Source organism: Lepisosteus oculatus, chromosome 6 (assembly GCF_040954835.1).
Source record: "Lepisosteus oculatus isolate fLepOcu1 chromosome 6, fLepOcu1.hap2, whole genome shotgun sequence".
NCBI classification, from domain to species: Eukaryota; Metazoa; Chordata; class Actinopteri; order Semionotiformes; family Lepisosteidae; genus Lepisosteus; species Lepisosteus oculatus.
The window spans coordinates 28,679,145-28,751,233 of NC_090701.1; the positions used below are offsets into that span (position 1 = coordinate 28,679,145).

The 72,089-nt window shown below is 38.9% G+C and overlaps 2 protein-coding genes across 2 annotated transcripts; both read right to left on the reverse strand.

The window, feature by feature from the left end:
- Window positions 1-12,512: 12,512 nt before the first annotated feature.
- On the reverse strand, window positions 12,513-32,323 carry LOC138239411 (lactose-binding lectin l-2-like). Its single transcript, XM_069191150.1, has 6 exons — window positions 32,215-32,323; window positions 31,450-31,520; window positions 22,938-23,038; window positions 22,141-22,269; window positions 13,751-13,856; window positions 12,513-12,725 (listed from the first exon to the last, which is right to left on the reverse strand). Exons 1-6 carry the CDS (start codon window positions 32,304-32,306, stop codon window positions 12,658-12,660), a joined length of 567 nt encoding a protein of 188 aa, XP_069047251.1. The 5' UTR covers window positions 32,307-32,323; the 3' UTR covers window positions 12,513-12,657.
- Window positions 32,324-63,875: 31,552 nt separating this feature from the next.
- On the reverse strand, window positions 63,876-70,483 carry LOC138239412 (lactose-binding lectin l-2-like). The gene is made up of 6 exons (XM_069191152.1): window positions 70,363-70,483; window positions 69,583-69,653; window positions 68,201-68,301; window positions 67,413-67,541; window positions 65,337-65,442; window positions 63,876-64,111 (listed from the first exon to the last, which is right to left on the reverse strand). The coding sequence occupies exons 2-6, from the start codon at window positions 69,641-69,643 to the stop codon at window positions 64,044-64,046; spliced, it is 465 nt and encodes a 154-aa protein (XP_069047253.1). The 5' UTR covers window positions 69,644-69,653; window positions 70,363-70,483; the 3' UTR covers window positions 63,876-64,043.
- Between the last annotated feature and the right edge of the window lie 1,606 nt (window positions 70,484-72,089).

A 72,089-nucleotide genomic window follows, 5' to 3' on the forward strand; every position in this document is an offset into this window, starting at 1 on the left:
TGTAAGTCAATTAGTATTCTGCAAACTAAAAGAAATGTATTAAAGGTTGGAAGCCAATTAGTTCATGGAGTGTTGTGTAACACTGATCAGTTGTCAAGTTCCTGAGCATGTGAGCTCAATAAAGCTGTCTTCCTCCGGGACTCTCCAGAAATCTGATCCTTTCCTAACACCTCAAATGGGTGAGTATGTTGATTTTGCCACACTATCAGTGAGTTGTTTGGCAAGATACTGCGTTAATAGGAAATAAAGACTCATATGTGGTACAGATGCAGCTATTCAAAGTGCACGGTACAAACCCGTACCGCGGGCAAACCATTACGTCATAGTGCGTCATAACGCATCATACTGCGGTACGTGATTGGCTGGCCAAAATGACCAACAGGGGCACTCGTGGTGTGTTTGTCGGTCATGGAAAGATTTAATCGTTTAATGTCTTTACTGTGCACGTTTTAATCTGCTTAGTATTGAGTATTTATATGGAATTTTACCACTAAAGGGAAATTTTAGTAGCTGAGCATAAAAAGAATAGGAGCATAACACATCTAAAGGTCATAAACGATATTAATTTAGGACATAAACATATTATCTAAACTGTATATTGCTGGTCTTGGTATTTATAAGAAAAAATACACACCAGTATTTCATTTCTCCCTAAACATTTTAAGCATCAAAGTCTTAGATGTGGTTATTTCGGAAACGTTTTTACGTGCTCTTTGCTCCTTCTGGCCATTATACAGTTTTCAGTACTTTGTGAGCAAAGTGATAGTTTTAAGCTTTTCTGCGAATACGCTCGATATCGTAAACAGAAGCATACTTTTAGAATTTGATTAATAGGGAATATAATATGGAATCTCGTATCTAAAGAAATTAATAACAGTATAACTGTATTCATGTACTGTTGCACAAACAGTACTATAAGATTTGTTGAGATATGCTTGTCTTATGATTGTCTTGGTGGCATGATTGCTTAAGTGACTGACTTGTAACCTTGAGGTTGAGTGTTCAAACCCAGCTGTTGCCATTAGTTTTCTTTAAACAAAGAAACATTTCTTTGTAAAACTAAAATAGCTAATTTTATTGGCATAATAACTGTATCTTATTTTTAGTTTTTGGCCAGACCAGAGCCAGGACCCACCGGCCCCACAGCCAAAACCACACACACCCCCATCCGCACACACCGGCCAGCACTGTGTCACACCACACAGCTGCCAGCACACTGCACTGTGCACAGCCACCACTGCATCACACCACACAGCTGCCAGCGTACCTCACCGTGTTCAGCCACCACTGCATCACACCACACAGCTGCCAGCGCATCTCACTGTGCCCGGCCACCACTGCATCACACAGCTGCCAGCGCACCTCAACCTGCCAGGCCAGCACTGCGTCACACCACACAGATGGTGTGACGTGAAAGATGGTGACGTCACCGTGGAGGCGAGCAGACACACCCTCTAATGTCAGGTGTATGCGTTAAATAAATTTAGATCTTTGATTTAAATATTTAATTAATTTATCGTTATTGATTTCTTTAGCCTCACAGCATTGTCCAATAATACTCTTCTTGTGTCTTATTTTTAGTTAAGCAGGATTTGAGTTACAGACCATAAAAAAACAGGATTCACTTTTTTCACATATTGATGATAAAGATAACAGTAACTGTTTGAAACTATCCGTTGTTCTTAATAAATGATTTAGATTCGAACATGTTGTGATGTTTAGAAATATAAAAAAGTCAATAGAGTGTCCATAATATTGCTATTTTAGTTTTTCAAGGAAATGTTTGTTAAAATAAAACTTGTTGCGATAGCTGGAGGTGAACAACCAACCTTTCACTTATAGGTTGGGCACTTAAACCATCATGCTACTGATACAGTCACATGACAATTTGTGAAACAGCCTATACTAATGTGCTATAGTACATTAATATAATTATATCGTTATTAATTTCTTTAGATATGCGATTCCATATCATATTCCCTATTAATCAAAATCTAAAAGTATGCTTCTGTTTACTCTGGTATCGAGTTTATTCGCAGAAAACCTTAAAACTATCACTTTTCTCACAAAGTACTGTATACTGTATAAACATACAGTAACATGGTCAGAAGGAGCAAGGAGCGCGTAGAAACGTTTCCGAAATAACCACATGTAAGACTTTGATGCTTAAAATGTTTAGGGAGAAATGGAATACTGGTGTGTAATTTTTCTTTAAAGTACCAAGACCAGCCATAAACAGTTTACATAATATGTTTATGTTCCAAAATTAATATCATTTATGACGTTCAGATGCGTTATTCTCCTATTCTTTTTATGCTCAGCTAATACTGTAACATTTCCCTTCAGTGGTAAAATTCCATATAAATATTCAATACTAAAATGTGCACAGTAAAGACATTAAATGATTAAATCTTTCCATGACCGACCAATCATGATCGACCGACACATCTCAGTGAATGTGTGGTCGATCTCACCAATGATATTGTACAATATATTCCCAAGTTACCCATTTTGTCATGCAAAAACTTCAAAACTTTCCATTTGTTTCTTCAGGCCAGTAGTGTCCCTCATGTGTCCCTTGTCTACATTGCAATGTCTTTTTTCTGATATTTTCATTTTTTTTCTTTGTGCTTTAAATACTTATGATTTTGCCAGACTCTGTTGGTGCACTCCTGGTTGAAATGCTATCAGCTTTGAAACACTGGAATTTTGCTCAAATTCAAATAACATTATTCTTACAATAACAGGTCCTCAAAGTATCCTTTTATGAGCGTTTCTATCCCTGTTGATGTTCTGGATGGGTTGTGTTCATCAATATTTTTGTCAGTACTATACTGACATTAATCTCAAAGTTTAAATGGAAGGTAATCATTCTCATGCAATAATGCAGATTATTTGTAATGCGAGCAAGTCTTTGATGTAGTTTTTATAGTAACCCTCTGTTCTTTTCTTATTTTCTCCTTGGTCATGTCTCTCTGAAAGTTTGTATCACTGCTGTTGTTACGTTCCACATCCCTATTCTAGAGGGCACTGCTACCCTTTTCTGTTATTGATTAGGTATTATTATTTCCTCTTGTGTCTCGTTTGTACGTTGGTTTAAAAGCCTAGTGTCTCCGCAGTTCTTAGCTCAGCTTTGGAAGACAGACGTCTGAAGGCCCTCCTACCACCAGGCCTGGAGCTAGCCTGAGGGCGTAGCCCTTTTATCCTATTCATGCTCCTGTTCTTGTTTCCTCTTCCCATCTGAACTGTCTTTGTCCTGGATATACCTCTCGGATCCTGGATCTCTCGGACTGTTCCTCGACTACCCCCCTGGATGTCCCCTGGACTTGCCTTGATTTATTCCCCATGCACTGGATGACAGACTGTCACCGCTCACTGTTCTAACTAAATAAACCCCCGTGTCTTTCCCTGATGTCCGTCTCCAGCCTCTTCTGGATTAAACCCTCACGCATAGGTTCTACTGAACTCCCCACTGGAAGCCGACCCAGCACTCGTAACAGCTGTATCATCTGGGTCCATCTAGGTCCAAAAAAAAACATTTTCTCAAGTAGCAAGTTTAAAAATAAATAAATCACGCTAACTAGGCTACAATTTAATTCCATAATATGTTACATGCTGCAATACTCTCCGCATATACTCTATGTAAGATAAGATCACTTTATTAACCCTATATGATTTCTTGCATTAGGAATTCGTCTTTTCACATACCCCAGACATGGAGAGAAGCTTGCAGTCAGAGCACAGGGTCAGCCATCATATAGCACCCCTGGAGCAGTTGGGGTTAAGGGCCTTGCTCAGGGGCCCAACAGAGTAGGATTCCTCTGCCAGCCATGGGATTTGAACTGGTAACCTTCCAGCCACAGGCACAGATCCTTAGCCACAGAGCCATCACTCCATAGATGTGGATCTCAAATCTCTCCTTAACCACTAAGGCAGGGGTGGGGAATTAAATCATTTGATCTGGCCCTGCCAAGGCAACCGCAGACGGGACTCGAAATTCAATAAATCTAGGAGCTTTTTCCATAGCAACATAAATTTATATTAAGTGAATCATAATAATAACGTAAATTTTGAGGGACAAGCAAGGAACGTCCATTACGGGATAGACAGGACACGTACGAGTATATGACGGGACAGACACATACGCTTCTCGTCGGCTGCCCGCGGCCCGTCTGCCTGTATTGCGGTGACTCAGAGGACAGTCAGTGCCAGGCAGGCTGGGAGTGTACACATTGCGGAAGTGTTAACACACTGTGGCGAAACTATGGCGATCCGGTGATGATGAGATGATTCCTTGCGACCTTGCCTCCGATGATTGACGACGATGTTGTCGATTTCTTTGTCTACACAGACGATAACTCCAATCCAACCTTTATCCACACGTCCACGATCAACAATCCTCGTAAAAACTGAATCTCAGATGAAGATTAAGGAAATTACAGTACACAGAAAAGACCTTATTTTTTTGTTGAAGTTGAAGGCAAACCTGTGTGCCTAGTTTGTGGCGATGCCTTAGCAGTAATGAAAAATGAAAAAGCCAATCTGGAGCGTCATTACAGCTCAAAACATGCTAAACTCAATGAATTGGAAGGCCAAATGTGTCTGGATAAAATCAATGCTCTTCAGCGGAGTTTGGAATCACAACAAGCCGCTTTCACTAGGCCTCGTTGTGACAGAGACAACGTTTTTCAGACGAGTTATGTAGTGATCGAGCTAATCGCAAAGAAGCTGAGGCCTCATGTAGAGGGAGAGTTTGTGAAAGAGTGCGTGGTGGCTGCTGCGGAGTTGTTAGCACCAGACAAAGTAAAATTGTTTCAGAGTGTTAGTTTGTCTCGGGAAACCATCTCAGATCAGATTACTGACTTAGCACAAGATATTGAAAAAACACTGAAGGACACTGCAGGAGAGTTCCAATTTTTCTCTCTGGCTTGTGACGAGTCAACAGACATAAAAAATACTGCCCAACTGGGCGTTTTCATTCGTGGGATGACTGCAGAGTTTGACACGCGAGAGGAACTGCTGTCACTGGAAGCCATGCATGGCACTACAAGAGGTGAAGACTTGTTTGAGAGACTTGTTTTATCAATGAAAAAACTTGAGCTAACATTTGAAAAGTTAAGTGGCCTTACCACAGATGGAGCTCCAGCCATGGTTGGCTCACAAAAAGGGTTAATTGCATTTGTCAAGAAATAACTGAATCATCTCAGTCTTGATCCAAGTGATTTAATTATATGCCACTGCATCATGCACCAAGAAAGTCTCTGTGCGGCTCAACAATGTGAAGTCAACAGTAGTGTCATGCATAAATTTTGTCAAAAGCAGAGGGTTTAACAGCCACCAGTTTAAGGAGTTACTGAATGATCTTGACTCTGAGTACGGTGATGTTGTTTATCACTGTGAAGTGTGGTGGCTGAGTCGTGGGAACATGCTCATGAGGTTTTACGAACTGTGGGATGAAGTCAAGCAGTTCATGGAGATAAAGGGAAAACCTGTCAGGGAACTCAATGATAGCAAGTGGCTGTGTGATCTAGCGTTCATGGTGGACATTACCAAGTACCTCTCAGAGCTTAATGTCAAACTGCAGGGCCCCAACCAGCTTCTCAGCTCCCTGCTTTCAATCGTGAAATCATTTGAAGCTAAATTAAGGCCGTGGAAAGTGCAACACGAAATAAATAACATGGTGCATTTCCTCACTCTGAAGGACAAAAGCCTTCTACGACACTTGAATATGCTGGTGAATGTGTGAAACTAATTGAGGCATTTAATGACAGATTCAAGGATGTGAAAAGTAAACAAATGGAATTGAAACAAATGGAATTGAACATCTTTGCTACACCGTTCAATGTGGAACCAACTGATGTGCCTGATACAACACGAAATCATTCACGAAATCATTCACCCGCAAAGTGATGATGAGCTGAAAGATAGTACAACAACCTCCCACTGCTTGAGTTCTATAAACGTTACATAAGCAATGATGAATTTCCCACTTTGAGGAGACATGCATTGCAATATGCATCTGTGTTCGGAACAACTTACTGCTGCGAGCAGTTCTTTTCAAAACCTACGATTGCAAAGAGTCAACTGCGCTCCAGACTGACCGAAGAAACCTGGAAAAGCAGTTGCGAGTAGCAACATCATCAATACCAGCTAACATCACATGCCTCACCAAAGAGAAGCAGTTCCAGCCAACACATTAGGGATGAGTTAATTAAATGTTTGACCAAATATAGCAGGCTAATTTTTAAATTGATAATTTTGTATGGCCCGCAGATGATGTTATAAATATCCAAATGGCCCTTGTTCCCCACCCCTGCACTAAGGTATCATCTACAGTATGTAGATTAGAATTATCTAGAATTATGTAGAGAATGATCTCATCCCTCAGACTTTTCTACCTCTCTTCCATGCAAAATTGATTGCTGTTGGGTGTGTTAATTGTTCAGAATGGCATCTTAACCTAATGAATCTGCTTTCTCCATTATTCTGGCACTTACACGAGGGTTATCTAGAATATCTCTGAGTTTTATATTTAAATCCTGATTATCTGTGCACAGCTACAGGCTACCAGCTTTCATCAAACATACTCAAATGGTGAGCAATATGGGGTAAGCTTTGTTTTACTTTTCCTTATACAGTTAAATCTATTCAGATACTCTTTCATTTCTTGCTAGAATGGGATTGGCACAGACATTTTAACTTTTTCAACAGTATCAATGACTTTCAAAGATATTTATTTAAAGATTTTTAATACATCCAAAATAAATATTTGGGTGGCTTTACTATGAACGCATGTCCTTGTTATTTCAGATACACTCATACCATTGTCTCCTGAACAATACTTATTAAGAATTTATTAAGCTCTGGAACTGTCATCACCTTAAGATTAAGACCTAATGAGTCAATTCAGTTCTGAGACCTTACAAAATAATAATACTAGTGGACCAACTTTTGGACATGCCACATTTACTGTTTCATTTTTTCAATCTATTAAATGTAGCAAATAAATAGTAACTGTGCATTTATGTTTGCAGAAATATGTAAAGTTTAAGTTTGTTTGCTGGAGTGGTTGTGTTAACTTTTCACTTAGAAAATCAACAAAACATGTAATGTGGCCAGGGGTGCCCAGACTTTTACAGACATTTTTCCATCTTTAATGTGACTTTGCAACCAACAAAATTCAAGAGAAAAACAAATGGATAATTATTGGGAAGAATAAATTAAAAACCTACAACACCTTGGTTGCACAAGTGTGCACCCCCCAACTTAAACTTTGTGGAAGCACCTTTTGCATTTGTTACTGCAGTAAGTCTTTGAGAATAAGTCTCAATCAACTTTGCACACCTGGACTTTGCAATTTTATCCCACTTTTCCTTGCAAGAAAGTTCAAGCTCCTTCATATTGCCAGGGGATCTCCTGTGCAAAGCCCTATTTAGAAACTATTTAGGTCATTCCACAGGTTTTCTATGGGACTGAGGTGTGGGCTCTGACTGAGCCATTCCAAGACTGATCTTCTTTTTCTGAAGGCATTCTTGGTTGACTTGGATGGGTCATTATCATGTTGGAGGGTAAAATTCCTCTTTATCTTCTGCTTCCTGACAGTGGCCAGCAGATTTTGTGCCCTAATATCTTGATATTTGGAGCTAGTCATTATCCCATCTATCTTGACTAGAGCCCCTGTCCCAGCTGAATAGAAGCAGCCCCAAAGCAAGATGCTTCCACCACCATGCTTCACAGTAGGTATGGTGTTCTTTGGTTGATGGGCTGTGTTGTCTTTGCACCGAACATATCTTGTAGTATTAGGCCAAAAAGTTCACCCTTTGTCTCATGAGATCATAAGACATTTTCCCATATGTTGTAGGGTGATTGAATGTATTATTTTGCAAAATTTAGACGGGTTTGGATGTTCTTTATTGTAAGAAATGGCTTCCGTCTTGCCATCCTACCCCATAGCCCAGATTTGTGCAGAATTCGGGAGATTGTTGTCACATGCAAAGAGTGATCGATACCTGCCAGAAATTCCTGAAGCTCCTTTAATGTAACTGTAGGCCTCTTGGTAGCCTCCCTGTGGTGCCATATTTTCTCCACTAATTGATGGTAGTCTTCACAGTGCTCTATGGTACATCCAATATCTTTAATATTCTTTTCACCCCTCTCCTGATTGGTACCTTTCAACAATAAGATCCCGTAGATGGTTTGTCAGCTCCTTGCAGACCATGGCTATCTCAGGATAGGATAGGATAGGATGCAACCATGAATGTTTCAAGGAAATCCTACAGGAACAGCTTATTTTTATTTGGGGTTAATTGTTGATGGCAGGTGTATGCTACTTACCTTTGGATTTGATTTGGATTGTGATTGGTTCACTCTCAACAGTAATTTTCACATAATAATTTACAGAGTACAAGCAAATGGTGGACATTTTTAAAAGCTACCTTAGTGTACAAGATGAAAAAATATACCTTCATTGGATTTGAAGCAAACAGCCAAAGGGAGTGCAAACATGCAAATGACCTGGCCTTCCCTCAGGCTAATTTATCACCAAGAAGACTTAGCTGTAATATCTGCCAGTAAAAAAGTCTGTTCAGAACAGTATTCTTAATTATCATCTGCCCGACTTCATAACTGAAAATCTCATAAATCCAAAATCATGAACTGAATTAGATATAACTAGAAATTCAGAGGATATTTACATCAGGTACTGTAGTCATTCCAAGTACTCAAGTCACTTGAGGTACTCAAGTCATTCCAAGTCAGGAATGCAAAATGATTTAATAGATTCCTGTAGATTAATCAATTATAAGTAGTAACCATTTTCCCAGGCATTCCATAAAGGTCAAAGTTATGTTTTAATGGAGGATGATTTTAAGCTTTTTCTGTCTGCTGAACACCTATATTATATGGATCTAGAAGCTATGGCATATGTGTGCCATTATTGGCATGAATTTTTAACAACACGTGTGATAAATGTCTAATAATTAAGAAATTAAGTTAAAAAATATAAAACTATGCCTGAATATTCTGTAATTCTCTTTAACATGCTACCCAAAGGAAGGTCTTTGGTGTAGAAAAAAAACATTCACTTGGCTTATTTAGTGCATTATGTTTAGCAGGTCTAGTCTATTGTTTTCACTGGAAAGCTCACAACATTTTCACAACAAATGATAACATTTTTCACACTTAAGTATGTAAAGTAAAACATTTTGGACAAAATGGCTAAAGCAAAGTTAGATATTCACTCATTTCAGCCTTTTTTGGAGAGATAAATGTAGATGTGTTCCACATACTGTAGATACAGTGCTGTGTGTGCTCTATGTTGTGAGAGAGTTGTTTGTTGCACATCAAGTGTCCAACGACATTTTCAGACAAAACATAACAAACACTTCAAGGATGAGGTGGACAAGGCTGAGGCTCTAGTAAGTAAAAGTCAAGCCACAGAAGCAAGTTACAAAATCACAGAATGAATTCAAGAAGAGCTTTGCTGCCTAAACCCACAAATGACACAACTACAGGGAAAGATATAGCTAAGATGTTTATTCAATCTTTTGTGGAAAGAGGAATTTACATCAAGAGGATATTTTCTGTGATGACTGACGGTGTCCCTGCTATGGTCGGAAAACAGAAAGGATTCGCAAAGACCAAAGTGGATCACATTGACCATCTCACCTTAAATTTTCATTGTATTATTCATCAGGGATCTCCTAGTGCGATGATTTAGAATTATGAACTTAATAATGTGATGACTCCGGTGGTGCAGATAGTGAAATTCTTTGTTGTTCAAACTGTCTTAATGTACAGGCTGTTTAAGACTTTCTTTCAGGAGATGCATACAGTGCATACAAGGATATTGAACTTCATAGCAATGTTTGTTGGCTAGGTCAAGGGAAGGATTTGGCATGTTTTATGTACTGTCCTAATGCAATCAAGATCTTCTCACAGAAAAGGGTAAAAAGTACTCCAAACAGCACAGTGAAAAATGGGTTATCATTATCACCATGCAAATTAATCAACTCGTACTGAATATCCATATGATAGAGTCAACATAGGATGTAGACTTGCAATATTATTGAGATGAATGATGTTTTTACAATATCTTGCACATGTGGGACAAATGTTAAGCCTGGATCAAATATCATTCTTCAATTGCCATTGAAATTCAAGAACAGTGCCATCATCAGTTTAGTTACTGTATCAGCTTTAGTTGATTGGGTGTGCCGGGAAGAATAACTTCAGTCTTTTCATAATTCAAATCCAGAAAATTTTGAGTCATCAAGGTTTTTATGTCAGAGATGAAATTAGAGCAGAGACAGCCGCCCTGATCTCAGGTTTAGAATGGATATAGATTTGTGTATCATCAACAAAGCAATGATAATTCAGACCATGTGATTTTAATAGCTGAATAGCTGACCTAATAGCTGAATAGCATGGGAACATGTAAATGCTGAATAGTAGGGGCCCCAGTATAGAGCCCAGAGGAACACCAGACTTTACAAAGCCAACTTCAGAACTGAAACCCCTAGAGTGACAAAGTCTTGTCAATCAGTAGACGTTGAACCATTAAAGAGAAATGTCAGATAATGAACTTTAGCTAAGCAGTTTTGAAAGAATAAAAGGAAAATATTTTTGCTGAGTTATTAGACCTCTATGGCATGGCCTCTTTTGCTATTTTCTGTGAAGGCTGTTTCATGTTCATTCTCCTCTCTTCAGTTCAAAATTGTGGGTCTGTTTTAATTAAGTTTTAATACTGTATGTTCTCTTCTGTGTCTTACATGTATACCTTTACTGTATGTGGTTATGATTATTATATTTCTTCTATGGTTACTGATATAAAATCTGAAGCCAGCATTTATATTAATGAGTAAATGATGGTTTAAATGTAAGGGAATTTCCTTTTTGTAAAAGACTTTGTAAGCACTTTTTACTGTTGAAAATAAATCTTGAAGATTTTAATTTTGCATTGGTCCCCAAAAGGATGTTTTTTTTGCTTTTTGGATCCCGTAGTCTATAAGCTTACATGGTCCTGAACCCTTACTTTTCTTGCATAAAGTCTTTCCATTCCTCCTTGCAAGTTTCTGTTAATGAACCTCAACAGCATTCTGTAACACAACTTTTGTTTTGTCCACATTAAGTAACAAAGTAGTTTCCAACTCACTGCTAATTTGAACTTGTTTTTTATGTTAGGTGTAAAGGGAGAGAGAATTTAATTCTTCGAATGAGATGTTGTTTCTGCTGGGTTAAGGCCTATTATTTCATTTAGAATAAAGTGCTATTAAAAATTAATAACTAATGATCTTTGTGTGCCTTGACAAAGAGGTCTGGTTCCTCTCTCTGAATGCAGAGGAATGTGGCTAAAGAGGGCCCTCTGATAGGAGACATTGTAAAATTGTATCTATGCTGTACATTTAATGATACATGTAATGCTCCAGGCTGTTTTCTTCAGACTAGGGATCTGTAGGGTGGGTACCAGAGCCAAACCTCACGATATCCCAGCCAATCAGCAACTGATGATGTCACCCCATTTTTGTGTATTAGCTCTTGTTTTTATACTGAGGATGCTGAGTTAAGCTCAGGCGTGAGGCTGTTGTACTGAGGAAACAGTAATGTAATTTTGGAGTTTGTTTTCCTACTGGGTTAAGCACATATAAATGTGACCTGGTTGTTAATGTGGTTTCCCAAATCTTGCTGCTCCCAGATCAGGTCCTCTAGATTGTTGAATATTTAAAGAAGATTTTAGGTTATATGTAATGGAGTGGTAATTGTTTGCTTGTGCATGGAGTGGGTGAGTTTGAGGGTGAGATTTACCAAAAAAAAAACCTTAATGGGGAGAAAGTAATATTTTTTATCCCATAACATTTATGAGTGGTATTTTATGTGTGATGTTCTCCAGTGTTTTTTTTGGTAAAACCATGGTAAAGTGACCAGTTTGACTTGGCTAAAACCGTTTTGCTTCTATTTTATGTGAAAAAAAATATGTGGAGTGATGTTGGTGTCCTGCCATACACATCAAAACAATCTGGGAATTATTGCAAGAGGTCCCTCACCTACAGTATGTTGAGGGTGGTGCTGTTTGTTTATATTGGGTAAACAGTATATGGAACATATAATGAGAGTATTTTTTGCTATCTCTTTTCAGGATAGCAAAACAAGTCCTGAATTGTGAGGTCACTTACCGTGACATGCACATGTACCCTCACTACACTAGGTATTGAGATAATTATCTGATCTACTTGTTTAAATAATTAATCTGTTTTTTCAGTGGACATGACCACTGTTGGGTACATGAATGATTATAGCTAGGTCATAGCACTTATTCCGAACATTTAATTCAAACATGTTAACGAGCTTGAGTATAGAGACTCTTACATTCCCTAATCCAGATACCGGGATACAGTGCAGAGTAATATCTGCTTAAAAAAAGACAAAAATTACATTTTATTCATTTTCTGCTGTTTTATCATTTCCTCTCAGTCTGCTCCACTTACTTATTGTATACTCAAGTAGAAAACAAAGACTTGGAATGCAACAAAGATTTATTAAAGAAAAAGAAATACAGTAACATTTACTGAAAGATGCAAGAAAGTACCCCCATCATCCAAGCAATATTAATTCAGTGTAATTTCCCTTTCTCCCTTTCTACAACAAAGGACCAGCTCCTGTTTAAGGTACCACGGCACAGATGTAAGGATATTGATTGTTGCAAGAGATGTCATTCCAGTTCGCCTGACCTAAAAGACAAAAGAGAGAGACTAGAGATGAGTAATTATCAATATATTCACAAGCCTTAAAAGTTCTGCCAAAAGCCTTGTCTCTGAAGGTAGAGATCTTCCTCAGTGGTGCCACAAAGTGATTTGAAAATGCTCATGGGATCAAGGTGATCTTTGGTGACCTACAGTATTTTAATCCCCTTCTCCTTTGGCATAGAGGGCCCATAATGAAATCAATTATGCAGCTAAATCTTGCAGCAGTTCATCTAGCCATTCCAAATGGTGAATTATTGTAAATGATCACAGAGTTATTGTAGAAAATTTGGACAGATGCTATGTCAGCTTTACTGTTAAGGGGTGTTTTTTCAAGATTTCTATTATTTAGTTTTTCCTTCTGGTCTCAAAATGTATAAGTTGATGTGACTTTGATCCCTGTGTAGCTGTTGGGATTTGGCTTTTTGAATCACTTGGATGAATTGGCCACTGGATATTCAAAGACAACACAAAGTTGAATAATATAAAGGTTACAAAGGTACTCCAGAATATACATTGTGATCATAAGCCTCGTGGAAAACTAGAAAAGTTGCAATCTCCAATCAACTTGTGTAATTAATCTGATTAATAATGCAAGTAATCAGACGTCTTTTCAGGAGATATGTACAGGTATGCTGTGGATGGATTATGTCCAGCAATGCAGACAAAATGTTTATTTAACTACTAAAAGGCTGATGATCAGCCTCTTTGGAATTGCCTCAGGATTGTGAAGATTATATTACACTTCAGGATAATTTGACACGTATCTAATGTGAGATATTAAAATATTTGATCATGTTTGTTTTTACATACATAATGTCTCTTTGATTGTCACTGCATCTTTAATCACAGTCTTGAACTTATCTGATCTGTGAATATCTCTGATTCACCCTTTTTATTTTTCATATTCCATGTCAACACTTTACTTTTCTTACATGCCTTCATTTAATAAAATTGAAACCAATAAAACTGTGCGTCTTGAAACAATATTGGAAGGAGATTATTCTTATTACCCCAATATGTGTGTACACAGTTTTCAACTCCAGCGCTGTTGGGCTCAAAGGGATTCCACTTGGTGTAGTCCCATTTGGATCCATCGCTCCAGAGCCATGTGCCCTCCTGCACCACCACACCAACGAAGATATAAATGAGGAAAATTGAATGAAATAAAGAATTTAGTTAAGAGTCAGCTTCAAACATTTTCCATGCAGATATAACATACCTGTACACATTTTATAATTTAAGCTTGATATACAGCTGAAAAAACATTTTCAGTTCTTACCAAGCAAATATTTACTGATGATACAGATGATCAAAGGAGTGTTGCTAATAATTAATGCAGGCTAAACTTAATGACTATGAAATCATTAACACATCAATATTAGAACCTCAATACATAGCCGTGAATGGCTGTTTTCCTAGTGATGTTATTAAGCTAACTTCCATGGGGATGGATCATACGATAAAATGGGCCTCAAGGCAGAGTAAATACAGTAGACACTAGGAACAAGAAGAGTGGAAGAACAAAAGAAAGGAAGAGGATGGAGGAATCATCCTCATCTTCAGAGGAAGCTGTGGAAATGTACTATGAAAGTTTTCCTCTTTCATAAGGCCTGAAGCCAAATTGTGTCCAAGATATCTGAACATGGAAAGAGAACCATACTCTTAATAAAGTTTGCAAACATATTTCTTTGTGAAATTTCCTATGGAATCCAGAGTATAACGGTGCCTCTCCTTGGTTATCAATGCTAATTCTTTAGAATTTGAACATTGGATGTCTAAAAAGACTTGTAAATGTGTTACTTGTAATTCGTTGGTTGTAATAAAAGTTAGTGCTGTCTAAGATTGCCTCATGGTCACTGTTATCCAGCTGTGCCATAGAATGAAGAAATTACATTAAGTGCCTTGGAGTAATATTTCATGACTATAAAGCATGAAAGTGTTCGTGAACTTGAGAATTTAAGTTGGTATGAGAACCTGATTATTATAATGGTTTCCTTATTTTAGAATTTTAACCCCCAAACACCTTACAATATTTAAAGCACATGGTGTACCACCACGATCCATTATGGAACAGCAGACATAAAAGTTATCTTAACAATCAAGTTTGAAATTATGACTATGGTGGGTAGCTTTAAATACAGTAACATGCAGCATTCATAATGTAAAGACCTTTTTTGAGGCATAAGCTTTTGATGTTTTTGATACTCTTGAAGGTCTAAAAAGGATTTATTGGAATAAGGGACAGAAGATTTCATTAATAAGATGGGCAGTAGCCTTAGCTGAAGATGTGAAGATGTGAAGAGCTAGAGTCTAGCAGAGGAGCTGCTGAAGGGAAGCTGATATTTCTAGCTTTAAATGCACTTATGAGGCAAATGTTGAGAGTGAAAACATCTGAGTGTGGTCTATGGAGACAAGAGGCTGTGAAAAAATTCCTTTATAAAGAAACCCTAGTTTTAAAACTTGTCTCTCCTGGTTATAAAATACATTTTATAGAATAGGGAGAAACGGTCCCACTAAGATTTCATCCAGATATATGGGAAGAGAAACTTAACAGTAGGTCGTTCTCATTTTTATTTACAAGGCAGATATACTGTATCTCATTTGTCTTTTAGGTATTATACCATGTCAGATTTTGAATACCTGGTAGTAATTTAGGATTTTTCTGGTTGGTCAGGATGTACAGATGCAGCCATTCAAAGTGCGCGGTACAGACACGTACCAGAGGTAATTGGCTACGGTGTCACGCATTGTGATGCACGATGACGCGCTGTACCGCAGTACGTGATTGGTTGACCGACAGAGGCACTCGTGGTCCGTTGGTCTGTCGTAGAAAGATTTACAGTAAACGCCTTTACTGTGCCCGTTATAGTATTGAATATTTATATGGAATTTTACCACTGAAGGGAAATCTTAGTAGCTGAGCATAAAAAGAATAGGAGCATACTGTAACGCGTGTGAAGGCCATAAATGATATTAATTTTGAACATAAACATACAGTATATGGCTGGTCTCGGTACTTTAAAGAAAAAATACACACCAGTATTCCATTTCTCCCTAAACATTTTAAGCATCGAAGTATTTAACTAACGAGATACCAGAGTCAACAAGCATACTTTTAGAATTTGATTAAAAGGGAATATAATATGGAATCGCATATGTAAAGAAATTAATAACAATATAATTAACAGTATAATGTACCGCAACACAAGAATAGTACACACTGTACATTGTCTGTTGATAATGTTTCTGTAGTGCTTTTTCAGCGCTCTGCATGTGACCTTGCTGGTGGCACTGTGGGTTAGGTTCCTGACTCCCATGTCACATGGTCTGTGATTGAATCTCACTGTGGAACCATGACTTTTTTTCTTAAAAAATGAAACGTTTCCCCGAGTCAGAGATTAAATAAAACCTCACTCGCACCAAACAAATTTATATTTCTAAATGTCACAACATGATCGAATTTAAGTCATTTTAATAACAATGAATAGTCACCTAGGCATTACAATATAAACAATTATATTGATTTAAATTGCGTTTTGATTTAAATCGCAAACGCAGGTTTAAATATATGTGTTTTTTGATTCACAATCAGACAAATGCAACATAAATTGATATCTTTGTCTTCTAAGTATCTTAATAAACTTTCAGCATAGCTTTCTCCCCGTTTAGATTTATTTTTCTTGGGATCTTGGGATCAAATGTGGAAAGATTAGATTGTAATCGTTTTTATTTTTTAAATACATTGCGGAGTTAAAGCAAATTAAAGCCTTGATGTTATATATCACATTTAAAAGTGGAATCTTAAAGCAAATACCCAACACTGATTGTACCAATCTGTCATGCTAATAAAGCACCTTGAATTGAATTGAATTGAGGGAGAGGGGGGGGCGAGAGAGCCAGAACAGACAGGCAAATAAGATACACTCCACAGACATTCACAACAGCAACATATCATAAAACGTTTGCACATATAGTTAAGTTATTACTTGGTTTTCAAAGTGCAATGAAATACAATATTGTTGTTGTTGCTGTTATTGTTGTTTTTATCCTGTAAAGCGTTTTGAGAAGCCACCTTTAAAGGCGATATATAAAAGCGCTGAATCTTATGGAATGTGTTCCGCCGGGGATTCAAAAAAAATATTTTTTTTTAATCACGTATCTAAGGAAATAGCAGTATAACTTTGTTCATGCACAAACAGTGGCATGTTACATTATTAATTTGGGTGTCTCCTCTTGCCAGAAAGCTCTAAATTGTATTTTGAGTGCGGTTTTTGACTTTTTCTAAATTGCAACCCATAAATAAAGCTGATACAGTTTAGACGTATTTTAAACTGTATTACAGCAGCACAATGGACAATGCAACGTAAATTGCAAAAATGCACTTGGAATCTGTCCAAGCCCTACTTTGTCAGGCATTTTCTTTTACTGCAACGGTCATAAAAATTCCCTTGCTTTTAACAGAGCGTTTCATAATTTCTAACTACGGAAATTATTTAAACTGCGACACTTATTATCAGTCTTCCATTTCTCCCTAAACATTTTAAGCATGAAAGTTTTATGAAACGGTACCCAAATATGCGATTGCTGTATGGAATGAATTTTAATTTCAAAAAATTATTTAACATGAAAATCAAGCTGTTTACATCTTCCGCCTGAGAACAGTCACCCGTTGCTACCCAATGCAGAAACACAGCCACTAACTAGCAAAGAGAGGACATTAGCTAGCCAATATGATAAAGAAATAAATGATTATTTTATTTCTTTTGCACATTTATTTGAACATTTCCATCGATTGTACAAACACTTGGAAGCTGTCCAATCCCTAGTTCATCAGGCATTTTCTTTTATGCTGCGGGCATTCTCCTGGTCTGGCGCCGATCTGTGTCTTCAAGGATATAATGCCAGCGAACTCTTGTTTTTATGTCCACTATAACAGACAATCTCCTTTGCTTTTAACCGAGCGTCTAACCCCTCTGATTGGAGAAAAAAGACGTGCTGGTTTGCTATACATACTGTATCAGGAAGATGATTTCTTTATATGCGAAACGTGTATTTTAAAAGTTTAAGAAGTAAAAACCTTACAGCGTACACAGATTTCTAAACTGATCAGGATCGTTATCTTTGTCTTATCCATAATAATGTTCACCGCTCTGTCCAGCAAATTAATAATAAACTTTATTTTATATAGCGTTTAAAACGAATAAGTAATTAATTAGATTGCTCATAAACTTAATCTCTTTTTCTACATAAACACAGCGTGATTGCTCTCTGAAAATGCTTTTCCTTTATATTTAGGCTCAGATTTCAACTATAGATCGTATTATTATAAACTTTCTTGGAAAAATGTATTTTATGTAAACCATGTTTGCTATTAATTCTTTAGGGCTAGAATACGTTCATTGTCTTCCAATCGAGTCGAGTTGACATTGGAAGCTTGCCACACCCGGACTGTTAAACCAACGCATTAGCACGTCAAAGCCCATTGAGGGTATTGAGCCAGTATTGGCTTTAGTATTAGCCATACAGAACATTAAAGTGCCCCTTTTCCATTCAGCGGGTGCCTGAGCCGCTGTGTCCTATCTTCTGACAGTCGCCGTTGTGAATGTCTGTAGAGTGTATCTTATTTTTAGTACTATATTTTTGTATTATATTCCCTATTAATCAAACTCTAAGAGTATATATCGGCTTGTCCCCTCCTCCCGCCCCTTTCTGTGTACAGTGGAGCCTCCTGTCCAACCAGCACATCCTGTCCACAGACATTCACAACAGCGACATATCATAAAACGTTTGCACATATAGTTAACTTATTAGTTGTTTTTCAGGAAGTTAAAAAAACACTTCAATTACTTATCCAGTCTCTCGAAATAAAGTTATTTTTCAAGCAATGCAACAAAGGTCGGGCAATGTGTTTTTTTTAATCCAACATTGACAGCCACATCTTAAATCTTGTCAGTCAGGTCTTTTTTTCTCTAGTTGAATTGTGGTTTACACATCGCACGACTTTAAAAGCTAGAAAGATAGGTTTCGATTCACATTAGCTGGCGGGCCTTGTTAACAAAACAACTAATAATAATGTAAAATGCCACTGTTTGTTCATGAACAAAGTTAAACTGAGATTTCCTTAGATACGCGATTTAAAAAAAAAATTGAATCCCCGGCGGAAAACATTCCATAAGAATCAGCGCTTTTACAGTACATATCGCCTTTAAAGGTGGCTTCTCAAAACGCTTTACAGGATAAAAACAACAAGAACAGCAACAACAGCAATATTGTATTTCATTGCACTTTGAAAACCAAGTAATAACTTAACTATACGTGCAAACGTTTCATATGTTGCTGTTGTGAATGCCTGTGGAGTGTATCTTATTTGCCTTGAGTCCTGGTTATCTCTCTCCCCCTCCTCCCTCTCTCCCTCAATTCAATTCAATTCAAGGTGTTTTATTTGCATGACAGATGGGTACAATCAGTGTTGGGTATGTATATTATGATATTTACACCCGGTGCGGCACCGAGGGAGCGTCTGCGTTTATAACTTAGTTTTTAAAATTAGTCAAGCAATATGAAGCATCTCCTTTTACTTTTAAGTCCCTTAAATACATTGAGGACAGCTTTCCCACCACTTAAGATTGCTTTTTGATACCATCCTTACTCAAAGCAGAAACTTTCAGATGACTTGTGGGAAAAAATTACAGATTTTAATCGTCTTTAATTTTGTTACGTTATACGTTTTAGAAACGTTTCATCTAAACAAACACCACAAAACTATTCTTGATTGTATTTCTGAATGTTATGTTACACCCACAGTAGTTCACTGCTTTAAATACATCGAATTAAGAAAGTTATGTGTAGCACTTTAGATCTTTTTTTCTGAACCAGGGAAAATCTGATCATGTTTCTCTATATAATATATATAGAGATATAACAATAATAAAAAACTTTATTTTACATATCACCTTTAAAAGTGGTAGTACCTTTTTTAGTACTATATTTTTGTATTATATTCCCTATTAATCAAACTCTAAGAGTATGTATCGGCTTGTCAGTCAGGTCTTTTTTCTCTATTTGAATTGTGGTTTACACATCGCACGACTTTAAAAGCTAGAAAGACAGGTTTCGGTTCACATTAGCTGGTGAGCCTTGTTAACAAAAAAAAACAGACAATACCCATGGAGGGGGAGGTCAAGCCAGAGAGAGAGTTTTTTACCCTGTCTAAAAACCCAAATAACCCGGGGCAGAGACTCTGGGGGGATCATTGCATGGTACAGAGCGAAGCTCAATCAATTCTTATGGAATGTGTTTTCTTTCTTCTTTTTTTCAGCATGGAATAAACCTGTTACTTGATTCATATGGATGCCCGGTTCAGCCGGGGATTCAAAACATTTTTTATTTATTTTTTTAAGCGGGTATCGAAGGGAATAGGCAGTATAACCCTGTTCATGCACAAACCCTGTGGCATGTTACATTGATTTGGGTGTCTCCTCTTGCCAGAAAGCTCTAAATTGCATTTTGAGCGCGGTTTTTGACTTTTTTTAAATTGCATTTTGGGCGCGGACAGCACATACAAGGGTTAATGAACTGCGCCAAGAAATTTAAAATAGTATTCTTTAAGTGTGAGGGTAGGAGTGGACCGCAGCAGGCATAATCAGCAAACCAGGAAAACAAAGAACAGGACAGGAGAGATGTGTATCGAGAAAGCGAGTGATCAGAAAAAGGAAATGGTGTCTTTCCCTGGCATTAGCTCATCGGTATGGTGTAAGTTTACCCTTACTTCGTGCGACTGGAAAAGAATTCGTGATCGGATCAACGAAATGCCTAGTAGAAGGAGGCGCTCTTCTCCTCTACTCTAACAGTCTGTCCACAAACAAAACATTCCTGTTAGACAAGAGGAATTGAAAAAAAAACAATTTTGTCAATGGAAACCGGTGTGTGTGTCTCTCTCTGCTGGATGTCCCTCTCACTCTCTGCTGAATGAATTAAAGCATTTTATTAAAAACGTGTTTGCGTTTGTCTGGTATTTGCTTTGGTCCCTTTTAACTGTTTTTCGATCTACTGTATTGCTTTGAGATGCCACTTTTAAAGGTGATATGTAAAATAAAGTACTGTATACTAGTTTGTCAATCTTCTCATCCCCTCTTTGCTAAATGGCTTTTGAATAGAGTCACATGAAGAGAGAGGTGAAACAGCCCTACACAGCCCTGTCGCAGTACACAAATATAATTATATCTTATTAATTTCTTTAGACACGCGATTCCATATTATATTCCCTTTTAATCAAATTCTAAAAGTATGCATGTTGACTCCGGTATCACGTTAGTTAAAGACTTCGATGCTTAAAATGTTTAGGGAGAAATGGAATACTGGTGTGTATGTTTGCTTTAAAGTACCGAGACCAGCCATATACTGTATGTTTAAGTTCCAAAATTAATATTGTTTATGGCCTTCACACGCGTTACAGTATGCTTCTATTCTTTTTATGCTCAGGTACTAAGATTTCCCTTCAGTGGTATATAAATATTCAATACTTAAACAGGCACAGTTAAGACATTAAATATGCATATACATACTGTATACAGTACAGTTTGCATACGGTAATATGTTTATGTTCCTAAATCAATCTCTTTTATGAGCATGTGAAAGGCATGGTGAATCACTGTACTTTGCATGACTGGAAACAAATGCGTGATTGCGAAATGCTGTGGTGTTACTTTTACAAAGATGGTCAATGAAAAAAATAATGTGGACCAGGGCAATACTTGAGTTTACAGCTTGTCCAAGGTCATTAATTATTAATACTATTGGTAATATCTTCGTTAAAGACTTTGATGGCGACAGCTCAAATTTGAGAGGTTGAGCTTTATTAGCTCCACCTTGCGGAAATTCCGGATACTATTATTTTGCTTGCGGTATTATAGGAGAATAACTAGCGGTATTTACCGGTAACTCGTGGTAGACTGCATAAAGCGCACCGGAGAATAATGCGGTATCGCCCGCGCATTTTGAATGGCTGCATCTGTATGGCTCTGAGACACCTTATTTGTAAATAGAGTAATTTGTGTGTTTTATATTGTATTTTACTTAGTGTATGTTTTTTATTATTAATAAATACTTGTTTAGCCCAGTATACCTGATTAAAAACTCTTGCACCAAGAGCTGTGCCAGTGAACAAAGATCTCAGGTGCCTCTAATTATTACAACCTCTCAGATATATTCTTGGCATATATTTCATAATTACAATTTGTTTTAGTTATTGATTTTTCCCATCTATTTTGTACAACTCTCCATTTTCTTAAGCCCTTATTTGTAACAATATACCATAAACATGAAGGCTGTTTGGAGCTGAATGATACACTGTACTGTGGTTCCTGTTTGTATTCTGGGTCTGCAGTGACTAATACTATACCTTCACACAGTCGCTACCTCCCAGCCAAGTTGGATTTGCTCCCCTGGACTTGATGAGTTGCAACAGAAAATTGTGTTCCGCTTCACTGTGGACTGAGGCCAGGTTTCCTCCATATCTGATACAGTCCACCTGGAAAGAAAGAGGTAGATATCAGCATGTGTGCACTGTTCTATGTCTGTTCACCACTCTCAAAGTGTTAGATGCCACATCTCAGGCAGTATTTGGACAGGTTGTTTTGCTGGAATGTTGTCATGTCAGGATGAGGCCACAAAACAATCACTAATTGTGGTCTATTGAGTTGAGTGAATGTGTATTGTACTGAAGAATAAGCCTTAATTAATTGTCGGCACCACAGTTATTAGTTATTACTGCAAAGTGCCAGTGCCTCAAAAGCATTACTCTATTAGCAAATAGGTCATATTGGTTAATTTCTGTGTTTTTATGTTATAAATTTTCTCCTTGCTTGACATTCAATAGAGTAAATCACCTGATGATTTAGACACTATGTAACAATGAATATTTAAACTTGTTTTTTTTTGCATTTGTATTTTTATTTTCATTTTCCTAAAAACAATCAAACAATGCTCAAAATGATAAGATTTGTATACTCAGTGTGCTTCAAAACAAATGTGCAAAGAAAAGGTTGATCATCAACTAAAATTACACTCTATTAATACAGGGCTTACTAAGTTATTTATCACACTATCACAACTGAGTTGCGATCACACGTAAAAGAGGTGTGAACAGATATCTATATCAGTTTAATCAGAATGTGTGCTGTCCCCCACACTACATACCTCAGCATCAGCCCATATTTTGGCTTGTGCAAAATGTTGGAAGCAGCGGCCTTGGAAGCTCACCCAGCCTGAGGGACAACTCTGGCACAATTTTCCGAAGACTGTGGAAAACAAACAGGATCAAGCAATGGAATGGTTCTGAAATGGATTCGGAAACATGTAGCTTGAAAGGTTATGATTTTATACTACTGTAGTGATTCATAGCCGTTCAGGGACGCCAAATATGTAAGAAAACTGGCTCTCTGAAGGCACCAGTTCTGTAGGGTTTGGGCATTTACTGAGACAATTATTAATTGTAGCAGTAAATCACAAAGTTGATTCTTTTGATGGCTTTAGAATCCAACCATGCGACATAACTCAAACAACGCGCACACACAGGTAATAATACACGAGGATACATTTATTAATACATAGAATATGCATTAAACCAAACAGATCTTATCGAGAGGGTTATCAGAATACAAAAGGTATATATTCAGTCAGTTACAAAGAGTTACACATATCAAGAGGACATACGTTCAGTATATCATTCATTTAGACCGTTTCATAAATGAACTTGGTTACAACTTCTACATTAGATACTCAAAACAAGTACATAACTCTTAGGAATTAAATTGATATCAACTGGTTGGGATAACAATTGAATTCTCGAGCTGTAATGCATTGAAGTTGAATACTCATCCAATCTTTGGGGATTCAGATCTCCTGCGGGCACAAAGAAACAGTTGCAGGCTGTTGCTGTCCAATCCGCGCTCTCTGGCTCGGTGCCAGGCTGTACTGTGCGGCTTGCGACGGTGTGTTGCTGATGCTCACTGGCCTGCTAGTTAAGTTTGTGCACAGGAGAAAAGATGACTGTGGGTCCCAGCAAGTCAGGAAGTTCGTTTATGATGAAGAGCTAGTTCTGAATAGCGATTCAGCTGTCCACAGTTCTGACCTGTTCACGAGGCCTGCTGCTGGTTACTCTCTGGCAACCTCCACTCTAGACTCTTAGAACAAAGGAAAGTTCTGGCGCTCGGACACACTGGCCGTTCCGTGGTTGTCCGGGCTGAGTCTCAGGATGGTCAGGAGGCGCGCTGCGAGAATGTCCTGCCCTTGGGAGCCTTCTGCTCCTGGGCCGTCCTGCCCTGGAATTCTCCTTTGAATTCCCCTTAGAATTGTTGAATCTGAATCTTGTCTGAATCTGAATCTCCCAGGCTCTCTGTGTTGCCTGTTTTTACCTGGAGGAACTTTAGCTCATTGATTGGCTGAAAGTTCCATGGGCATCAGAGTCCCACGTGGGTTACTCGGCCCTACCGGTCCCTGATTGGTTGATCAAGGTGAGATATGAGTCACTTACTCCTGACACTTAGTAATGCAGTCCAGATGTCCAACTGGCACTCCCTAGACAGATAGGCGCCAATGGGTGACCATTGATCATGATAGCCAGGCTTAGCTAAGTGCATCCCCCTTTGGGAGCTGTCCTTGGACCTTAAATCACCTTGCATGAATGGTTTCTCTGTGGCTGCACCACAGAGATGAACAGAGAAATGAGGCCTAATTTGGGAAAGCTCAGAAACACTTAATTCTGCCTTATTATTAAGCCTCGCCGCTACATATCCCCCCTTTTTGAAGGTCACGAGGTCCTGAGGCATTGTTGCCTTCAAAACAAAACAGAGTTAAGTGATGTCCCTTGTCATTAGAACATTAATCTTAAATGTCTACATTACTCCTTGAGAATTCATACCAGAACCAGCATTGGGAACAAACAGGATGAATAACATCTGGAGTATGTATAAACACGGTAGGAGACATTATCTCAGTCTAGGAATTACACATGAGGAAGTTCACTGTCAATATCTGATACCTCTGTAGTAGATATTTGGGGAGAAGTCACTTCCTTTCTTTTGACATGCTACCTTTGACTCATTCATGCTACCCAGAGTACATCTTGATGTGAGACTACATCATTCAGAGTACACTGTCAGTCATGATCCGGCTACTCGACAGTAGTGTTACAATAACAACAGTTCCTGTTCCCAGCCCCCGATAAACCACAACACCTGTGTTGGGTATCTGCTAGGGTGGTTTGGAGGTTTGTTCCATTAAAGCAAACTCAACTACCTGTACCTCTTCAGGGCTTACTGTTTCTTGGATTTCTATCCAATTCAATAGTGTGGCACCTGAAGGCATCCAAGACCTCAAGTTTGGTCTTATATTGTCTGGTTCCAGACCGTACAGTGTTAAGTTACCATGCTGTACTATGGCCTCCTCGGGAACTTACAGGAAAACTGTTGGTTAGGTAGCTGCATTGTGGTAGCTGTATCATGCCCGTCACAAGTCATAGTGTCAGTTAAATGTGGTGTGCTGACCAGCCATTTACTCCCACCTGCTCTTCATGGGGTTCATTAACCTCCCTCTGCTCGTTAGTAGCTTTACACCCTTCAGTGGTGAATCGTTTAGACACAGCCAATGGATAGCTTTGGTAGCCATACCCATCTCAAGATTTGGAACCAAATTCAATCTTGGATTGCCTTCTGGGTGAGCTATGAGCGATGGGGTTAATGTCACATACTCCTCTACTGAGAAGAGTGGAATCAAGTGGGTTGGGATTTGTGCCGTGGTTAGACTGGCTACAGTGGCACTAAACTCCCTTAACAGGTCTTGTGTCAACATTCTGGCCTGTTGCACACAAGCATAAACCCACTGTATAACACCAACAATCATGTCCACTGGTTGGGGAATAAGATTTAACCCTGTTGCATAGGAAATTGCCTGTAGGGTTTTCCCTAAGCTTTCCAACTTTTGCTGCTGTCGATACAGTCTGTCACTACCCTCTGGCATCTCTGACCCCTGCCTTCTTGGGGCAGTCAGGGTGAGAGTGCCAGTAGCACACAAACCTACCAGAAATAGCAAATGCACAACAGTGGTGGCACCAATCAGTCCTCCCAAAAGTCTTTTCGGGTGGCTGATCCCAGTCATCTCCTTCTGTGTGACTGTTGCCTTTCTAAGCTGGCGCAGCATGTACATGGTGTCTTTCTCAGTATGCCCTGTGGCATCTTGGGCACCAACATCCTGGAAATCTGGGGAGATCTGACGCAGCGGCTGATGCTGCTCATCCGTTTCCAGGGCATCTGCTTTTTCGATTTGTTCATGCCTGTGCTCTAGGAACCCTGCAGGGGGTGGTGCAGCGGTGGAGCATGCCTGACCCTCGGCTGAGTGGTCATCTGGAGCACCTGAGTGATCTGGGATTGTTACCCTATTCTCACTGTTCAGGTCCACCCTGCACACTTCCCGATTGAGGAATCCTTCTATCGGCATGTTTACAATCGTTCGCTGGGGGTAGGTGTAGGACACCTGCTCGCTCCCCCCTTCCCTCCCTAGGGGTTCAGGGAGCTGCCCCAGCACTGGGATAGCTAGTTCACTGTCTTTGAACTCACTATCACTCACCAGGTCCATGTCAGTGCAGGCGGGGATTCTGACACCCCTCTTTGCGATGTCCTGCACTGGCAGGCGGGTGGCTTGACCATCCAGCTCCAGTCTGGCTGAACCACTGTTGGTCAGACTCAGACTGACAAACTGAGCTGGTGGCTGTAAGAAAACCGGCTCGGCTTTCATTCCCTGTCCCTTCCTGGGGACTGGGTGTGTTGGCAACCCTGGCGTTGAGGCAGGAACAATCAGGTCAGTCTCACTCACTACCTGGTAGTTGTGAGAAATAATATTACCTGACTGCAGGTTCCCTGGGTCAAAGCAGAGGGAATCGGCATCTGGGATCAGGTGTGTCCACAGCCCAGTAGTCTCAGCGTCCAGCTGGACCTCCTGTCTAACCTGTGAATGTTGCACCAGGGGCACCTGGCGGTGGCCCTGCGACAGCTGCTCAAGCAGATCCTCACTAATAGAGGACCTCTCAGGGCTAAGGGTGAGGGCTTCATCACCAACCTGCTCTCCTGCCATCTGGATCCCTTCCACCACTGCAGGGTGGTGGTCCTGACCCCTCTTGGGTGCCAGGGTGCACAGGGAAAGCTCCTTTTCATCGCCAGGTGGGGAGATCTGCTCCTCTTTAGGGACGTAAAAGGGTTGTGCTTTACCTGGTGGATCAGGCGGCTGCTTAGAGCACCGCTCCTGTGGCATGGAGGCTGTTGTGACCTCAGCCGGGACACGACTTCCCTGTATATCCGGGGAACAAGAAAATATTTTTATTTCTTGTCCAGAGGGAACAGAAGGAATCTCCACATAGGCTTCTGTGTTCGGTGGGCACTGTGTGAGCACAGTCTGCCTCTTGGCCCCCCTTTCCTTCTGTACAGAAGGCTTAGGAGCCTTGACCTGTTTCCACACCTTGCCTTTCTGGTGATCCACCAAAGGTTCCTCTCTGAGTCACATGCCCTTTTCTTTTTCTACCCGTTTGAGCTTGCCGTGTGACATCAAACACCTTTCAACCTCAGTGTCAATCAGTGTCTCACTGGGTAAGACATCTCCCATGGCAGCCTTGAGGTAAAAGCTTCTTGCTTTTCCTCTGCGTTTTACTGCCTGCTCTGTGACTTCAGGGGTGGAGTCAGCACTCGCTTGGGAGTGGCTGACCTCATCCAGGCAGGAACTCTTCCGCTCAATCAGATAGACTGAGGGAGGGAGAGGGGGCGGGTCTCCGCCTCCTCCATTGGAGAGTATCAGCTCATTCACGCTTCCGGCAGCCTTGGGGAGCGGTTGTCCCTGTCCTAATAAAGCTTGTTCAAGCCTGGCCAGGCGGGCGGCTACTGAATCCTTTTGTTCAGCTTTTTCTAGCCCTTTCCCTCCTCCGTTGTTCTCATGGCACTTAGGACGCTGGGTGCGGTCCTGTGTGCCTGCTTTGGAACGGGGCTTAGCCAGCTCAGGAGCCTGTGCTCCTTCGAGCAGGAGGGAATTAACCCTGCTGGCTCTGACGGCGAACACAGTCGCTTTAACAGCTTTTTGCTCAGAGCGACTTTGGACATCATACTCCCAGGCTTTCTGCACGAATCTCTTAATATCAGTCATTTTCATGGTCTGTGCATCTGTATGCATTAAGATCATCTTTCTGACTGATGGGTGGAGATTCACAATGAATAAACCCTTGAAATGTGTGTTCTCTTCGCAACCCTCATCATTTCGCCCTGCAAAATAAGTTCGTCTAAGTCTCTCGTAATATTCGCGAGGGGACTCTGCTCTCTCGTGCTTAATGTTAAGAGCGGCGGCTATCGCAGCAGTCGGGTCAATAAACACACTGTATTCTTCGATAAGTGCTTGACATAGCTGCTCAAAGTCATTACAGACTTCTTTCATCTGCCTAGCCATCCACTCATGTACAGCTCTGCTGGTAGTTTTTCTAACCAAAAACACTTTCTCCTGTTCTGTGGCGTTTGGAAGGTACTGCAGGTTATACCTGAGGTCCTGAATATAACTCTCGATATTATTCTCTGACACTGCAGGGTAAAATCTCTCTATGTCCTTCGCTAGCTCTCTCAGAGAATGGAGATTTATTCTACTAGGTTCTCCGCTGACGGAGATATGGAAGAGATCGTGGTCAGACCTGTCGCTGCTAGAGGGAGTGCTTAATAGCGACTCGAATTCAGACCTTTTAGCAACCATCGTTAACTTAAAGAGTATTACTTTTAAGTACGAAATCACAGTTTTACCACAGAAAACCACAAGATCAAGTATGCAATCAACCCGGTAGATCGCAAAAGATCAAGCACTGCTTAAAGAGCAAGGGGAACTTTTTTCCTTTCGGCTTTCAGCACACTGTATTGTCGTGTATGAAACCCGCGGCGTTTTATATTGAATTATTCCGCTTTGTTGACTCATTTCAGTCTTGCCACGCCCACCCAGGGACGCCAAATAATGTAGTGATTCATAGTCGTTCAGGGACGCCAAATATGTAAGAAAACTGGCTCTCTGAAGGCACCAGTTCTGTAGGGTTTGGGCATTTACTGAGACAATTATTAATTGTAGCAGTAAATCACAAAGTTGATTCTTTTGATGGCTTTAGAATCCAACCATGCGACATAACTCAAACAACGCGCACACACAGGTAATAATACACGAGGATACATTTATTAATACATAGAATATGCATTAAACCTAACAGATCTTATCGAGAGGGTTATCAGAATACAAAAGGTATATATTCAGTCAGTTACAAAGAGTTACACATATCAAGAGGACATACGTTCAGTATATCATTCATTTAGACCGTTTCATAAATGAACTTGGTTACAACTTCTACATTAGATACTCAAAACAAGTACATAACTCTTAGGAATTAAATTGATATCAACTGGTTGGGATAACAATTGAATTCTCGAGCTGTAATGCATTGAAGTTGAATACTCATCCAATCTTTGGGGATTCAGATCTCCTGCGGGCACAAAGAAACAGTTGCAGGCTGTTGCTGTCCAATCCGCGCTCTCTGGCTCGGTGCCAGGCTGTACTGTGCGGCTTGCGACGGTGTGTTGCTGATGCTCACTGGCCTGCTTGTTAAGTTTGTGCACAGGAGAAAAGATGACTGTGGGTCCCAGCAAGTCAGGAAGAGGACCAGTTCGTTTATGATGAAGAGCTAGTTCTGAATAGCGATTCAGCTGTCCACAGTTCTGACCTGTTCACGAGGCCTGCTGCTGGTTACTCTCTGGCAACCTCTACTCTAGACTCTTAGAACAAAGGAAAGTTCTGGCGCTCGGACACACTGGCCGTTCCGTGGTTGTCCGGGCTGAGTCTCAGGATGGTCAGGAGGCGCGCTGCAAGAATGTCCTGCCCTTGGGAGCCTTCTGCTCCTGGGCCGTCCTGCCCTGGAATTCTCCTTTGAATTCCCCTTAGAATTGTTGAATCTGAATCTTGTCTGAATCTGAATCTCCCAGGCTCTCTGTGTTGCCTGTTTTTACCTGGAGGAACTTTAGCTCATTGATTGGCTGAAAGTTCCATGGGCATCAGAGTCCCACGTGGGTTACTCGGCCCTACCGGTCCCTGATTGGTTGATCAAGGTGAGATATGAGTCACTTACTCCTGACACTTAGTAATGCAGTCCAGATGTCCAACTGGCACTCCCTAGACAGATAGGCGCCAATGGGTGACCATTGATCATGATAGCCAGGCTTAGCTAAGTGCATCCCCCTTTGGGAGCTGTCCTTGGACCTTAAATCACCTTGCATGAATGGTTTCTCTGTGGCTGCACCACAGAATTGAACAGAGAAATGAGGCCTAATTTGGGAAAGCTCAGAAACACTTAATTCTGCCTTATTATTAAGCCTCGCCGCTACACTACCCAGCCACAAAGAAGAGAATGAAGGATAAATCAGGACTGAAATATGAAATATTAATCTGACAAGTGGTTGTGAAGACCAATTGAAAGAAGAAGGAGATAAAAATGAGGTTTAAAATAGATGGTATTCTGAGAGTTGAATTCAAATGACAGTGTGAAAGTTTGAAAACTGTATAGAAATTTGATGATCATTCAGAGATGGAAAAGATGTCAATCTAGTTTATGGTTATCTTTTGCTTCTGGAGTTTCTCTGTGGTACAAGGCTAGGTAAAGGATGTAAGGAGATACAGGTAGGTTAGTGTAGTCACATTGTCTGTGACTTACAGTATAGGAGTATATATAATTGGTACTAAGTCAGTTTTAGTGGCAGTGGTATATAGCTAAAATATCAGGTTGATATACGTGGAGATCAGTAAGCCAGACTATGTTCAGGCTGAAAATTTCTTATTTCTCCAGTATACGTATGTATACATGTGGTATACAAGGAAAAGAAAAGAAAGATCAGAATAGTATTTTGACATAGAGAAATACAGTATTGTAACTTTAATATAAGATCTTACAAACTGCCCGTGCCAATGAATTACTCTTTCATGAACTGAAACTGTTTTAGATGAAACATATAAGGTACTGAACACTGATGGAATTAATGAATAAGAATTATATTTGCAAATCTATTAAATGAAAAATTGAGTTTCTTTTTAAATCCTCTAGTTTGTGACTGGTTTTACTTGAAAGTGTTTTGTAAGGACGAAGCAGTGACACCTTTTTAGAATTTAGGGGGCAGGCTCATCTGTGAGAATTATTGATGAATACAGTCCTGTTCAACTTACAAGATTTATGTCCACTTCTGGTTGCATTGAGTAGGTGGATGCTGAGGATCTACAGCATGAACAGTACAGATGCACAGTAATGGACTCTAAGGATGGGTTAGGTTGTGTCTTAAAAAGATGTACAGTATGTGTTTCTCCTTCTCCTTTTAATTGTTATTAATATTCAAAAGGAGAAGCCAACTCCTACTTATGTCCTACTAATATTTTAATAATTGGAAAACTAAGGAAAAAATTATTTACAAGATAAGTAGTATTAGAATGTTCACCAAACCTGCTGTGAATAATTTCTTATATGTGATTAGGGATATTTTAGCAGAATTTTGTTTTTGCAGAATTTTGAATAATGTCCCACATACCCGGGACCAAGCCACCCGAGTTTCAGTTGAAAGAGACATATACAGTACAAAAAAAGGTTTAATGGAAATACTGGTCCTCCTACCTGAATCCACACTGAGTGTGAAGACAATGCAGAGCAGTACTGTTGTAGGAAGACGGATCATGGTGACTCTCCTGCACGCAATACAGATACAGGAGAAATATTGATTCTTGAGTGCCAAATCCTTGTATAAGAAAACCCTCGTTTCAATTCATTTCTGTACATCATTTCAAGCTAAAGTTCTTAAGAATGTTTAATCATTTGCAGGGCAAAATATTAATGCCATATCTTTACTTTATCAAAATTTAGTACATTTCAATTTTCAAAATATATATATAGTTTTATATTGACAGTTATATATCTTGTGAATTTACCAACTAAACATTTGTTTCAGTTAAGTTGCAAGGCATACATATTTTTTTGGCTTGCACTGCAAAATTATGTGGTGTTGCATTTATTGGGAGTGGATTCAGCATTAATCCCAATTACTGGTTGATGGAAATGCAGTGAGTGTGCCAGTACCTCAACCTACAGCTGCAAAGATGTATACCAAATAGAAAACACTTGGATGTAGAGCAAATAAACAGCAGGTATTTCTCTCTTACATGTAAGAACTAAGAATTCACTCATTTTTTCACAAGTACACTATTGTTGAATATTTCTTGACTCCTGTTAATTTCTCTACCTACAACTGTAAGAATGATGCATGAATCCTTATTTGTGTACTGTAGCTCTTGGTAGTATATGGACTTACAGAATTAATATACTATTTATACTAAAACCTATCAACTGGGTAGAGCAGTCAAACAGCAGGTATTTCTCTCTTACCTGTAGGAAGTGATTCTGTAGTATGTTCTCTCTGTTCTCTCTGTGTATTGATGGTTGGTACCCAGACTCTGCTGGACAGCTCTTATATCCATATCAAAGAGGATATGTTCTGTTGACAGGCCACACACAAAAAATAAACATCCTTATTGGTATGTCCTTGCAATGTGAATTGCTTAGTCCTAGTAATGTGATTGCCTTAACAAAATATTTAATGTTCTTTCATTAGTCCTACCAATTTACATAAGATATGTGGGGGATTCTCTCCTCATTCAAATATTGAAATTACTTTCTTCTAACTGCCGCATATCACTGTCATATACAGTAACTGCGCATAACCTGGGTGGGTGCTGAAACTCAGAGGTTGATTAAAATGATAACATTATTTGAGAATTAAATTGTTATAAAATTTAAAAAAAACCATGACCACCACTACTCCCGTCCTGCCCCTTGCTGCGCACCCCAGCTGTGCGCTCTTCGGCCGCTACGCCAGGCGAGTGTGCTACAACACTGGTTCTCAAACTTTTTGGACCAAGTAACACTCCTGATCAAACCAAAGCATCTAAGTACCACCTAAAAGTAATCTTCTCATAGGAACCCAAGAAAATCTCAATGAACAACATGAGCGCACATGCGTGCAAACACTCACATACACTTTTAATAAATATTCTAATCATAAACATAATTTGATATAGCACCTATAAAGGTGACTTCTCAAAGCAATTTACAGAATGACAACAGGAACAACAACAATTAAAAATAAACAAAAAAGCACCATTTCAGTGAGAGGGGTGAGCCTGTTTAGCCAGGCAATGCAGATGTGCATTTATTGGTCAAGCCTTGATACAATTTACAACAGAGTCTAACAGATTTTAAATCATCAGGCGTTTTCTTGATGGCAAAGGCCCCGTGGTGGATGCCGCAGTGCGTCCACTTCTTATCTGGAGCAACCTCTCTAATTCGTGCAACTACACTGCTGGGTCAGCTTGTCATCGCTCTAGCATTGTCTGTGCAAACTCCACCACATTTTATCCAGTCGATTCCATTCTCTTCAATAAATTCATTCAGATGCTAAAATATGTATACTCCTGTGGTTCTTGTCGGAAGCAGCTTACAGAACAGAAAGTCCTCATGGGACATACCCTCAAACTCAAACGAGCAAACTGGCAAAATCAAAGCATCTAATTGCAGTGAAAAACATCTGCTCATCTTAATGCGCTCTTCAGCGTACTTTTGACATCATCTGCCATATTAATGATTCTACGAATTACTGTGTCTTTTGAACCGAAGGGGGCGACAGGTCGAGCTGTTTAGCAGCTGTATCTCCACACATAATACGTGCCAGCTCTTTTGCCAACGGTTTACCTGCTTACCTGCTTTAGCAATCCGCAAACTTGCGTTTTTCCCCTTTTCCGTTTCAGGACTAAGTTAAAATTAGTTTTTATTTCATGTGAATGGGAGTGAAACACAGAGACGCTTGGTGTATTTTTCTCAACTTTACCTAGAACAGTCCTTAAATATTTTTCTGTTACCTATCACACTTTCCTGTGCTCACAAGATAGCCAGGGTTCCAAAACCATGCACATTCTCCTACCTCCCTATTTGCTGGAGATAATACAATTGGCAAAGTTGCAATGGTATAGAATTACATAGTAGCTCTTGTGTCCACTCAAGTATTACCATGTGCTGTATAGTAGTACATAGGCTGCGTATTTGACACAAACTAATTTGATTAAAATAGAAAATATGAAAACCCATCCCAATTTTTCAGTGCACACAACAAATTTCCAGTGTCTTATGGCATACCACCTGGCGGCACTCTGCGTACCACTTGTTTGTGGAAAGTGTGCCATAGTTTGAGAAACACTGTTCTTCAGTATAAAAAGGAGAAAGATGCAGGTTTATAATTTTTCTGCAAGCATCAGGTAAAATTTATAAAAAACCTGAGAAATACATAGGATCAGGTATAAATAAGCTGTACATTTTTTCAGGTGAAAGGGATACTGTACAATGACAGATTGTCACTTCAAAATACAGTAGTTGTTCATGTAAAGTTACTGATTTACTGTTTTATATGGCAAAACAAGGCTTTGTTTTCAGATCTCTTAAAGATCACAATAAGAGAAAATATTAATCAAACCATAAAAAAATATGTAATTTCTTTTTTTATGAAATATTTTAAACAAACTTGAGATGTTCTTTGAAACTCACAAGCAATGTAGGTTAAAATTATCTTGTACAAATTACTACAGATATGGTAAAAAGAAAAATGATTCAAAATGATTTAAAAAAATTATCATCATAACTTTTGAATAGACATATATTTATATATTTATATCTATTATATTTAGAATCTACACAATTTTTTCCAGATATATTAAAATAAAAATGATGCATTCATATATTTATAATATAATTATTATATTAATTTTCAAAAGAAGGCAAAGAATATTCTGAATTTCATAATTATTCATTGACTTTGTTACTGAAATCCTTAAATTGGTTCAGTTTTGTCTTTCTGTGTGATCAAAGGTCATCAAGGTGGTTTAACATGATGTTAGCAAAAAAGTGTCTGTCTTTAAATATTACTTCAGATAGATATAGAACTTCTAGCCAAATCCCATAATGATAAGGTATATACTGTATATCATATAAAGTGTTATATGAAGGTTAGAAGAAACTTTTAAACTACTTTAATATCTTTTATATGTGGATTGTGTCACACCAACATGACAATAATCAGATCAGTTTGGTCTTTAGTTAGGGATTGACAGCATGAAGTCAACAGTTCCTCTGTTCCTGTACAAAGCTGTCCTATATGGACAAGAAAGAAGCCTAAAAAAGACTCATTTTCAAACCTACACTAAAAATGTGAAAACCTGTATTGGTAAGACAAAATTGAATTTTTTATATATATGCAAATTAATCTACAGTATATCCAGCATAAGCACAACACATCACTTGCCCTAGTCAGCACCATCTCAAGTGCCAAAATGTCCTCTTTGAGGAAGTCCAAATTCATAAAATATCCACTTACTGGAAAATATACAATGTTTCACCCATCCATAACATGAGTGACAAAACCAGATAATTATTATAGACCAATAACTTTTACTTCTATTACAAGCTTTTAGAACAAAAATTAGAACTAAATTAATGGATCATATAAGTTTCTACACCTGATGAGTATCCCCATAAGAAGATGTTGCCACTAGTTCCCTGCCTCCAAACACCGCATCCTTGACCCATTACTGATCCTGCCACTCTCCATTTCACCGAGCCCACTGGCTTTGTCTTAAGTCTCCCTTAGTTTGGTCTTGACACTCTAACCTCTGTCTTTCCCATCATAGACTCACCACTGCTCTCTACTCCTAATCCATCTTCAGTCCCACCACTCTTCTCCAAGCACATTTTCACTCTCACTGGTTGGCTTGGAAATGTTTCTCTTTCACTTCCCATTTTCTTTGGTCAATCTGCCAAGCGTATCTTTGTTAATATTCTATTTTAATGTCTGCAATTTGAGAAATATGCATCAATGTAATGGGGTTCCACTGACTTCTTAAAGGGCCCCCTCAGGGATGAATAAACTATTTTAAATTGTATTGAATTCTACTGGAGAGTCCCACTGCCCTCTCCTCATGTCTAGATTGTCATTCTCTCAGCCAGGTGATGTAAGCCCATATAATGATACAATTTAAATCACACCTCTACTTTGTCTTAATTAGAATTTTACTTAAATACTGAAAGAAAGTGTATTTCAACACAGAGGGAGAAATTTCACAAGTTTCATTGTCTGAGAAACTCTAAATAAACATCACAAATATTAATATTATAGGCTTTCTTTAGCAGCTGCCTGCGTAGTAACATTGTTAATTTTAAAAAGGAAAATCTGTGGGTGTTCTACACTCCAAGGGGAACTTTCCACTGAGGGCTTAATTTCAGCATGCCAAACTTGTTAATGAAGTATTACATTTTGTTCTCATCTCTGCTGTGTCAAGAGTGGTATACTATACTCTTTATCAGAATATCCACATGTTATAGTAAATATTAAAAACATTTAAAATAAACACTTTCAGGGAAGTTGCATTACCTAGGGGAAGACAGACAACACAACACTGTATGCTACTAAATATTGGTTTAAGTCTGGTATCTGTATAAAATCAATATTGTACAAGAAACAAGCAATAAGGAACATGTACAGTATTTGTAAATATAAGTCATCGTTTCTGTGTATGCAAACTGTCTATGCAAATAGTTTGGAAACTTGCCCAAAGGGAATGGAGATTATAAAATAGATGTTCAAATTATAACTCTTCAGATATTGATTGATTTCATTCAAATTTTACTAAGTTTTTTAATCTAAATTCTACTTAATGGCACAGATGTATGACAAGTCATTTTCTGTCATGAACAGAACTGGATACAAACAACGATGGGCCCGGAGTCTGTCAGCTTTGTGTTTACTGGTCTCTGAATGTGACAGTACTAGCGACATCTGCCTTAAATGCATAGACAAAATCCAGCCATCTGGTTTTACTACACCTGGTTTTAAGACTGACATTGGTTTAATTTTTATTAGTAGCAACTGCAATTGCAGCACCTGTATCGACACAAGAATCTGATGTGAATCTGGTACAAAGACGCAAAGAATGCGATCACCTGGCTGCAAGACTGAATTACCCATGTTTTGCTCCATTGGACTATCCCCCATTTAGATCTCAATAAATCAATTCATCAGCTGGTAGTCTTGCTGACTTCCCTTTCACCAATAAAAGGGGAGCAGCAAGATATTTCCAATCAAGTTTGATTTCAAGCATATTGTTTGTGGATTGTTTTTTCTTTGATTTTTGTTCTCTGTGATTATTCTCAACAATATCTACACTGAACAGCATGGCAACATCTGCTAAAAACAAAGCAAGTTGCTTTCTTCAAAGTTATTAAGGCATACTACAGAGCAAAGCTATCGCTTTCAGTAAACTACCTAAAAATAAAGAAAGTCCTGTAGATAACTATACACATAGTTTCCTTTTTAATGAGAAACAGCATGCCTAATACAATATTACTAATGATATTGTATGATCCATTCCCAGGATTCTCATTTACTCCTTAAAAACTTACAGTACAATGAGTGTTAACAGGACACACCAATTCTGTACTGAATATGGTTATCCAAAATCAGCTTCTTCCACTCGTGAAAGAAAAATCTATCTTTGGCACAATAGTTTCAGAATAGTTTTTAAAATAGTTTCTTTTTACGTGGTTTCCAACTCAATTATTATTGCTACACTTTTCTAATATATGGATCCTCTATTTAAAGCCTTAGGTACTGTTGATTTTGTCAAGGATATCTTTGTTTCTTTTTCATCTTCAAGCTCTGTTGGTGCATTCGTGGTTGAAATTTATATCAGGCATCAGGCAAAACTGTTTTTTTTAACTCGTATAACACCAGATGACACTTGCTTAAAGCAAGTAAGCTTTCATAAACCAGCTGCCATATCACCCTGCAGCTCACAACTGTTAACCCAGTGAAGCTAAATATATTTGGGCCTGGTCAGTATGTGGATGGGAGACCTCTTGGGAAAAACTAAGGTTGATGCTAGAAGAGGTGTTAGTGGGGCCAGCAGGGGGTGCTCACCCTGCAGTCTATGTGGTTCCTAATGCCCCATTATACTGACGGGAACATTATAATGTAAAAAGGAGCCATCCTTTGGATAAGACATAAAACGGAGGTCCTGACTCTCTGTGGTCATTTAAAATGCCAGGGTACTTCTTGAAATTAAAATGTTTACGCTCGAGAGCACGAGCAGCCTTTCAATCCATACCATCCCATTCCTGATAAAGCACAGCACATAGACGTTTCTTGGGGGAATCAATATGAAAAATGAAGGATTGAAAGATAAAAAAGGTAAAATATATTTCTAAAAACTAACAAATGGTAAATGGTAGCAGTATGAACTAAGCAGACTTTTAACAATAAAAGGAGTATACTTATGTTATTGCCATTGAGTGTCAGCAAAATTAAATGTTTTTGGCATTGGAACCAAGATCTTGAAGTTGCTTAAGATGAAGTTAAGACATCTACTTATATTAAGTAACCTTATGTAATCTGTTCTTTTGTAAGTCAATCAGTATTATGCAAACTAAAAGAAATGTATTAAAGGTTGGAAGCCAATTAGTATGTGTTGTGTGGCACTGATCAGTTGTCAAGTTCCTGAGCTCAATAAAGCTGTCTTCCTCCGGGACTCTCCAGAAATTTGATCCTTTCCTAACATCTCAAATGGCTGAGTATGTTTATTTTGCCACACTATCAGTGAGTTGTTTGGCAAGATACTGCATTAATAGGAAATAAAGACTCATATGTGGTACAGATGCAGCCATTCAAAGTGCACGGTACAAACCAGAACCGCGGGCAAATCATTACATCATAGTGTGCCATAACGCATCATACTGATTGTCTGGCCAAAATGACCAACAGGGGCACTCGTGGTGCGTTGGTCGGTCATGGAAAGATTTAATTGTTTAATCTCTTTACTGTGCATGTTTCAATCCGCTTAGTACTGAATATTTATATGGAATTTTACCACTAAAGGAAATTTTAGTATCTGGGCATAAAAAGAATAGGAGCATAACGCATCTAAAGGTCATAAATGATATAAATTTAGGAACATAAACATATTATCTAAACTGTATATTGGTGGTCTTGGTATTTATAAGAATAAATACACACCAGTATTCCATTTCTCCCTAAACATTTTAAGCATCAAAGTCATACATGTGGTTATTTCGGAAACGTTTTTACGTGCTCTTTGCTCCTTCTGGCCATTATACAGTATTCAGTACTTTGTGAGCAAAGTGATAGTTTTAAGCTTTTCTGCGAATACGCTCGATATCGGAGTAAACAGAAGCATACTTTAAGAATTTGATTAATAGGGAATATAATATGGAATCACATGTCTGAAGAAATTAATAACGGTATAACTATATTCATGTACTGTTGAACAAACAGTATTATAAGACTTCAGATTGAGATATCTTGTCACATGACTTCCTTGGTGACGTGATTGCTTAAGTGACTGACTCGTAACCCTGAAGTAGAGTCTTCAAACCCAGCTGTTCCAATCATTTTTCTTTTAGCAAATACACATTTCTTTTGAAAATTAAAATAGCAAATATTATTGGCATGATAATTGAACCTTATTTTTAGTTTTTGGCCAGATAACAGCCAGGACCCGCAGACCCATCAACACACCCCCACAAACCCACCGGCACACATCCCTACTCCCGCACCTCACCTTGGGTGCCAAAGCACCTCACCATGCCAGGCCACCACTGCGTCACACAGCAGCCAGTGCCACTCAGCGTGCCCTGCCACCACTGCGTCACACCACACAGCTGCCAGCACACAGCACCATGCCCGGACAACACTGCGTCACACCACACAGCTGCGGGTACACTGCACCATGCCTGGCCACCACTGCCTCATACCATACAGCTGCCAACGCACCTCACCGTGCCCGGCCACCACTGCCTCACACAGCTGCCAGTGCACCTCACCGTGTCTGGCCACCACTGCGTCAAACCACACAGCTGCCAGCACACTGCACCGTGCCCGGCCACCACTACTTCACACCACACAGCTGCCAGCGCACCACACCATTCCTGGCCAACACTGCGTCACACAGCTGCCAGTGCAACTCACCGTGCCCAGCCACCACTGCGTCACACCACACAGCTACCAGCGCACCTCACCGTGCCCGGTCACCACTGCGCCACAAAGCTACCAGCACACCTCACCGTGCTCTGTCATGACTGCCTCACACAGCTGCCAGAGCACCTCACTGTATCCGGCCACCACTGTGTCACACCACACAGCTGCCAGCACACTGCACCGTGACCGGCCACCACTACGTCACACCACACAGATGCCAGTGCACCTCACCGTGTTCGGCCACCACTGAGTCACACCACACAGCTGTCAGCACACTGTACCGTGCAAGGGCACTACTGGGTCACACCACACAGCTGCCAGCACACTGCACCGTCCCTGGCCACCACTGCGTCGCACCACACAGCTGCCAGCACACCTCACCGTGCCCAGCCACCACTGCGTCACACCACACAGCAGCCAGCACAATGCACCGTGCCCAGCCACCACTGCGTCACACAGCTGCCAGCACACTGCACTGTGCCCAGCCAAAACTGTGTCACACCACACAGCTGCCAGCACACTGCACCGTCCCTGGCCACCACTGCGTCGCACCACACAGCTGCCAGCACACCTCACCGTGCCCAGCCACCACTGCATCACACAGCTGCCAGCCCACCTCACCGTGTCGGGCCACAACTCTGTCACACCACACAGCTGCGGGTACACTGCACCATGTCTGGCCACCACTGCGTCACACCACACAGCTGCCAGCGCACCTCACCGTGCTCAACCACAACTGCATCACACAGATGCCAGTGCACCTCACCGTGTTCGGCCACCACTGCATCACACCACACAGCTTTCAGCACACTGCACCGTGCACGGGCACCACTGCGTCACACCACACAGCTGCCAGCACACTGCACCGTCCCTGGCCACCACTGCGTCGCACCACACAGCTGCCAGCACACCTCACCGTGCCCAGCCACCACTGCATCACACAGCTGCCAGCGCACCTCACCGTGTCGGGCCACCACGGAGTCACACCACACAGCAGCCAGCACAATGCACCGTGCCCAGCCACCACTGCGTCACACAGCTGCCAGCACACTGCACTGTGCCCAGCCAAAACTGTGTCACACCACACAGCTGCCAGCACACTGCACCGTCCCTGGCCACCACTGCGTCGCACCACACAGCTGCCAGCACACCTCACCGTGCCCAGCCACCACTGCGTCACACCACACAACTGCCAGCACACCTCACCATGCCCGGCCACCACTGCCTCACACAGCTGCCAGCGCACCTCACCGTGTCTGGCCACCACTGCGCGACACAGCTGCCAGCGCACCTCACCGTGCCCGGCCACCACTGCATCACACAGATGCCAGTGCACCTCACCGTGTTCGGCCACCACTGCGTCACACCACACAGCAGCCAGCACAATGCACCGTGCCGGACACTACTGCGTCACATAACACAGCTGAAGGTACACTGCACCATGCCAGGCCACCACTGCATCATACCACACAGCTACCAGCGCACCTCACCATGCCCGGCCACCACTGCATCACACAGATGCCAGTGCACCTCACCGTGTTCGGCCACCACTGAGTCACACCACACAGCTGTCAGCACACTGCACCGTGCCGGACACTACTGCATCGCACCACACAGCTGCCAGCACACCTCACCGTGCCCAGCCACCACTGCGTCACACCACACAGCAGCCAGCACAATGCACCGTGCCCAGCCACCACTGCGTCACACAGCTGCCAGCACACTGCACTGTGCCCAGCCAAAACTGTGTCACACCACACAGCTGCCAGCACACTGCACCGTCCCTGGCCACCACTGCGTCGCACCACACAGCTGCCAGCACACCTCACCGTGCCCAGCCACCACTGCATCACACAGCTGCCAGCGCACCTCACCGTGTCGGGCCACCAAGGAGTCACACCACACAGCAGCCAGCACAATGCACCGTGCCCAGCCACCACTGCGTCACACAGCTGCCAGCACACTGCACTGTGCCCAGCCAAAACTGTGTCACACCACACAGCTGCCAGCACACTGCACCGTCCCTGGCCACCACTGCGTCGCACCACACAGCTGCCAGCACACCTCACCGTGCCCTGCCACCACTGCGTCACACCACACAGCTGCCAGCATACTGCACCGTGCCCAGCCACAACTGCATCACACCAGACAGCTGCCAGCGCACCTCACCGTGTCCGGCCACCACTATGTCACACCACACAACTGCCAGCACACTGCGCCGTGCCCGGCCACCACTGCGTCACACCACACAGCTGCCAGCCCACCTCACCGTGCCCAGCCACCACTGCGTCACACAGCTGCCAGCGCACCTCACCGTGTCCGGCCACCACTGCGTCACACCACACAGCTGCCAGCACACCTCACCGTGTCCGGCCACCACTGTGTCACACCATACAGCTGCCAGCACAGTGCACCGTGCCAGGACACAACTGCGTCACGCCACACAGCTGCCAGCTCACTGCACCATGCCCTGCCACCACTGCATCATGCCACACAGCTGCCAGCTCACTGCACTGTGCCCGGACACCACTGCATCACACCATTCAGCTGTGGGTACACTGCACCATACCTGGCCACCACACTGTGCCCAGCCACCACTGCGTCACATAGCTGCCAGTGCACCTCACCGTGTCCGGCCACCAGTGCGTCACACCACAGAGCTGCCAGCCCACTGCACCGTGCCCGGCCACAACTGTGTCACACCACACAGCTGCGGGTACACTGCACCATGCCTGGCCACCAATGTGTCACACCACACAGCTGCCAGCCCACTGCACCATGCCTGGCCACCACTGCTTCACACCACACAGCTGCCAGCACACCTCACCGTGCCCGCCCACCACTGTGTCACACAGCTGCCAGTGCACCTCACCTTACCCAGCCACCACTGCGTCACACCACACAGCTGCCCTTAAAATGTTTAGGGAGAAATGGAATACTGGTGTGTATTTCTTCTTTAAAATAACAAGACCAGCCATATGCAGTACAGTTTACATACAGTAATATGTTTATGTTCCTAAATTAATATCTTTTATGAGCATGTGAAAGGCATGGTGAATTGGAGACTCTCAAGAATTACTTTGTATGATTGGAAACCAATGCATGATTGGATCAACGAAATGCTGTGGTGTTACTTTTTGTCAATTAAAAAATAGACTTTTCGTTTACAAAGATGGTTACAAAGAAGAATGTGGACCAGGGTAATACTTTGAGTTTACAGCATGTCCAAGGTCATTCATTATTAATACTATTAGTAAAATCTTCGGTAAATACTTTGATGGTGACAGCTTAAATGCTGTACATGAGAGGTTGAGCTTTATTAGCTCTACCTGCTGGTAATTCTGGATACTATTATCTTACTTGCGGTATTATAAGGTATTGTAACGCATACGGCCACGATTGGTTGTGAGACCTGGCTTACCAGAGCGGTGACGTCACCGCCCTCCCCTGTGGATAGCAGGGGCTGCAAATAGGCTGGGTCCCTGTTGAGTGATGCCAAAGACCCTGGTTTGAGTCCCAGACAGGGGGCCGACCTGATGTGGCAGCGGTGAGGGTGCCCATGTGAACCCTGAAGCATTACGGTATTATACGGTTACCCATGTTATACCACAACACGCCCTACACATTTTAACACGGTATAACCTGCTCATTTTGAATGGCTGCATCTGCAAATATAACAGATCTTATAGTGAGGGTTAGCAGAATACAAAAGGAATATATTCAATAACGAGGAGTTACAAATACCAAGAGGGACATACATTCAATATACCATTCATTCATACCTATCGTAAATGAACGATGTAATGACTTTGATTACAACTTCTACACTAGATATTCAAAGGCAAGTACATCACTCATAGGAAGTAAATTGATATCAACTGAGGTTGAGGTAACAATTGAATTCTTGAGCTGTAATGCAGAATGTTGAATACTCATCCAATCTATGTGGATTCAGATCTCCCACGGACACAAAGGAACAGCAGCAGGCTGCACCCAATTGGCGTCCTCTGGCCCGGTGCCAGGCAGTCCTGGTCTGGTGTGAGGTGTGGGAGAAGGAGGGAGAGATTCCTTCTGCGACGCACTGGCAGTGAGCTCTCTGAAGACTGGCTAGTTAGTCCTGGCTTAACTAGCAAAGTTTGTGCACGTGGAAAGTGACTGCGGGTCCAAGCAAGTCACACTCTTTAGATGGGAAGAAGACTGGTTCGTTCCCGATGTAGCACTAGTCCTGAATCCTAAGATTCAAGTGTCGACAGTTCCAACCGTAGTTCACTCATTGGTCAGGCGAGCATTCGCGGTGGGGTACCAGCAGTTCACAAGGCTTGCTGCTGGGCTAATCTCTGGCAGATCCTTTGGTTACGCGCGGGCGGCCTCCATTCTCGACCCTTAGAACAAAGTAAAGTCCTGGCACTCGGACAAACTGGCCGTCACGTGATTCTCTGAGATGAGTCTGAGAATGTCCTGGGCCCTGTGCTGCCTGTTTTATCTGTAGGAACTACTGTCATTCATTGGTTGAATGTTCCGTGGGCATTCGAGATCCACATGGGGGTACCCTGCCCTACCAGTTCCTGATTGGCTGATCGAAATGGAGGATGAGTAACAATGCTCTATGATATTAGGGTTGTAAACAACCTGGGATGAGACTCTCCCTTGGAATCTCCCAGACAGTAAGGCGCCAGAGATGTCCATTTATAAGGGTGGCTGGAGAACCTCAGACTTGGGAGTTGTTCCTTATCAGGAAACTATCAGATAGAAAAACACCTTCAATCTGAACCAAACTGAATGGCCTCTCTCTCTGTGTCCAGTACCACTAAGATGAGGGAGAGGGAGACCGGAGAGGGAGCTGCAAACTTAATTCCTGTATAATTAATAAGCCTTGCCGCTACACAGGTATCACATGCAATATATGTTCAATGTTTGTATTAAGTTTTATGTAATTTATCATGTAGCAAACAGTTATGTGTCACTTCTGCAGTACTGTATAAGTGTACAGATGTAGCCATTCAAAATGCACGGTACAGTGGGTTTTGAGCTACAGACTCGGCAGTACTTGATTCGCTGGCCAAAGATCACAGGTGGCACTTGTGGTGCATTAGTTGTTGGTGAAAAGATTGCTTCATTCAATCTCTATACTGTGCATGTTTAAATCCACTTAATATGAAATATTAGTGTCCTGTAATGGTCATCAGAACCCCCGATGGGTCCACTATAAGTCAATCTAATCATATTAATTTCGTGTTTCACCAACAAAACCCACAACCTTTACAGAAAACCAAAAATAGACAACAGGTGCTTTTTTGTTTTCAGAATTACAATACACCAAGACAATCGATTATAAAGTTTTATTGATGATACACTTCAGCAAACTTCCAAACTGCGTCGATAAGTAATCAATTAGCCAGCAAAACATTACCGCAAAAGCAAAACCCAGCAAAAAAGAATATATCCCATGTTTTTACCTTGTTCGGGGCATCTGTATGACCAGTAATAGTATATCAACAAAGGACTAACTTTATCTCTGGAAACTGAAAGGTATTGGCTATTGGAATCAAGTTTTGAAGCTGACTGCCTGAAAAAGCTGGTCTGATTGGTGAAAAACAGTCTTTCATTGTATTATCAGCCATTCAGAGCCCTTAGGGAACATGACTTCCTCTGGGAACATTTGGCAAGGCTCTCTAGTGGTGCCTAAAGGCTTTTTTATAGCACTTTCAATAGCTATTTACCTATTTATTATTGGCTTTCCAATAAATGTTGTAATGTGTTAGATGTGGTTCCAAGCAGCCTGTTGATGCTTCAGGTCTGTCAATAGGCCTCTATCTAGGAGATCTGAGTTCAATACCCACTTGGGGCATAAGGTTTTCTTCTAACAAACAAGGACTGCTTTTTAAAAATAGTAAATATGTAGACTATATTAACAATTATTCTTTTTAATATATCACAACATATTCAATGTTAAATGATGATAACAATAATGAAATAAAAAGATGAATGAGCAAACATGAATACTGTCAACTGGGAGTAAAAAATATATAATAATTACAATTGAGATATTAAAATTGGTATTAAAAAGACCACCGAAACTATAATGTATCTGAACATTATTAACACTATTAATTTATTAATAAAAAAATTCAAACTTATCTTTTTCAGAGTCATTTGTTTTCTCTGGTTTTCATAACTTTCGCTTTATTAAAATACCTACATTTTAATAAGTGTGACTAATACTATACCTTGTTACAGTCGCCACCTCCCAACCAAGTTGGATTTGCTCCCCTGGACTTGATCATTTACAGAAGAAAATTGTGTTCCGCTTCACTGTGGACTGAGGCCAGGTTTCCTCCATATCTGATACATTCCAGCTGGAAGAGAGAGATGTCAGAGTGAGTAAGAGAGTCTGTCAGCCATTTTTGATCACTGTCTATGTAAAATCTACAGTCAAAAATGTTTCACAGTGTTCGTGATGCTAAGCAGACAACAACTCATGTTTAACTGTATGGTAGTCATGACAGTTTTATTACTCCAGATGACTGGGGAAGATAGTGCTTACTTTATATTCTTAATCATTATGGAAATTCCTGGAATACAGTGTAAGAAAAATGGTCTAAGTAAACCAATGCAAGTTTGTTTCACAACATCACTAATCTTAAATGTTTAATACCACTTTGTTATTCTAGATTAGAACGATGAAAAATATTATGCACAGTATTTTTAATAATTAGTATTTAGAAGCAATTATAATTGCAAATGTTAATTGTAATATCAGTTTAAGGGTTCTTATAAACCAGGAGAACTGGTTTTTACTAACACCACTGACAGTATTCATGTTTGCTAACACATTCATGTTTTTTTTTCAACATTATTAATTTATGATTAATATTTAACTGTGTGTCTTGTTAAAAGACTGAATGTGCCATTGGAGAAAGTAAATTTAAAGTTAATTTGATTGAACTGTATGAAAGAAAAAAAACAAAAACTTGTTACTATAGTGTCAGCTGGGTACCCTTAGTTACTACTTGTTTCCGGTGGTTATTGCATACTGGTGTAACCACAACAGAGTATTACTCTTGTAACATTATATGATACTCTGATATATAAAATATAATAAGTCAATATAGTATATAGTCAATATAGTATAAATATTACTGTGTTATATATGACCTAGTGGTGAATAGCTGCCTGTTATGCCAAATCCACTAGATGGCACTACGTGGTGTATTTTTTTGTTCAGTGTAGATGTGTTTCTGTAATGGTCAGATAGAATATAAAAACTGTAAAACTAAACACGTTTTTTTTGTTTTCCCCTCATGGTAGAAAGAGCCACTACCGTAATTTGTGTAGATAAAAATATCATTATATGTCAGACCACATACTCACCTGGAAATAAAGAACCCCCCAAAAATATTTGTGTCCTGTGCTGATTATTCTTTGCCAGGCTACATGTATTTTATGATTAGAGAACAAGTATTCATTTGTAAAAATAATACTTGTGCATTGACCAGGAATCAAACCTGGGATCTTAGAGGTAACGGGCAAGTACTCAAACCAAAGCATCACTCGGTTTAGTCAAGCCACAATACAATCTGTGTTTTTACAAATATCATGACAGCAAAATGTAGTTAAAACAAACATGTCAAAACTTTTCAAAATAACCACAAATGAATGAGTTAAAGATTTCAATGCAAGAATGTGGAATATTGTACCACTACCAGCTATATGATAATATTTATATAAATTAGTAGCATTAATGACAATCAGAAACTCATTTTAATTTTCAGCTACTAAATTATTCCTTTAGGTTAATGATTCCATATTAATATTTTATAATACGTGGATTTAAAGAAGTACAACAACAGATTAAAATATGAAAATGTTTCCACTAACATTTTACGCACCACAAGCGCCACCTATTGATCATTTTTAACAGTGAAGATTCTTTGGGCACTGTACTGCGGTATAGCAAAGTCATTTTGACACAGATATGCTGAGTGGTTTCATCTATATTCAAATTTACGTTAGATTTGGATTATTTCACATTTCTCTGACTTTTGAAGCCATCTTTGATTAAATTAAATTTTCCACGTTGGAAGTCAGCTGGAAATTTGATCTGATCTTTGTAATCCCTGAGTGAATGATCATCTTGCATATCACAGCAGATAAGTTTAAATATTCTATAATGCTTGTTGTTTAAGCATGTTTTTGTGTTGTATCAATAAATTTTATAATCTATATTTAGAATCCATGTGTGAGACTGTACATTGTTTCATTGGTTCCCAAAAGTCTTCAAGTACTCGCAATCTACCATCACAATTTCTGATTGTTATAGTACATTAAAACTCCACATCACCTCCACTACCAGTGGCATAAAAGCATTGTTCTCTTTTGTGAATGAGAAATATTGCTTCCTTAACAATTAACAAGGTGATTTAGAAATTTTGCAACAGTATTGCAAACATAATGATACAAATCATTTAATCAATATCTAAATGTTGTCATAGATTTAGATATACAAATATCTAAAGTATATAGTAGAGTATCTGTTTATTCTTCCTTAAAACACACAACCTTGAATCAAGTGATAAGAATTTTTTTTATACATGGAATACTTTAAACCAGGTCTACTAAAAAAAGATCCATCAGCTGAAATTGTTGGCATCTTATTCATACAATGTTTACTAAGATCACTTAATTCTAACACTCTCATGACTGAGTTTAATCCTGAGAAAACAAGGGGATGAATCAAGTATCCAAAGTCACATTTCTTGAAAAACTACAAAGTTCATACGTTATATCAAAGCAAATTGTAAAACCATCATTCTTCCATCTCAGAAATATTGATTGTTTCTTTTGTTTTCTGTAATTGTATCAGATAGGCTTGTTAATACATACATGTTTTCTAGAATTGATTACTGCAGTGTCCTACTCACTTGAGCATCTAAATTCACATTGAAAAAACTTCAATATGTTCAGAATTTGGCAGCCACAATCATGACCTTGTTGTGTGCAAGCATTATGCATGTCTTTGACTCCTTGTGCTGGTTTTCTGTCAAAAATGATCTTCAAAATCCTCATGCTCACCTGTAATCTAAGTCTCTACATACTGTAGTTTGCCACCTCAGTACAGTAGGCTTGTGTTTTAAGTGAAATGTTTTAAGTGAATGTTGGTATACGTGGTCTGCGAAGAAAAAATAAATAAATAAAAATAATGTGGGAACTTGAACAAATTTGACACACGCCTTAGCTACACTTTGGGAACTAAATACAGAACCTATATAGCTGCTTTCTTTATCGTGCGGCATCACCCTCAATATTGCTCATAAACCAAAAACAGAAACCAAGGGGAAAGGCAAGTCTCGAAAAGTGCCTGATTTGGAGTTGAAATTCAAGATTTCAACTTAATTCAAGTTAATGGTGGGATGACAGTGACTGGTTTGGTGCATATGAATAGGAAGAATGAATAATCTATTCATGCTATTCGAGACAAAAAGAAGGATATTCATAAAACCTACAGTATGCATCTAATGTATTCCCTGCATTTTATTATTTTTATTTGATCTGTTTTGTGTACTGTACAGTACTGTATTTGCCAAAATTACTGTTTTCACAATATTTTAAACGATACTAATATAATTATTAATTTTATGTGTTTAAGGGATTGGAATAGGAGGGTCTATGGGGGTGTAATGAATATATGTGATTTTCGATATACGCGCTATGTCATGAACCACATAAAATGCGAGTCTACTGTACTCTGTATGGTTTATCTGCCTGACTTCATAACATTCATTCAGCTGACTCTGGTCTCCCATATGTCCCCCAAGCTCTAGTAATTCTATGGGTGTCAGGATTTTCAAGAAGAGCATACTGTATTTTCAGGCTTTACAGCATAAATATCTAAAACCTTTACGACACAACCTAACTAACAATATGTATACCCATCAGCTGTTGCATTATTTTGAATGGTCGGATAAGGATACACCTTTACCAGTAAATTTATATTATTTTTAAAAAATATTTTGTTTCTGGATATTATAAAGGTTCATTTAAGCCACTGTCCCTCAAAATGCATATACTGTAGAGGTGAGAGCAGAGCAGAGAGATCTATCAGTTTTATCAGAAAGAGTGCTGTCCCCCACACTACATACCTCAGCATCAGCCCATATTTTGGTTTGGTGTTGGAAGCTCACCCTGAGGGATACACTTTTCCTAAGACTGTGGAAGAGAAACAGGGTCAAACAATGGAATGGTTCCGAAATGGATTTGGGAACACGTAGATTGAAAAGTTTGGACTTCACTACTACCCAGCCACAAAGAAGAGAGAATGAAGGATAAATCGGGAATGAAATATGACATATGAATCTGAGGAGTGGTTGAGGAGAACAAAAGAAAGGGAATGGGGGTCCAAATAGATTGCAATTACAGTGGTAGTGTGGAAGGTTGAAATCTGTATAAAAATGGATAGGTTAAGACTGAAATATATTGCTCAATGAGAGATGGGGAAGAAGTCAGTCTAGTTTAATGGAAATTTAGTCTTTTAGTGTCTGTAGTAAATGCCTTGGTAAAGGACACAAAGATAGGCGACTGGCGTCTCGTTGTCAGTAATGAGTACAAATCAGTATTAAGGCATTCACAAAGATGCAGTAGTATTTAGTAAAATTATCAGTTTAATCTAAGTGGAGACCAGGTAGCCATACCATGTTCCAGGCTGTCTCAGTTTGACAACGTACTGTATATGTACATGTGATATACAAGGAAAATACAACAAACATCAGAATGGTATTATGATATGAAGAAAAGACTTAAGCAAAAGATTCACTGAATGGATTTAAAAACAATGTCATATCTAACAATATAATAAGAACATTTTTCCATATCTATTAAACTTTAAATTTCCTTTTTAAATCCACCAAGCAGATACTGTGACTTGTTTACCTGTATTTATTTGTATTTTTGTAGTGCAAGTACAAAATGGTCACCCCTTTTTAGCGCCAATTTAGGGAGCAGACTCACATGTGAAGAATTGATCTGTTCCATTCACCTCTTAAGATTAATGTCCACTTATGTGAGTGTAAAGGAAGTCAATGTTAAGGATCTTGGAGAGAAGGTTGTATGTACAGTAATGAACCCTCAAAACTCCTTAACATTGTAAATATGGTTGTTTCATGTCTTGTTTATGGGTTTTGTTGTGTAATAAATAATTTTTTTGTGTTTATTTATTTTACATTAGTAATCAATGTTCAAAGGAAGAAGTCAACCCCAACCCACTTAACTGTGTCCTATCAACACAAATTTGTTGTTAAATGTTAATATAATACAGTAGTTCTGTCCTTGAAATATCATTTACAAGGTAAGCAGTTTAGGAATCTTCACAATAAATGCTGTGATGTATCTTTGTCTATCTGATTTGGATTTTTTTATATGATTTATAATATTTAAGCAGATTTTTGTTTTTGCATTTAATAAAAGTTTTAGTGGGACAATAAAAAAAATGGTTTGACAGTACTGGCCCTCCTACCTGAATCCACACTAAACGCAAGGACAGTGCAGAGCAGTACTGTTATAGGAAGACTGATCATGGTGACTCTCCTGCCTCAGAACAGATACAGAAGAAACACTGAGATGTGAGTGCCAGGGTCCTGGTATCGATTCATATTTGTGCATCAGTTCTAGCTAAACCTGTTACTTGAAAATCAGCTATAGAGCAAAATTATCATTCCTTATGAGCTTTTTGCAATAGTTTTACGTGTAATTTTATCAAATATATTTAGGCAATTATGTAACTTGTGAATATAATAAACCTTTTATGTCAAGAAGTAGAAACTCACTACTTCTTCCCCACTTCACTACACCAATTAATTTAAGACACAGGCCATACATATTTATTTTTGTAGCTCTTCAAAATTATGTGTAGTTGAATTTCATTGGAGTTAATTCAGCATTAATCCCAACTACTGGTTTATCAAAATGGAGTGTGCCAGTGCCTCACCCTACAGCTATAAAGATCAATAACAAATGGAAAACACTTGGATGTAGAGCAAACAAAAAGCAGGTACTTCACTCTTACCTGTAGGAAATAATTCTGTAGTCGTGTCACTCTGTGTATTAATGGTAGGTACCCAGACTCTACTGTCCAGCTTTTATATCCAGATCAAAGAGGATACAGTACAGTACATGCTGTTGACAGAGCACACACACAAAATAAACATCCTTATTGGTTCATCCTTGGAATGTGATCATCTTAAGGAAATATTTGTATTTGATTTTCTTTCATTATCTATTGGTACAAAAACATTTCTTCTATTTACATATAGAAAATGGGGAAATCTGCCTTGATTGAACTGGTGAAGCAACTTTCCTTGAACCTTTTTCTGTTCTGTCATGAGGCTTTTGTCATATACTGTAATGTCATCTGTCACCCAGGTGGGTGCTGACACAAAGGTTGATTATGAATGTCCCCTTTTATATGTACAGAAAAAAATCCTTTGGGATGAGAATTCCTCAGACAAATGAATGAAACCCATTAGAACATTAATATTAACTTTCATGAACATCCAACATTATTGGTCATGTTTGTGAAAAGCAAAAATCTGGAAAGTGGGGCTTGCAGCTTTGGGGCCCTGGGTTCCCATGATTGTGGAGTCTTCCTGTGTTTGCATGGGGTTCGTCTGGATGCTCCAGTTTCCTCCCACAGTCCAAAAACATACTTCTAGGTTAATTGGCTTCTAGGAAAATTGGCACTGGTTTGAATGTGTGTGAATCTGTCTTTGTGTGTTCTGTGATCGACACAATCTGATCCTGAGTGTAACCTGACTTGCGCTCACTGATATAGGCTCCAACTCCCCAGTGACCCTGAATTGGAATAAGCAGATAGAAAATGGACTGATGAATAGATGTTGTTTCTATTCCGTAAGCCAACTAATTCAAATTAGCTTTTACAAATTGATCTAGATATTGTGCAAAGCAGTATTATTCAAAATATTTGTCAGACTTTTTTTTCTGCCTTTGTTAACACAGTTTTGAAAAATTGAAAATGACTATGTACACAGGATTAGTTTACTGCCCTGAGTGAGGAGATGATGCTATGTTCATCTTCTGCTGAAAAGGCTATACTGCTGCAGAACATCATGTTTTTTCTCAAAGGTGCGTACAATCTGAAGTCACTGATTTACTGCTTTATATAGCTACATAAGAAATTGTTTGAGAAGCCACAACAAAAGAATTATCTAAAATCTAGGAATTATGTAATTGCTGTGTAATTATGTAAATGACACAGCATTTTAAACAAAACTGAGATTTTCTTTCAGTCTCACAAGCCACTTACAGTAATCACAAAAAATGTTTTTTTTATTGCAGATATTGTGAAAAGCAGTATTATTCACACCATATATAAAAAATATATGTGAACATAATGTGTTTGTGCTGTCCTTAAACAAGAAGAGGAAAACAATATATTTTAAAATATTTCTATTTCTATTTAATTTGCTAACTGCACTGGATAAGGGAATGTCAGTGTTATTGTCTAAGCCTTGCTAAAGTATTTACTGTAAAATCTAAACATTTTGTGCCATCTAAGCTTGTAATCATAACACTTTCAAATAGAGTATTATATTAAGAATCTACAAATTCTTTTCCAAACTTATAAAGCTAAAAACGAATAGTTATACGCAAATAAGTTTGATTTTCAAAAGAAAAAGAATATTTTGAATTTCATAAGTATTCATTGACTGCTCATTTAAACCTTAATCCATTCAGGCACATTGCATTACAGATTAGTTTGAAAGCTCATATAATTTGTGCACCTGTCTCTGTGTGTCTTCAAAGTGATTTAGCTTTATTTCAGAGTAAATGAATTTATCTTTGTAAGTTAGATAAAAAGATACCAGGGCTGAGCGGTGGCTCTGTGGCTAAGGATCTGATCCTGTTGCTGGAAAGTTGCCAATTTAAATCCCACGGCCGGCAGAGGAATCCTACTCCGTTGGGCTCCTGAGCAAGGCCCTTAACCCCAACTGCTCCAGGGGTGCTGTACAATGGCTGAACCTGTGCTCTGACCCCTAGCTTCTCTCCTTGTCTGTGTGTCTCATGGAGTGCAAGCTGTGGTATGCAAAAAGATAAATTCCTAATGTAAGAAATTGTATATGGCTAATAAAGTGATCTTATCTTATCTAGATATTGCATTTTCAGCCAAATCACATAATAATAAGTCACATGGCGAAAAAGGAGATGAGACAGGAATAAAGTGGAAGAGAAGTATATGAGAAGTATAAAAGAACATTTCAAAAAACCTAATTATCTTTAGTAGAATTTCTGTGAAAACATCAGGCAAGCAGGATTAGGGATACTATCATGAACCCAACGGTAACTTTGACAACTTTGCAATGTGATATGGATGGGCAACAGATGGAAATCAGTGTTCATACACAGATTCTATTACCATCTGTTACCATTACCATTTCTCTGTCTCCAAAACCTGAACCCCTTCTTTGGTCCCCAATGTTAATCCTTGTGCTATCTCCCAGAGCCCTCAAGATTCAATCACTTGTCACTCCAACCTTTGCCTGTTCCCATCTTGGACACACCAGTTTGCTTATAGTGCTACCAGTAGCTGAATTAATCTTTTCTTCAAACACATCTCCACTCTCTCTGTTTGACTTGGAAATGCTTCTTTGTCATATTCCTGAATTCATTGTTTAATCGTCTCAGTGTTTCTTTGTTAATATTCTATTGTAATTGCTGCTACTTCAGAACTCTGCATCAGCATCTGTGGGTCCCATTCACTTCTTCTGGCAATTCCAACAGTTTTGTCCTCAAATCCCGATTGTCATTCTCTCAGACGGGGAATTTAGGCTAATAAAGCAAAATTAATCAAATGTCACCTCTACTGTACGTTGTCCTAGAGTTTTACAAAATGATTTAAAAAAGACTACTTAAAGCAGACATACAGTAATATTATTACTGAGTTTATTCTGCACCTCAGTTTGCACATCCACTTGTTGTGTATATATTAGTTTGTGTTGCAGATGCATAAAATCAATATTTTCAAGAAACACTATCCATCATCAAAAACTTATTCCAGCCATGTCAACATACAATAAGGAAAAGGTACTTGCAAATATAATTTTCTGTTTCCGTGCATGCAAATTGCCAATGGAAAAAGCTTTGGAGATTATCAAATAGATTTGCCAAATGTAACTTTGGATACTCTAAACAGCAGGCATTTCATCTAAATTGTACAAAACTTTAGAAACTGTCCCTTAACCTTACATTTTGGCACAGATGCATGCGAGATCATTAATTGTTATGAGTTGGATGCTCAGCTGTGACTAAAGAGTGATTGGCCAGGAGAAGCTGTCTGCCTTACTGTTCTCTGAGTGTGACACTACTGGAGACATCAGCCTTGAACACATCGTGAATGCATATGAGGCAAAATCCAGTCATCTATCAGGTTTAACTACATTGCTGTGGTAAGACTGACATTCGTTTAACTTTTATTATTAGTAACTGAAATGTAGTTGCAGATCCTCCTTGATGGTAGCATAGCAAGGGAATCTGGACATTAACAACACAAAATAAGGGAGACTAAATGACCTTGATGTTACCAACCCCTGCCTTCCCTGTTGTCACTATTCTGCATATTTAACTCCCCATCAAGAGCTCCACTCCACTGAAAACTCCTCACCAATTTTCACTTATACCCGCCCTCATCTGTTTGGAAGATGAGCTGCACGAAGAAACCTGTGCAGGAGAGATTTTTTGAAGTGGGAAAGCCATTGCCATGGGGCAGTCCTATGCCTTGTCATGCCTTTCACTTTTAAACCGTATAATGTCCCATCACTACATTCGGCATTAAAACCCACACAGACCACAGGGTGAGCACCCCCTGCTGGCCCCACTATTACCTCTGAAAGCAGCAACCTTAGTTTTGCCCAGGAAGTCTCCTATCCAGGTGCTGACCAGGCTCACACCTGCGTAGCTGCAGTGGGATGCCAGATGTGAGCCACAGGGTGATATGGCTGCTAGCCCTTGTGAAATAGGGCAGGCATAACAAATATGGGTGTGATGGCATTTAGTCTCTCCACTATTTTAGCCACAAGCAGTTGTTTGTTCTATTATATTAAGTTTGTATTAGTTTTTTTTTTTATCTAATCGGAATTTTCCAGGCATATTTACTTCAAAACCAAGAATGAACTGTTTTTAAAGTATGCCAAGATATATCAGTCCAAACATTAGAAAGTGATTCCACTCATTATAGTTCATTTTCCCATTTGGATAGACCTTTAACTTCTACTTTTATTCCATCTCCCAGCAAATTACATTATTGACTTAACACATTCTTAGTTCATAATGCATTTTTGCTAAAACTTGAATCAAAGGATGAATTTCACGAAGTATTTTCTTAATTCCTGGATCTTTGTAATAAAACTTGTACAGTATCTTGCAAATAACTATAAAAAATATTCGAATCTGGAAGGTTAAATATTTTAGATTAATTCTCATATGAGCCAACCCCTCTATCAGTAATCATCTGCTCATAACTTAAAAGTGTCATCTAATACTGTATATCTAGCTTAAAGTCTTGGTCAGTTTTAATTTCTCTTAAATAACTTGAGAGAGTTTTATCTGCTTATTTTTGTAAACAAATCCGTGCTTGTAAATTACTCTGAATAATTATATTTTCCACAGTTTTAAAGAATTATCTAATTTTGGTGGCATTCTCTCTGTTGAATTTCCATCCTTCTCTATTTAACTACTAAGTCCTTATTCATACATGTCAAAACATGTTGTATCTATATCGCTAAATAATAACTACAGTACTTAGATGTGGTTATACCGACCCACCCATTGCTTTAGACTGCTTAACAATCTTAAGCCTGACAATTTAACCCAGTGTTTAAAAATCGTATTTAGGTACAGTATATTTATTGGTAAAAACTGAAAAAGAAACATAAGTCTTTGAAGAACATTTATTTTTATAGTTTCACCTCTTCCTGTGAGGTAACAATTTCCATCTATTTAATTCCTCTTTATTTTCCAGTGTCCTAAAATTATTTTTGTCCTCAACATGGAAATGCCACAGTTCTTCTTTTGCTTGGATAAGTGTTGGTACTCAAATTTGACTAATGTGCTGGAATCATATTTTACGACATTATCGGTGCTCAAAGCAAATAACAAATGTACGCTACTGCTTTGCCAAACAAGGAAAAATGCAAAACACCTACATCATAGGAAAACATGAAAAACGCAAGCCTGGCAGTATATTCATTTCATGGATATAAAAACTGTTTGAAATTTGTTAACCATTCATTCCCAGTCAGTCAGTAGTGAACAATGGAATTTTTAAATAGGTAAATGAAAGACTCAGCTTTAACTGTTGGCTATTAAAGTTCACCTTTTCAATAAAGCAGTCTGATTACAAGGATCCACAAAAGCAACATGCAGTATGTTAAAAAAACTGTGCCAAATTTGTTTTTATTCTGTGAACGAGCTGGAATTGCATTTCTTTGCCACAATGAGATCCTTGATCCTTTCAATTGGGGAACATTTTAGAAGAGATAGAATTCTGAGAGAATCAGACAATCCTGTCACAGAATGCTTACAGAAATTGGCACTGAAATTGATTACTGAGAGGGTCACGTGAACAGTGTTACAATGTCAATTACCAACTTTTTGGTAATTGCTCCTCAGATGCATAGAGACGTAAACCAATTCAATGGATTGTTATAGCTTTAGGTGACTGAGAACTGTCTCTTAAATTGTAAATAAAGTTTGCAACAATTGGAAGAGTAAACACTTCTTGCTTCTTACTGAGGTCTGGAACCTAGGTACTTGTGGGTTAATGATTGTCAATGGGCAATACAGAAACACACAATATATGATCACATTAAGAACACAGAAGGTCAACAAAGGAAGGAGTAGAACAAGGAGCAGGAAGGAGGAGAGGAGAGACAAGAGACCAGAGGAGTTGGAACTTAAGCGTGCACCATGCGAGAGCCCCTTCTTCATGATCATACAAACAAAACCTGATTAGTGCGAAGAATTTGAAGCTTGTTAGAGAGAGCTTGCTATTCTGTGTTTTTAGGGAACTTGGGTTTCCTGGGTAAAGGTACCTCAGTTAGAAACGCCTTTCCTGCTTTGGGTACATTTTTTAATTGGCATTTTTTAATTTTTTAATAGGCTCCTATTTATTTTGTGTCATCCGGGGTACAGACGGAGATTTAACTACAGGTTGTATCACATTTATTTAGAAGGCAAAACTCAAAAGATTGGGTTGTCACAATGCCAGTTAGTGGTACATGGGTTCCCTGACAAGGTTTCTTCTGTTTCAGACACATGATGTCTACAGGGACAGAAACACTCATAAAAGGATAGCCTTGAAACACTGGAATTTTGCTTAAATTCAAATAACATTATTCTTACAATAACAGGTCCTCAAAGTATCCTTTTATGAGCGTTTCTATCCCTGTTGACATTCTGGATGGGTTGTGTTCATCAATATTTTTGTCAGTACTATACTGACACTAATCTGAAAGTTTAAATGGAAGGTAATCATTCTCATGCAATAATGCAAAGTATTTGTAATGCGAGCAAGTCTTTGATGTAGTTTTTATAGTAACCCTCTGTTCTTTTCTTATTTTCTCCTTGGTCATGTCTAATTGATGGTAGTCTTCACAGTGCTCTGTGGTACATCCAATGACTTTAATATTCTTTTAATACCCCTCTCCTGATCGGTACCTTTCAACAATAAGATCCCATAGATGTTTTGTCAGATCCTTGCGGACCATGGCTATCTCAGTAGGATGCAACCATGAAAGTTTCAGGAAAATCTACAGGAACAGCTTATTTTTATTTGGGGTTAATCAGAATCACTTTCATTTGTGGCAGGTGTATTCTACTTACCTTCGGACATGATTTTGATTTTGATTGGTTAACTCTCAACACAGCTACAGCCCCCATTATAAAAGGGTGTGCACACTTATGCAACCAGGATGTTAAAACATAAAACTGTGCTTGCATGTTCTCTAATTCTCTTTAACATGCTACCCAAAGGAAGGTCTTTGGTGTAGAAATAAAAATAATTAACTTGGCTTATTTAGTGCATTATGTTTAGCAGGTCTAGTCTATTGTTTTCACTGGAAAGCTCACAACATTTTCACAACAAATGATAACATTTTTCACAATTAAGTGTGTAAAGTAAAACATTTTGGACAAAATGGCAAAAGCAAAGTTAGATATTCACTCATTTCAGCCTTTTTTGGAGAGATAAATGTAGATATGTTCCAAATAGATACAGTGCTGTGTATGCCCTTTGTTGTGAGAGAGTTGTTTGTTGCACATCAAGTGTCCCAATGACATTTTCAGACAAAACATAACAAACACTTCAAGGATGATGTGTACAAGGCTGAGGCTCTAGTAAATAAAAATCAAGCCACAGAAGCAAGTTACAAAATCACATAATGAATTCAAGAAGAGCTTTGCTGCCTAAACCCACGTATGACACAACTACAGGGAAAGATATAGCTAAGATGTTTATTCAATCTTTTGTGGAAAGAGGAATTTACATCAAGAGGATATTTTCTGTGACGACTGACGGTGTCCCTGCTATGGTTGGAAAACAGAAAGGATTCGCAAAGACCAAGTGGATCACATTGACCATCTCACCTTAAATTTTCATTGTATTATTCTTCAGGGATCTCCTTGTGCCATGATTTAGAATTATGAACTTAATAATGTGATGACTCCGGTGGTGCAGATAGTGAAATTCCTTGTCGTTCGAACTGCCTTAATGTACAGGCTGTTAAAACTTTCTTTCGGGGGATGCATACAGTACATACGAGGATATTCAACTTCATAGCAATGTTTGTTCGCTAAGTCGAGGGAAGGATTTGGCATGTTTTATGTACTGCCCTAATGCAATCAAGATCTTCTCACAGAAAAGAGTAAAAAGTACTCCAAATTGCAGAGTGAAAAATGGGTTATCATTATCACCACGCAAATGAATCAACTCGTACCCTATATCCATATGACAGAGTCAACATAGGACATAGACTTGCAATATTATTGAGATGAATTATGTTTTTACAATATCTTGCACATGTGGGACAAATGTTAAGCTTGGATCAAATATCATTCTTCAATTGCCATTGAAATTCAAGAATAGTGCCATCAACAGTTGGGGTTACTGTATCAGCTTTAGTTGATGGGGTGTGCCGGGAAGAATGACTTCAGTCTTTTCACAATTCAAATGAAGAAAATTTTGAGTCATCAACGTTTTTATGTCAGAGATTAAATTAGAGCAGAGACAACCACCCTGATCTCAGGTTTAGAATGGATATAGATTTGTGTATCATCAGCAAAGCAATGATAATTCAGACCATGTGATCTTAATAGCTGAATAGCTGACCTAATAGCTGAATAGCATGGGAACATGTAAATGCTGAATAGTAGGGGCCCCAGTATAGAGCCCCGAGGAACACCAGACTTTACAAACCCAACTTCAGAACTGAAACCCCTAGAGTGACAAAGTCTTGTCAATCAGTAGACGTTGAACCATTAAAGAGAAATGTCAGATAATGAACTTTAGCTAAGCAGTTTTGAAAGAATAAGAGAAAAAGATTTTTGCTGAATTATTAGACCTCTCAGTTTTAATACTGTATGTTCTCTTCTGTGTCTTACATGTATACCTTTACCGTATGTGGTTATGGTTATTATATTTCTTCTATGGTTTCTGATATCAAATGTGTAGCCAGCATTTATATTAATGAGTAAATGATGGTTTAAATGTTAGGGAATTTCCTTTTTGTAAAAGACTTTGTAAGCACTTTTTACTGTTGAAAATAAATCTTGAAGATTTTAATTTTGCATTGCTCCCCAAAAGGATGTTTTTTTGCTTTTTGGAACCCCTAGTCTATAAGCTTACTTGGTCCTGAACCCTTACTATTCTTGCATAAAGTCTTTCCATTCCTCCTTGCAAGTTTCTATTAATGAACCTCAACAGTATTCTGTAACACAACTTTTGTTTTGTCCACATTAAGTAACAAAGTAGTTTCAAACTCACTGCTAATTTGAACTTGTTTTTATGTTAGTGTAAAGGGAGAGAGAATTTAATTCTTCGAATGATCTGTTGTTTCTGTTGGATCAAGGCCAATTATTTCACTTAGAATAAAGTGTTATTAAATATTAATAACTAAATCTTTGTGTGCCTTGACAAAGAGGCCTGGTTCCTCTCTCTAAATGCAGAGGAATGTGGCTAAAGAGGGCCCTCTGATAAGAGACATTGTAAAATTGTATCTATGCTGTACAGATGCAGCCATTCAAAATGGGTGAGGTATTTCGCGGCATACCTCGGTGGGCGTGTCACGGTATCACGCGGTATCACGCATTTCACGTGTGTCACGTGACTAACTATACGGCGTCGCCTTGTAAAACCGCCAGGGGGAGCTTAACCTCTCATGTACAGCATTTGAGCCTTTAATTTTGAACTGTGTATTACAGCATGTTAATCATCAGTCATTAAAATGTTGGTATATTTTATGAAAGCAAGATTGCTCAGTTGGACAAAAGTACACAACCTACCTTTATCAGAAATATTTATGCATCAAAGCCTTTACTGAAGATATTACTAATAGTATTAATAATGGATGACTTTGGACAAGCTGTATACTCAAAGTATAATTTCTTTAGCACATTTGTACAAGCACTTGGAATCTGTCCAAGCCATACTTTGTCAGGCATTTTGTTTTACTTTTTGTTTTACTTCAACGGGCATAAAAACTTCCTTGCTTTTAACAGGGCGTTTCATAATTTCTAGCTACGAAAATGATTTAAAATGCGACACCTATCATTCAACTAGAGCTTAAAATATCACACGTTTTGAATAGAAAGAAATCCTCTTCCTGGTACAGTGTGTATAGCAAACCAGCACGTCTTTTTTCTCCAATCAGAGGGGTGTCAGATAGTGTCAGCCAATCACCATTCTGCGTTGGGTAGCAACGGGTGACTGTTCTCAGGCGGAAGATGTAAACAGCTTAATGTTCGTGTTAAATAATTTTTTTAATTCAATTAAACGGGCACAGTTAAGACATTAAATATACATATACATACTGTATACAGTACAGTTTGCATACGGTAATATGTTTATGTTACGCGATTAAAAAATAGATAAATAAAAATGAAAAGTCCAGCACCAGCTGGATTCAAACACACAACCTGCCAGTTGGTAGTCACGCACCTAGATCAGTAGGCTACAAGACAGCTAACATGATCAGGCAGGCGAAACAGCCCTACACAGCCCTGCCGCAGTACACGGATATAATCATACCGTTATTAAATTCTTTAGATACGCGATTCCATATTATATTCCCTTTTAATCAAATTCTAAAAGTATGCTTGTTGACTCCGGTATCACGTTAGTTAAAGACTTCGAAGCTTACAATGTTTAGGGAGAAATGGAATACCGGTGTGTATTTTTTTCTTTAAAGTACCAAGACCAGCTATATACTGTATGTTTACGTTCCAAAATTAATATAGTTTATGGCCTTCACACGCGTTACAGTATGCTCCTATTCTTTTTATGCTCAGCTACTAAGATTTCCCTTCAGTGGTAAAATTCAATATCTACAACGGGCACAGTAAAGACGTTTACAGTAAGTCTTTCTACGACAGATCAATGGACCACGAGTGACCCTGTCGGTCAACCAATCACGCACCGCGGTACCCCATGTCATCATACCTGCGGTATCTGTACCGCGGTGTCTGTACCGCTCACTTTGAATGGCTGCATCTGTACATTTAATGATACATAGCACAGATGGGCTCCAGCCAGCCTCCAGGCTGTTGTTTTCAAAAAAAGACTACCAAAGGCCATTATCCATCACCCAAAGGAAGATCCACCAATTGGGGATCTGTAGGTTGGGTACCAGAGCCAAACCTCACGATATCTTAACCAATCACAAACTGGTGACGTCACCCCGTATTGGTGTATTAGCTCTTGTTTTTATATTGAGGATGCTGAGTTAAGCTCAGGCGTGAGGCTGTTGTACTGAGGAAACAGTAATGTAATTTTGGAGTTTGTTTTCCTACTGGGTTAAGCACATATTAATGTGACCTGGTTGTTAATGTGGTTTCCCAAATCTTGCTGCTCCAAGATCAGGTCCTCTAGATTGTTGAATATTTAAAGAAGATTTTAGGTTATATGTAATGGAGTTGTAGTTGTTTGCCTGTGCATGGAGTGGGTGACTTTGAGGGTGAGATTTACCAGAAAAAACCCTTAATGGGGAGAAAGTAATATTTTTATCCGGTAAGATTTATGAGTGGTATTTTATGTATGATGTTCTTCAGTGGTTTTCTTGGTAAAACCATGGTAAAGTGACCAGTTTGACTTGGCTAAAACTGTTTTGCTTCTATTTTATGTGAAAAAAAATATGTGGAGTGATGTTGGTGTCCTGCCGTACACATCAAAAGAATCTGGGAATTATTGCAAGAGGTCCCTCACCTACAGTATGTTGAGGGTGGTGCTGTTTGATTATATTGGGTATACATTATTTGGAACATTTAATGAGAGTATTTTTTGCTATCTCTTTTCAGGATAGCAAAACAAGTCCTGAATTGTGAGGTCACTAACTGTGACATGCACATGTACCCTCATTACACTAGGTATTGAGATAATTATCGGATCTACTTGTTTAAATAATTAATCTGTTTTTTCAGCGGACATGACCACTGTTGGGTACATGAATGATTATAGCTAGGTCATAGCACTTATTCCAAACATTTAATTCAAACATGTTTACTTTGAGCTTGAGTATAGAGACTCTTAAATTCCCTAAGCCAGATACCGGGATACAGTGTAGAGTAATATCTGCTTAAAAAAGGACAAAAATTATATATTCCTCATTTTCTGATGTTTTTTCATTTCCTCTCAGTCTGCTCCACTTACATATTGTATGCTCAAGTAGAAAACAAAGACTTGGAATGCAGCAAAGATTTATTAAAGAAAAAGAAATACAGTAACATTTACTGAAAGATGCAAGAAAGTACCCCCATCATCCAAGCAATATTAATTCAGTGTAATAAATAAAATTTCATGAGAATCCTTCTTGTTAGTCTTTTTCTACAACAAAGGACCAGCTCCTGTTTAAGGTACCATGGCACAGATGTAAGGATATTGATTGTTGCAAGAGATGTCATTCCAGTTCGCCTGACCTAAAAGACAAAAGAGAGAGACTAGAGATGAGTATTTATCAATATATTCACAAGCCTTAAAAATTCTGCCAAAAGCCTTGTCTCTGAAGGCAGAGATCTTTCTCAGTGGTGCCACAAAGTGATTTGAAAATGCTCAAGGGATCAAGGTGATCTTTGGTGACATACAGTATTTTAATCTCCTTCTCCTTTGGTATAGAGGGCCTATAATGATATCAATTATGCAGCTAAATCTTGCAGCAGTTCATCTAGCCATTCCAAATGGTGAATTATTGTAAATGATCACAGAGTTATTGTAGAAATTTGGACAGATGCTATGTCGGCTTTACTGTTAAGGGGTGTTTTTTCAAGATTTCTATTATTTAATTTTTCCTTCTGATCTCAAAATGTATAAATTGATGTGATTTTAATCCCTGCATAGCTGTTGGGATTTGGCTTTATGAATCACTTGGATGAATTGGCCACTGGATATTCAAAGACAACACAAAGTTGAATAATATAAAGGTTACAAAGGTACCCCAGAATGTAAATTGCGATCATAAGCCTCATGGAAAACTAGAAAAGATTATTTTTAATCACTTGCAGGATTTGCAAACAGATTCTGCAATCTATGTGATTGCTAATGAAACTCTTATGTTTGGGAACTCCTCCCACATTCATGTGTCAAAGGTGTTTGGTTACCCCATTTGTTCGTGGTGCATATCAGTCTTCTGCAACTCCATGTTGTGTTCCTGACATTGCACAAGATCCTATTTATGCTAGTGACTTCCTGTTGCAATCTACAATCAACTTGTGTAATTAATCTGATTAATAATCCAAGTAATCAGAGGTCTCTTCAGGAAATATGTACAGGTATGTTGTGGATGGATGTCCAGCAATGCAGACAAAATGTGTATTTAACTTCTCTACCAAAAGGCTGGTGATCAGCCTCTTTGGAATTGCATTGTGAAGATTATATTACACCTCAGGATAATTTGACATGTATCTAATGTGAGATATTAAAATATTTGATCATGTTTGTTTTTACATACATGTCACTTTGATTGTCACTGCATCTTTAAGCACAGTCTTGAACTTATCTGATCTGTGAATATCTATGATTCACCCTTTTTATTTTTCATATTCCATGTCTACACTTTACTTTTCTAACATGCCTTCATTTAATAAAATTAAAACCAATAAAACTGTGCGTCTTGAAACAATATTGGAAGGAGATTATTCTTATTACCCCAGTATGTGTGTACACAGTTTTCAACTCCAGAGCTGTTGGGCTCAGTGGGATTCCACTTGGTGTAGTCCCATTTGGATCCATCACTCCAAAGCCATGTGCCCTCCTGCACCACCACACCAACGAAGATATAAATGAGGAAAATTGAATGAAATAAAGAATTTAGTTAAGAGTCAGCTTCAAACATTTTCCATGCAGATATAACATACACATTTTATAATTTAAGCTTGATATACAGCTGACAAAGCATTTTCAGTTCTTACCAAGCAAATTTTTACTGATGATGCAGATGATCAATGGAGTGTTGCTAATAATGAGTAAACTAAATGACTATGAAATCATTAACACATCAATATTAGAACCTCAATACACAGCCGTGAAAGGCTGTTTTCCTAGAGATGTTATTAAGCTAACTTCCATGGGGATGGATCATAGGATAAAATTGGCCTCAAGGCAGAATAAATACAGTAGACACTAGGAACAAGAAGAGTGGAAGAACAAAAAGAAGGAAGAGGATGGAGGAATCATCCTAATCTTCAGAGGAAGCTGTGGAAATGTACCATGAAAGTGTTTTCCTCTTTCATAAGGCCTGAAGCCAAATTGTGTCCAAGATATCTAAACATGGAAAGAGACCATACTCTTAATAAAGTTTGCAAACATATTTATTTGTGGAATTTCCTATGGAATCCAGAGTATAAAGGTGCCTGTCCTTGGTTATCAATGCTAATTCTTTAGAATTTGAACATTGGATGTCTAAAAAGACTTGTAAATGTGTTACTTGTAATTCGTTGGTTGTAATAAAAGTTAGTGCTGTCTAAGTTTGCCTCATGGTCACTGTTATCCAGCTGTACCATAGAATGAAGAAATTACATTAAGTGCCTTGGAGTAATATTTCCTGACTATAAAGCATGAAAGTGTTCATGAACTTGAGAATTTAAGTTGGTATGAGAACCTGATTATTATAATGGTTTCCTTATTTTAGAATTTTAACCCCCCAAACACCTTACAATATTTAAAGCACATGGTGTACCACCACGATCCATTATGGAACAGCAGACATAAAAGTTATCTTAACAATCAAGTAGGTTGGTAGGTAGCTTTAAATACAGTAACATGCAGCTTTCATAATGTAAAGACCTTTTTTGAGGCATAAGCTTTTGGTATTTTTGATACTCTTGAAGGTCTGAAAAGGATTTATTGGAATAAGGGACAGAAGATTTCATTAATGAAGATGGGCAGTAGCCTTAGCTGAAGGTGTGAAGAGCTGGGAACATGGCCAGGGGCACAGTTGCAGTGGAGCTCCATGAAGACACAGGAAGAGAAAGAAAAGCACCAGGTGAGAGGATCTGCTCAGATAACCATTCAGCACCAGATTCTAATTAAGTATTTGAACCTTGTTAAGAGAGCTTGCCATTCTGTGGATTTAGGAAACTCTGATTTCCTTTATAAAGAAACCCTAGTTTTAAAACGGTCTTTCCTGGTTATAAGATACATTTTTTAGAATAGGGAGAAACGATCCCACTAAGATTTGATCATCCAGATTCATGGGAAGAGAAACTTAACAGTAGGTCATTCTCAGTTTTATTTACAAGGCAGATATACTGTATCTCATTGGTCTTTTAGGTATTATACCATGTTAGATTTTGAATACCTGGTAGTAATTTAGGATTTTTCTGGTTGGTCAGGATGTATGGCTCTGAGACACCTTATTTGTAAATAGAGTAATTTGTATGTTTTATGTTGTATTTTACTTAGTGTATGTTTTTTATTATTAATAAATATTTGTTTAGCCCAATATACCTGATTAAAAACTCTTGCACCAAGAGCTGTGCCAGAGAACAAAGATCTCAGGTGCCTCTAACTATTACAACCACTCAGATATATTCTTGGCATATATTTTATAATTACAATTTGTTTTAGTTATTGATTTTTCATATCTATTTTGTACAACTCTCCATTTTCTTAAGCCCTTATTTGTAAAAATATACCATAAACATGAAGGACATTTGGAGCTGAATGATACACTGTACTATGGTTCCTGTTTGTATTCTGGGTCTGCAGTGACTAATACTATACCTTCACACAGTCGCTACCTCCCAGCCAAGTTGGATTTGCTCCCCTGGACTTGATGAGTTGCAGCAGAAAATTGTGTTCCGCTTCACTGTGGACTGAGGCCAAGTTTCCTCCATATCTGATACAGTCCACCTGGAAAGAAAGAGGTAGATATCAGCATGTGTGCACTGTTCTATGTCTGTTCACCACTCTCAAAGTGTTAGATGCCACATGTCAGGCAGTATTTGGACAGGTTGCTTTGCTGGAATGTTGTCATGTCAGGATGAGGCCACAAAACAGTCACTAATTGTGGTCTATTGAGTTGAGTGAATGTGTATTGTACTTAAGAATAAGCCTTAGTTAATTGTCGGCACCACAGTTATTAGTTATTACTGCAAAGTGCCAGTGCCTCAAAAGCATTGCTCTATTAGCAAATAGGTCACATTGGTTAATTTCTGTGTTTTTATTTTATAAATTTTCTCCTTGCTTGACATTCAATAGAGTAAATCACCTGGTGATTAAGACACTATGTAACAATGAATATTTAAAATTGTTTTTTTTTGCATTTGTATTTTTATTTTAATTTTCCTAAAAACAATCAAACAATGCAAAAAATGATAAGATTTGTATACTCAGTGTGCTTCAAAACAAGTGTGCAATGAAAAGGTTGATCAACTAAAATTACACTCTATAGGGTTTACTAAATTATTTATCACACTATCACAACTGGGTTGTGATCAGACATAAAAGAGGTGTGAACAGATATCTTTACTAGTTTAATCAGAATCTGTGCTGTCCCCCACACTACATACCTCAGCATCAGCCCATATTTTGGCTTGTGCAAAATGTTGGAAGCAGCGGTCTTGGAAGCTCACCCAGCCTGAGGGACATCTCTGGCACACTTTTCCTAAGACTGTGGAAAAGAAACAGGGTCAAGCAATGGAATGGTTCTGAAATGGATTTGGAAACACGTAGCTTGAAAGGTTATGATTTTACTACTACCCAGCCACAAAGAAGAGAATGAAGGATATATCAGGACTGAAATATGAAATATGAATCTGACAAGTGGTTGTGAAGACCAATTGAAAGAGGAAGGAGATAAAATGAGGTTTAAAATAGATGGTATTCTGAGAGTTGAATTCCAACGACAGTGTGAAAGTTTGAAAACTGTATAGAAATTTGATGATCATTCAGAGATGGAAAAGATGTCAATCTAGCTAATGGTTATCTTTTGTTTCTGGAGTTTCTCTGTGGTACAAGGGTAGGTAAAGGATGTAGGGAGATACAGGTAGGTTAGTGTAGTCATGTTGTCTGTGATTTACACTATCGGAGTATATATAATTGGTACTGAGTCAATTTTAGTGGCAGTGGTATTTAGCTAAAATATCAGGGTGATATACGTGGAGATAAGTTAGTCAGACTATATTTCAGACTTAAAATTTCTCCAGTATATGTATGTGAACATGTGGTATACAAGGAAAAGAAAAGAAAGATCAGAATAGTATTTTGACATAGAGAGATACAGTACTGTAACTTTAATATAAGGTACTGAACACTGAGGGAATTCATGAATAAGAATTATATTTTCAAATCTATTAAATAAAAAAATGAGTTTTTTTTAAATCCACTAGTTTGTGACTGGTTTTACCTGAAAGTGTTTTTGTAAGGACAAAATGGTGACAACTTTTTAGAAACAATTTAGGGGGCAGGCTCACCTGTGGAGAATTATTGATTAATACAGTCCTGTTCAACTTAAAAGATTTATGTCCACTTCTGCTTGCATTGAGTAGGTGAATGCTGTGGATCTACAGCATGAACAGTACAGATGCACAGTAATGGACTCTAAGGATGGGTTAGGTTGTGTCTTAAAAAGATGTACAGTATGTGTTTCTCCTTCTCCTTTTAATTATTATTAATATTCAAAAGGAGAAGCCAACTCCTACTTATGTCCTAATAATATTTTAAAAATTGGAAAGATAAGGAAATAATTATTTACAAGATAAGTAGTATTAGAATTTTCACCAAACCTGCTGTGATTAATTTCTTATATGTGATTAGGGATATTTTAGCAGAATTTTGTTTTTGCAGAATTTTGAATAATGTCCCACATACCCGGGACCAAGCCACCCGAGTTTCGGTTCAAAGAGACATATACAGTACAAAAAAGGTTTTATGGAAATACTGGTCCTCATACCTGAATCCACACTGAGTGTGAAGACAATGCAGAGCAGTACTGTTGTAGGAAGACGGATCATGGTGACTCTCCTGCACGCAATACAGATACAGGAGAAATACTTGATTCGTGAGTGCCAAATCCTTGTATAAGGAGACCCTCGTTTCAATTCATTTCTGTACATCGTTTCAATCTAAAGGTTTTAAGAATTGTTAATCATTTGCAGGGCAAAATATTCATGCCATATCTTTACTTTATCAAAATGTAATACATTTCAATTTTCTATTTATGTAGTTTTATATTGACAGTTATATATCTTGTGAATTTACCAACTAAACATTTGTTTCAGTTTCAAGGCATAAATATGTTTTTGGCTAGCACTGCAAAATTATGTAGAATTGCATTTATTGGGAGTGAATACAGCATTAATCCTAACTACTAATTGATGGAAATGCAGTGAGTCTGCCAGTACCTCAACCTACAGCTGCAAAGATCTATACCGAATAGAAAATAGTTGGATGTAGAACAACTAAACAGCAGGTATTTCTCTCTTGCATGTAAAAATTAAAAATTAACTAATTGTCTCACAAGTACACTATTGTTGAATATTTCTTAACTCCTGTTAATTTCTCTAACTACAACTGTAAGAATGATGCATGAATCCTTATTTGTGTACTGTAGCTCTTCGGTAGTATATAGACTTACAGAATTAATATTACCACATTTTTTATAAATTAATATACTATTTACTAAACCTATCAACTGGGTAGAGCAGTCAAACAGCAGGTATTTCTCTCTTACCTGTAGGAAGTGATTCTGTAGTGTGTTCTCTCTGTTCTCTCTGTGTATTGATGGTTGGTACCCAGACTCTGCTGCACAGCTCTTATATCCAGATCAAGGAGGATATGTTCTGTTGACAGGCCACACACAAAAAATAAACATCCTTATTGGTATGTCCTTGCAATGTGAATTGCTTAGTCCTAGTAATGTGATTGCCTTAACAAAATATTGAATGTTCTTTCATTAGTCCTACCAATTTACATAAGATATGTGGGGGATTCTCCCTTCATTCAAATATTGAAATTACTTTCATCTAACTGCTGCATATCACTGTCATATACAGTAACTGCGAATAACCTGGGTGGGTGCTGAAACTCAGAGGTTGATTAAAATGATAACATTATTTGAGAATGAAATTGTTATAAAATTAAAAAAATATGTGATTATGATGATTTGTATAAGAAACTTTTAAAAAGAATTAGAAGAAGAGATGTGTTATGTAGCATCTTTTAACGGATTATCTGAAAGATTTTTCGGGAGGAATAGAATTCTTCATTCAGACTGGAATATTACAACATCTATTTGTGACAGGTACGGCAAGGATAGAGACAGGGACTCAGGATCTTGTTAACTAAGAACACGGCGCTCTTTATTAATTGGACGAGCGTCTGGCACGGCAACCACAACAGAGAGAGAGACAACAGGCAACAACACACTGGGGTCAACAGGTAAGATTAAACAGTTATAGGGTGGTAATTGGGTACATGTATTTATAAAAGGGGTGCAAAACCAGGCAAACTATTTACATGAGTCTGGGTGATCTCGTGACCGTGTACACTGGTTCCACCATTGGTCAGCTGCTCCAGCCAGTGGCTCTCCTATTCCCCACCCTGACCACCACTACTCCCATCCTTCCCCTTGCTGCGCACCCCAGTCGAGTGCTCTTCGGCTGCTATGCCAGGCTAGTGCACTACAGCAGTGGTTCTCAATCTTTTTGGACCAAGTACCACTCCTGATCAAACCAAAGCATCCAAGTACTACCTACAAGTCATCTTCTCATAGGAACCCCAGAAAATCTCAATGACCAACATGAGAGCGTGTGCACGCACACACTCACAAACACTTCTAATAAAGATTATAATAGTAAACTTTATTTGATATAGCGCCTATAAAGGTGTCTTCTCAAAGCGCTTTACAGAATGACAACAGGAACAACAAAAATTAAAAATAAACAATAAAAAAGCACCATTTCAGTGAGAGGGGTGAGCCTGTTCAGTTAAGCAATGCAGATGTGAATTAATTGGTTGAGCCTTGATACCATTCACAACAGAGTCTAACAGATTTTAATCATCAGGCATTTTCCTCGAGCGTTCTTAACGCGCTCTTCAGCATTGAGCTGTTTAGTACCTGTTTCTCCACACATAATATTTGTCAGCTCTTTTGCCAACGGTTTACCTGCTTACCTGCTGTTTCCCCATTTCAGTTTTAGGAGTCCGTCTCAGAAGTTAAAATAAGTTTTTATTTCATGCGCATGGGAGCAAAACATGGAGACGCTTGGTGTATTTTTCTCAAATTAACAAAAACAGTCCTTAAATATTTTTCTGTTACCCATCGCACTTTCCTGTGCTCACAAGATAGCCAGTGTTCCAAAACCATGCACATTGTCCTACCTCCCTATTTGCTGGAGATAACTTTTTTAAAATACAATTGGCAAAGTAGCAAGCATTCCTATACAATGGTATAGAATT

Bases quoted from the DNA above. Each gene is read 5' to 3' on its own strand.
- LOC138239411 (XM_069191150.1), bottom strand. From the start codon at position 32,306: ATGGATATAAGAGCTGTCCAGCAGAGTCTGGGTACCAACCATCAATAC. The intron at 22,270-22,937 runs GTATGTAGTGTG...CTTTCTTTCCAG, and splicing joins AAATATGGGCTGATGCTGAG to GTGGACTGTATCAGATATGG. The intron at 12,726-13,750 runs GTAATAAGAATA...TTTGTCTTTTAG, and splicing joins CTGTGTACACACATATTGGG to GTCAGGCGAACTGGAATGAC.
- LOC138239412 (XM_069191152.1), bottom strand. From the start codon at position 69,643: ATGATCCGTCTTCCTACAACAGTACTGCTCTGCATTGTCTTCACACTC. The intron at 68,302-69,582 runs GTATGAGGACCA...TCTTTTCCACAG, and splicing joins CACACTCAGTGTGGATTCAG to TCTTAGGAAAAGTGTGCCAG. The intron at 65,443-67,412 runs GTATAGTATTAG...GTGGTGGTGCAG, and splicing joins GAGGTAGCGACTGTGTGAAG to GAGGGCACATGGCTTTGGAG.